This window comes from Aptenodytes patagonicus, chromosome Z, assembly GCF_965638725.1.
Source record: "Aptenodytes patagonicus chromosome Z, bAptPat1.pri.cur, whole genome shotgun sequence".
Taxonomy (NCBI): Eukaryota; Metazoa; Chordata; class Aves; order Sphenisciformes; family Spheniscidae; genus Aptenodytes; species Aptenodytes patagonicus.
Genome location: NC_134982.1, coordinates 42,394,119 through 42,453,164, shown reverse-complemented (window position 1 = coordinate 42,453,164; position 59,046 = coordinate 42,394,119). Strand labels below are relative to the sequence as shown.

Genomic DNA, 59,046 nt, shown 5'->3' with positions numbered 1-59,046 from the left:
TTGGGTCCCCAGTAGGAGCTGTGGTGTGCTGAGCAATGCAGGGCACTGCCACTCAAAAGGAATTTTATGCTGAACGTTAGAAGGGCTATGTAAAATGTGATGTATATCATTAAGTGCTCTGTATACAAAGGCCTCAGGTTTTTCAAAGCAGGATCAAAATTAATGGTTATTTTTCTCAGCTTTAGTCTTTAGCTTTACTGTGTTAATAATCTATGTGTAAAGCATGGGCAGTATTGCTTTATTTCATAGGAAAACTGAGAAAACTACAAAATATGGAATTAAAGCACTAATAGCTAGGTTCATTGTCCTTAAACAAAATATCAAATATCAGTATCAAAATCCCATTCATTCCAATATGAAGTAAACAGATCTCTATCCCTGAGGATAGAGATGCCAGCCATGGCTATATTGACTATCAAAACACTACCTATTAAGCGCTGGCACTCCGAGGATCGACACCTGTAAGACCGAAGAACTTTGTTTCCTTTCTCTCTCTCTTTCCATTACCTTTGGTCATTAATAATCTGCTTTAGCATAACTAACAAGCCCTTTCACAACATGCGACACGACTTAAACTCTTCAGAAGGAAAGTCGCAGCAGACAGGTGCTAAACACAAAAGCACAGATGAAATCCTGTCCTCCTCCTCCTCCAGACTCATCAAAACGCAAACAACAACTACAATAACAAATCACTCCTGTTTTGTGCCACAGCATACTGCTTAGCACATTTAACTACCACATATCATATGCTAACACAGTTACCTTCTTTGCCTGAGTGGGGACATACTCCTTATGCCTCCTATTGAACCATTGGCACTTACAGAAGAAAAAAAAAAAAGGCAAAACACGTATTCACCGGTCCAGAAAATAACAAAGGGAGAGAAAAAGAAGTATGACGATATCTTGCAAACTAGTTACCATACAGGGAGGTGTAAGGAAGGCTCAACTTCACTGACACAGTCAGACTCCCAGAAACACTCAGCATAAAGTAGCTTTTATCCTTCGCATAAGGGACAGATCAGGCTGGAGATGTTCTGACAAGCAGGTCCATTGGCCCACTCCCTGCAGTGGTAAAGCAGGTTTCTCACGCTGTGTGTTTACTCTCCTTCCGGCTAGTGAGCCCATCTTCCATTCAGTGTGACAAAGACCTCAATATTTCAGTAGGCTTCTCCTCATCCCCTCCTTTGCCCTCCAGTTTTAAGGGAAAATATGCTTTATCTTTCTGCTTCCCTTACGGAAATCTCTAATTAGGGAGGGATGGAGATAAGTACCTCCCTTGTCTCTCCTCAACGTCTGGAGTCATCAACAGTCATTCCAGTGCTACTCTCTACCAGCTCCCACAGGTGATCTGACAGTTTCACCCATGTGCTGATAAGTTTGCAGTGATTAGTACTGTTAGCAGGGATAGCGAAGAACTGACATTTTCCCAGTTCATTTTCGAGTTCCTAAATATGACTCGGTGCAGCCAGCTTTGCCCCGCTGTGTACCGATGAGCACTTTAAGTCTGCATCCCTCTTTTTAACCAGGTGGTATCCACTTCATTAATGTGAGTATGTTCTCTTTCTCACACAAGATTTGGGCTGTTGCAATTGAAGACCTACTGCTGACTGAGCAAACCCAGTCTTGTAAAGACAGAAAGGGAATTGATCTATTTATATTTCATGTTGTTCCCTCTCCACCTCCATTCTAGCCCCTAAGAAACTACTCACCTCTGCCACCCACCTTCCTCTCCGATTCCTCAATTAGAGCAGTAGTTGCAGTTTTCCCTGTAAGATGGTGCAATCACAGATGGAGCAGCTGGAAGCATATTTTAGTTCTTGTATTAATTCAGTTCAAGCACTGCTAAACTGAATAGGCTGTTTGCTGGGACTGTAGGAACCAATAAATCTCTTCCTTTTTAAGGCTTTTTTGAAAGCTTTTACATTTCCAATCAAACTGAAAAGGCTTCAGAAAGTAAGGAATAAAGCTGTCATGGGATACGATAAACTACACTGAAGCAAGGTTTTCAACTTCCCTGAAAACAGGCAAACTTGTTTGTGCAAGGGCATGTAGAAGCAGAGAGCCTCTGCTCCCTTCAGGGTATCTGGTCAAGGACCTTTTCAACACCGAAGGGGATAATAAGTAAAGGGGGAAGCCGTAAACCAGAACACACAGAGACAGAAACCCAACAGATGAACTAACAGAGACAAAGGCAAGAAACAGACCTCATCAGTCACACTAACTGATGGGTTATTAAGAAACCGCAGGCAAATCGGAAAGCTGGAACTGAGGAGGATGCAAACCTGAGGGTCCAGGCAGGGACAACAGGGCTGTTGTTGCAGGGCAACAGCCAGATGCTCCATTACCTCTGAGAAACCAGACAATGCCACCACTGCCTTCCGGCATCCAGCAAAGGAGTTCTAGAGGTCTTCATATGCTTATTAGTAGCTGGGGAACATTTATATTTACTAGAACTGGAAAACAGTGGAAGATTTGAAGCCCTATAACAGAGAACAAATAAATACTACAAAGTACAAGAGAATGACCATGCAGATGCATCACATTTTTCATTTCTTTCCATATGTGTTGTTAACTCATTACTTTGCATGTGTATCTGATAAACAAGATACCAGGATGACAAGACAATCCAAGAAACATTTAAGTAAACTTGAGAATTATTGGACCTACAATTCCAGTCATGCACTGTAAAACATCCAAAATATACAACTGTCTAACTTTATTTGAAGAATCTTTTACATACGCTTACACTGAAATATCCTAATGTAGCCATTGCTTAGATAAAAAAACAAGCCCAACCACACATTATGTTAATAATTCAATATTATTTTATATTAATATTTAATAATTTAATAAATTATTAAATATTTATTTAAATTGTGTGAACCACAGAATTATTTGGATAACAGCCCGGAATGAAAGCTCTTTAGAGAGATATTGATTGCCCTGATATACAAGGTCTGGAAGCAAATTTACTGCAGCATTAACTCAAGTCTATGAAAGATATCTTAACATATGTCAGTTTTGATAAACAATGAACAATTTTTGATAAATGAAAGCACAAAACATGAAGTAGAATGCTATTTGAGGAGCATAACTGCAGATCTAAAACTGTGGATCCAGGTGTTAATGCATATGTATTTGCATCATTAGAAAGTTTACAGAAACAATGAGCATACCTCAAGCACCTTTTCATCCAGTTCAGATTAGGGGTCACCTGAGGATTCTTCTTCAGGTAGTCTCAAAACGTATACAGCAAAATTTATGTTCTGAAGGCAATCAACTGCGATCAAAGTACCATGCTTCTATATTACATCTATCTTTAATATGAATCAAATGAAGTATATTTTTGAACATAAGAGGGCAGTTACCTGCTTTTCAGATCCGTGAAATGTTTTCCCTTCAATTATGACACACAGAAATTGTATGGACCCTGGAAAGACTGGCATAAGCTATTCCAGTTGATTCCAGACTTTAAAAAAGGCAAGCACGTCTCTGAACATCATGCTGAAACATAAAGAAGTTACAGAAACATGAGCACCATTCAGCTGTCCAGGTTCTGCAACTCTAGACAGTACAGCCAGCTATTGCCAGAAAGAAATTTCTTATCCGGAAGAGCTGCTGTTCATCTCCATCCTTTCATAAACTAAGCTTGAACAAAAGATGTAGAAATGCATTTGAGAAAGTCTTAACTGTCGATGTTTAAACAGACCGTAAAGTAAGGCTGCTGCCATCACCTAAATTCACAAGAGAAGATACAGCTCCTGTTAAAAGAAGCTTATCACTGAAAAGAGATTAGCAATAATCAGGAAAGATATCTGTTGGTAAACAATGAAATTGGAGTCCAGGGTAAATATGTTGTCACAGAAAACAGAGGTTTTTAGGAGATGAAAAGTTTATTTAAAAACTGCCAACATTTAACAAAAACGATTTTACACTATTTTCCATTTTCTACAGAAATACAATAACTTACAGCTGTGCTTAGTCCATTCTGTTACTAATACATATAAAAACAAGTCTGCTGATAAATAAGTGAAAAAAAAAAAAATCTATTTACCAACCACCACCACTAAAATTGTACCTGTAATTTTGGAAGACATCTGCATAGAATAGTTATGACTGTAGGGGTGCTCTTTTTTTTTTTTTTTTTTTTAATGTATTTTGTACTACTAGGTTATGTAAAAATTTAATTAACATGCAATACAAAATATTTGAGATAAACAAGGTAAAACTCAATGTGCACAACTGGAAAACAGTGCTAGGATGCCCTCCTATGTTTCTAAGTAGACATCAGAAAACTGAATGTTTTATACGGCGGAATTTCAACTTCCCTTCACAGCAAAACTAGATTTATAACCATGAAAATCTGTATCTGGCTAGGTTCCACTGAAGATGGACTAAAGGTGTGGAGAAAATTATCTAGTACTAGATAACAACAAATAATTGTAGAACATCTCAAATCAACATTAAGTAGATGCATTTTAAAAAGGAAATTAGCCGTTACCTAGTTATAAGCATTTGTGAGATGACAGGGTGACAAACGTGCAGTTTATTGTTGCACCATAAATGTATATAGCACGCTTGGAGAACAGTAAAACTTAAGCCATTCACTATTTATTAAGACTTTCTCCCTTCAATATTGTATCAATTATCACATGGCATGTAAAAGCTTACCATTCATCCTTAAGTATCTCGCATAAAACTCAGGTAAATGTGTTACCCTGGTTTGCACACAGGTATATTGTATGAAACTTTTTTCCACTACAAAAGGGGGGGGGGCGTAAGGAAGCTTTCTTAGCTATTGATAGCCTGTATTATCCATATTTCTCTCTAGCTGCCCTTTTAAACCTGTAATATTCCACAACCTTAACAGTTTCTCCTCCACCACAGTGCTAATGAATATACACTACCCTAACTGCTTTCTTCCTTGAAGCAATAAATGTGACTATTTGCAAAAGACAAAGAAGTCACTTAATCCATCGCACTAAAAATGCCAAAGCTACCCTGTAGTGGCTGATATCCTCTCCGCAGCATGGCCTGATCCTCTGTCAGTGAAGTCAGTGGGAATTTTGTCACTCATTTTAACAGATGTAAAAATCAAACACTCAGGTTGGAAACAAACTAATGACCAGATCCTGCAAATTATTTCTGTACAAGGACCCTGGAGGGTTTATTGCTTGCTCGTAATAAGCTTTCCGATTTAATGGACCCCCAAATTAAGTAAACCAAGATTGTAGATACTGACTCAGGGCTTCCCTACAAATTCTTTCTACCTTCTGTCCTAGCAGCTAGTAAGATAAAATGAAAAAAAAAAAAAAAAAAAAAAAAGAAAAAAAAAAAGAAAAAAAAAAAGACACCTGTATGAGCAGAACCTGTCCTTGCTAAGTTTTGCATTTAAGATGATGAGCAGTATTTTCAGTAATGCCCTGTGATTTTAGGTGCTCATTTTAGAACATTTGGAATGAATCACATTGTCTAGGAGGAGAGACGAAAGGTGCTAGCATTTTCCAATAAAATTGAGCCCTTTAAGGAGAGCTCTCAAATCCAATAATCCAAAATCAGAAGGCATTCAAAATGGTAACTTCGAAAATATTTTTTAATGTGATTCATTTTTATAAAAATAACATGAGAAAAATACTGAAAATAAAGTACCGAAAAGGCTGCTTGTTGTTTGTATTCAAATACCAATTTCAGTCACTAGTTTGTGTCTGACATACTTTTCCCAGTCTCCTGTGATGCTAAAGCACTTAATCCAAAAAATGCCTGTCTGTTCCTTCCTGGAGGACTCCTGAAAGGTATCCCCCAGGTAGGACACTGGCTGAGCACTTCCCAGTTTTCCCAGCCTGCAAGACCTTACGAACTCCTCCACCGCCTCAAACACTCCCTACAAGCACTTGGAATAAACACCACCACTAATAATTTGGTCTGCGTATGCACACATTTGCCCAACTATCATGAAAGTAAGGCAGACCAAGCCAGAAAGGGGAAGCAAGAGATCTCGCTGCTTTTAGCAAAACCCCTGACATCGGCAATGATCCTGCTAGATTCCTGCTAGGACAGGTCTTCCACGAAGAGTTGTGTTCGCAGATCACCAGTGTTATATAAAAATAGCTGTACGTGGGAGATCTTGCCTTTTTCACAGGACATTACATAAATGCAGTTCTGCCATCCATCCACCCACCCACACATATGTGCACACTTATTGTGGGAGAATAAATATAGATAATTTATTCACAGATAAGCTCTCTACTGATGACAAAAAAAAAAAAGAAAACAATCCCCCTCTGAAAGGAATTTATCCCATGACAAAGACAGACCGGTGAAAAATGAACTTCACTATCCTGTAGAACCCTGGTCATTTATCAGATTACTTTCCAGTGTCTTACTGTCCTGCCATCATTTTATTCTTTCTGCTACAAAACTTACCATTTATCTAATTCTTCTGCATTGGAAATGTACATAAAATTTACAATGGTCACAACTGTGTATCTGAGAATCTTTCATAGAAAAAATACTGCAAAATATTACATTTAAAACCAACTCTATTTCCCCTAATATGAAAGCTGTGAGAATTAAATATTTTTTCCACATATCTTGATAAAATAAACATTTTGCCGTACATAGAATAGTACTTTGATGGACACAACAGTGTTACAAAATTAGTGTTTAATGGCTCACTTAAATACTGTAGTGCTGTCACTAGCTTGGATCTTAATGCTACTTAAAACCACTTAAGACATCTACTATTTCTATTACATGAAATTAAAGATGACATTCCCAAGCACAATTTTCAAGATGACTACCCGCTTTTAAATGTAGCCACTTCAAAACAGAAAAACTGGAACAAAAGGGAATGAACACAGTAGGTATAAACGTATTTTGTCTTGTAAAAACAAGTTCTGGTACCTTGTATCATTTATGTGGCTTTTTAATAACAGGGAATACGCTGTTAAAAAAACATTTATCTACCCATTCTATGCAGCCATTCAGGAAGTCTTACTGTATTAATGACGTACCAATTTCATAACTTTATTCACAATGAACGTACTGGAATACCTCATCCAAGAAAAGCTCTTTGTTTCACCACAATTATATTCTGTTCAGAAAACGTCCCGTGAAGAAAATACGCACCTTGCTGTGGGTTGTCCCCACCTCCATCTATACAGTAGGATTAACAGCAGGTTCCAGGTGGTGCAGATAAAGATGCTTAATAAACTAGACCAGTTAAGGGCTCTGCTCTTCAGAATAGTTCTATTGTACGTAAACATCTGCCAGCTATCAACAACTAAAAGCTTTCGCAATTCTAGTATTTAGACTCCTAACAAAAATTTAAAAAAAAAAAAAATCTGAGATATATAGTGCATCAACACAAATACTGTGAAAAGCTTCCCCATCACTGCAACATACATCTTTGTGAGATACTGAATATCCTACTGCATAGTACTAGGGAACTCAGAAGAAACCCAGCAACTGTCAGGAGCTTCCTGCAAGACTGCAACATCAATTTAAGATATAGAATAAGAATATGATGCAGATGAGATGGTAAGGTCTAGTGTGAATCAATAGGTACAGTATTAGCTTGCGGGTAGATATAAAACACTATGCTAGGCAAAAAAATTTAAAAGCCAGTTATTACACGTTTAGCATTTATGGTTTGGTTTTTTTTAAATCAGTAATTATAAACTGTAAAAATGTACCCTAGTTCACTACAATAGACTATGCCCTGAGAAGTAACATTACACACTAAGTAAAAGCCACTACAAAGTGTCAGGTCTATAATTCAAAAGCATGAACTGTCTACAAGGAATTTCTTGGAAGCACATATTTCCTCCATTTTTCAGCAATACATTGCTTCTTCAGAGGAAAAGACTAAGGAAAGTTTATGCTATTTCTAGTTTTCCCAACTTTAACTACAAGATTTTTTTTTTTTTCCTTCTTTTCTCCTTTAAACTCTCCTGGGTAAACTAGATGGCTTCATAGATAAAGCTCTTGCTTTTCACCTCTGAAAGAGGATGTAGGCCTAGCATGAGGTTCCAAAAAAACTGAGCCTGATGAACTCCACTTAAGGACATCAATCAGAGCACTTTTTGGGAGGTAGTCAGTTATCTAAACACGAAATGAGGCCACCTCACCAATGCTTTGCTACATTCATCTTTGCTGGTTGGAAGAACAGAGAAGAGGTTGGGAAGGAAACACACCTCTGAGCACATGGGAAAAAAAGAAGGAAAATTATCTTAGACAGGGACACTGAACTTCCTTTGAAACTAACTTGAATGTTAAGTGCATTTGAGAATAGGTGAGTTACCCTCTTTCCTTTGTATCTGACATTAATAAAACAGTAAGATCTAATTGTAAAGACCTCTCATCAGCAAGTGAGTACAGCACAAACATGCATTTAAAAGTCACATCTACATTTCACTTCACGGCTTCTTTTTCCAGAGTTGCTCTAGAAGATACAACTCAGGAGTTGTGGGGGGTTTTCCCCACAATGTAAGTGCAACGGTTCACTTCGTACAAAATTGAAAAAATTAAGGAACATTCTTCCCTCACAGAAGGCAAAACAAAACTAAGCAAACGACCTTGTCCAAAAATTCAATCATCAAGTCTCTGAAGACTCACCACTTAGATTTTTCTCTGGTAGTCACGTTTTGTTCATTGTATTATATGTTACTCTGAAAAAGTATGCTTGTTGAGTCTGGCTATGCAGACAACCCTTTCCAAAACGCTTTGTTTCTGCTCATCAATATTATACAGTACTGTTTTAAAAATTCATTAATTATCTACTTAGGACATCATTATCTCCTGTCCATAAAGACTAGCTACACATTCTAATTAAGCAGCACTAACACAAAACTGGAAAATGCTAGAAATTTTCATTATAAGACAGAATCTAAGCTTTCTCACTGTATTACCACTTTGCTTATTTGTCTTAAAACGAGTTCTATATAAGGTAATTAATCAAACAGTATAAACTGACAATTTACTTCCCCCCTATTTAAATGACACAAGGATTTGATTATATAAAGAATATGCAAGAAGTCAACAAAACACTAATTTGCAGGCATGAGTAGATTAACAAATATTAATCGGAGCAGCTATGGCAATGCGTTCCAATAATAACTTTATACAAGTTTGTTATTGTAGCTATCTTTAATGCTGCATGTGTTGCTCCAGTGACTAACATACAAGATAAACCAAATGCCAATGAAATAACAGTTAATGTATTTAGCAGCAGAGAATTCAACCCCTTAAAAATGTGATTCCTTCTATTCTAATTTCTGTAGTTTCAAATTACATTTGTTCCTCAAAACCCTTTGTTTCTAGCACAAAGTAATTTCTACAAAGACTAATCCAGTGAACAAAAAGAATCTGCGTCAATTCAAATGACACATACTACAGCAGAAGATAAAATCAGTAACGATTCTGAATTTTATATGAAGACGTTTACAGATGTACAAAGTTTGATTTTATACTTGAAGGAACTTCAGAGAGTGAGAGCCTTGTATTCTGCAGCTTCTGTTGGACATATTCTCGACAAGAATGTTTATTGACTACATTATAATTCTCTGACCTCTAAAACACAAAACAACTAAAATACATTACTTAAAGTAACTGTACTTGGTAGCCTTTATGCATGTTAACTACCAATGGCCTGAAGCCACTTTTCTTTTTTTCAAGCACTGCCCAGATGGGATTCTGCAATAATACTGAATGGTTAGACAGGGATGTTCCAAAGATCATAGTTCCAGAACATCACACAGTTGTGAGCTTAATTCAATTTGTTGGAAGTATCTCTTCAGTCATTTCATGTAAGAGGCTTCAGGACATAGACAGCTTGAAGTAATTTAGTTATATATTTTCTTCTTTCATATGATTTATATTGTTACCATGAAAAAATTAAAGCTCGATTTTGACAGCTTATTGTTCGCATTTCTTTCAAAGGGGGAGATATGACTTGTTTCAATTTCACTTTTATTGTTTAGTTTTCTGTGTGGCAGAGTCTGGTCTGCAAACATTTCTAAATGTAACTATTCTCACTAGATTAAAAAAAAAGGGGTGGGGAGTATTTCCATCAGGTGTAGGCTTTAAAAACCCACACTTAAGAGTCATACTACAGCCATCAGTGTTTTGTAAAAGTAGTAAAAATATCAGCACTATCTCTAATCAGAGCTCTCAGAATATTTTCCAAGTACAAAAATACAATGCAACTCTGTTCAGTTACACAGGACCAAATCTTGTCTTCCTACAAGCATGCATAACTCGTGCTGACAGGAATAGGAACTGCACACAGCTGTTTGATCTTAAGTGTTTATGATGGAAAGATTGTCAAATTCAACAGCACAGTACTTCCACGATACAGCTCTAAGAAAGCCAACTAAGACTCCAGATTATACTCTGGAAGAAATATATAGTGGGTTTCAAGTCAGATTCTAATATGAATCTTTTCCTCTAAAACTCTCAATCATTCCAGTGCAAGAAGAGAGCATGTCTTCCCTTCCACAGTTCAAGAAATATTTATCATGCTCCCACTTCCCAGTCTGCTCCTGCCACGAATATTTTTCTCATAAACAGGTAATTTTTGCCAAGGTAAACAGAACACACAACTACGTTACTTACTGTCAAAGTAATCTAGGACAAAGAACGTGATCGTGAACGTGATACATTGCCAGCTGACTTCACACTTTCCAGGTTCATACTAGCCACTAATGGGATATTGTTAATCAAGCTGACCTGGGCTACTACATATGCTTTAATGTATCTTTCATACTCAAAAACCATCAGGTCCTCTGGGATGGGTAAAAGTTCTTGCTCAAGTTAAGTTCTTAAGTTCAGACTCCAGTTTGTACCTGAACCTACCCAATTTCAGTGGTCATAGAGACATCATCATATGACAAAATTATCCTCTCAAGCCATTCCCACACCTCCTTCACACATAGATTACGTTCTTCTGCAACTAAAACCATCAACCAAGACAGCATTCCAGAGCACCTCAAAACAAATGGCAATGTGTCCCTAGCTATACAGAGGCAGGTGTGGATGCCCACTGAGACAAAGCTTTGCCATGGAGATGCTCAAGCCTAGGTCAGTCTTATCTAGGTAATGTAAACAGAAGAGTGTACATTTAGAAATGTCTCTGTTAACTCATTTCAGACACAGAGTAGCTACGAACATACTCGCTAAGACTAGAGGTAGTCTATTTTCATTTTGAAATGCAAGAGTAACCCCCATCCATCAAATTATTTAGAACTGTTGGAATTCCACGTGTTTCAAGTGCCTTTTTTCTTTCCAAGTGACACCTTTTGAGCAGGCTACCTGTTTTTTTTCCTCCCTCATTGTTGCTCTCTCTGCCCAACAGAAACAGCAGCTTGAAACTTATCACAGTCAGGAGGCACTTTGGGCAGGAGAAATATACAGCAATTTTGGCGAAGATTCTAGCTTGAAAATCTTATCCCCTCAGTGAATAGTCTGTTTGGAACAGATGTTGCCATTGTACAAACTTCTACAGTTATACAATGTTTTCTCCCCTGGGTCTTTGGACCAGCACAATTCTGTTAGTGTAAAAAATCCCTTATATAGACAAGTTCTAAGGAAATGACAAAATAAACCATTCATGTTTAATTTCACTGGAATAGAAATGCGTTCCAAATTCCCTTAAAATTTACAGTTATGTAAACAGAGATGTATGGTTGGAGAAGTGCTCTTAAGGAAGAGTCAAAAGAAAAAAACCCCAGAGACTGAAGCTCTACAAAAGAACAAAAGTGAAGGGATAGCTCCCTCCTGCTGTCTTTTTTTTTTTTTAATTGTATAGTCTCAATGACCAGTCAGAAGAATTACTTTTTACTCCATCATCTATTGGACTTGCATGGTCTTGGTTAAGTACAAGTTACCAATATGTGATTTAGCAGGCTGAGATTCTGTAGTGTACATAATACATTCAGAAATGTGTATCAAGTGTCATTAATTCTGGATTGTTGAGATAAAATAAATAAATAAATACCAAGTAGGAAATGAAGGTAAAGTAGTCTGTTCAAAGAAAAGTATTTCCAAATATAGCTCTGACTGTGAGCACGAGTGTGAACGTGTGTGTGTGAACTATTTTCTGTCACATTTTCCTGTATCTGCTTTTCAGGATTTCAACTTCACAGACTTTCCTATCAAACTCATGTGACAACTAATAAGCAAACAAAAACCCAGTTACAACAGTGAAAGGCATGGCTCCAATACTGTTACTTGGAGCCTTGAGAAAGAAACACTGCAGACTGGTGTTCTACCAAAGGTTGCTCATACAAAAGTAATAGCACTCACCGAATATAGTCTCAATCCAATAAGGTATTAGCAAGATGCCACTACAGTAAAGAGGAACAATCTGGAAACAGGTTTAGCTGATACTGACAGATCCTCCTATTCTTTTTCCAGACACTCTTTTCAAAAGCATTTCAGACTTTTTTCCTTTTTTTTTTTTTTTTTTAAAAGCCAAATGATTCAGAGTCCACCTTAATGCAGAAGGTAAAAAAAATCAGAAAATGGCATGGTAGGAAGCTGACACAGAGTGATTTCTTAAAAAGATTAAAGAACAAACTGCATTTGCTTAATAAAAATAAAAAGCTATGCCAGTTCTTTAATAAATAAAGTGACAGACTTCTACTCTGAATATGAACTTTAGGACTGACCATTAAAAGAGTGAGAAACACATGGTTAGCTAACACTTGCAACCAAGACATGCATTTGTGTCTGAAAAGAGAATATTGCACTAAAAGAAGAACCCTGAAGGCTTTAAACTCTTCCTTCACTGACCTAAAAAAGTAAGTAACCATTTCCTATAAGCAGTAGCAAACCTGGCTTGGTCCACATCCCTACAAGTTGATAATACTTTATCAATGAACCGGTATTCCATTTCTGGACCAAGAGAGTCCTGCATAGGAGCACGCTTCAGGCGTTTTGTTTCTTGGGTATAACCTTGTTTGCTGCTGGATTCATTCAAACCATCAACATCCATAGCTTGTGCCATGTGACTTGTCGCAGGACTGTGGTGGGAATTATTCAGAGTTTCATCGCTGCTGTCCACAGATGATACCACTGCGCTCAGAAGAGGAAGTTTGTTGCTTAGGTGGTGCTGAAGGTAGAACACACGCCTTCTTCAGAGAAAAAGGAAGGAAGAAAAAGAAGACAAAAAAAAGTCACGCACTGAAAATAATCTGCTGCTGCTGCTGCTGAACTGCTTCAGCTCATTTGCCATCCCACCAGATTCCCCCCTGAACAGACAAAATTTGCTCTCGTTGCTCACACTCTACAAAAAAGGGCTCAGAGTCACTTTGGCAAATGTGCTGTTAGCTAGTCAGGCACATACACCCAGCTGGCAAAGCAGAGGTTTTCTGCAGCTGATCCATCTTCTGCCTATCTTTTGCTCATCTTTTGCCCTTTAAACATTTTAAGTGTGAGAAGGCTGATTAACAGTATCTTGTGTCTCTTGCACAAACTATAGGGGCAAGTGGAGCTTACATCAACAAGATGCTTAAGGCCAATCAAATTTTCCATTCAACAGCTCTGATTGTGCTCTTGAATGTTTCCAAAGGCTTAAGACATAGTAGCTTAGAAATCTTTTATTGAGTGGTACCTTTTAAAATCAGAACAACCATTTGTCTGGAAACATCAGGCAAAGAACAATCCATAAATCAGAAGGACACTTTTGACCAAGTCCTCTTACCTATGACACCACAATGTTTCATGCCCTGGGTAAGTGTCAATCAGTTCAGTGCAGAGCTCCAACTCTTCCTCTAAACGGCGGGGGAGATCCACGCTCTGCTCCTCCGCACAGGCAGCTTCTGCCCCTGCACTCTCCTCCTCCTTTTGAAGGCTAGGGTTTTGCTCATTTACCATTTGATTTTGTACCAGTACATTATTGTCAGTCACAGTTCTGCCTATCAAGGACTTGAGTAAGAACTGGCGGTAATGAAATCCACTATGGTCTGAGACATGCATGGATACCCAATGTTTAGTGGATGACAGTTCATCAAGGAGAACCTGAAACAAAAAGCAGCGACAGTTATCAACCAGTATAAAGGAGGAATTTACCACCATTGTTTCTGTATTAGGTAACCTCTCCTCTGGGGATTTCAGCCACTGTGGTAATGGTTTAAGAACACACACAGAAAAATGAAATAATCACTGAGCCTTTTCCACTGTGTGCTGACAAGTATCTTGGCATCCCTGCACAAAAGGAATTACACTTCTTCCAAACTCTGAAGAGGTAGGTGTCTCAGAAACCTTCCCATAGGGTAAGGGGAAAAAAAACCAGAAACCACTTATGATGAGAAATAAGCAGTGGTTTAAGAATCTCAGAATGGTTAGGAATAAAGACTATTTAGCAGAGGCAGAGGGTACACCAAACTACATGGATATTAGTTAGAAGTATTTTAATTTTTGCCTAGTGCATTATGGGTGTCAGAGGGTGGGTGAGTTGCTTTAAAAAAAAAAAATTAAAGTAATTTACACTTTCATTTTCCAGGAAAGAATGTCAACCACTAACATTATGTTCCAAGTCTTAGAGCCTGTGGAATACAAAACTATTTGTCCATAATTAAGTTGCTTGACTTCGTAATTGGTGAACTCCCAGAAAGGCTTTCACAGTAACTGGTAAATACTGACAATGGTGACTGCAGCTGTATTTGTAACACTGTTGACACCTACAAGTTTTCTCTTAATTCTGAATGTTTTTAAGCCTTCAAAATTTATTCCTAGGAAGACGGTGAGTTTGGCTACTGGGCAAAGCTTCTTTTACTCTACATTGTCTATTAGAACTAATGGTTGTATTTCTTTAAAGGCTTTAACCTCTTTCCTCACATTGGTCCTCCTCTGGAGTTTGAACTCTCCAAAGAGATCCAAACTACCTTTTTCGTTTACTTCTAAAGACTTTGGATAAAAGCTTACTGGTATATTCTTGCTTTTAATCTCTTTTTCTAAGCTACCTATGTCACTTAACAGAACTGGCTGATGCAAAGCAACTTTCATAGGCAAAAGTCTTTCTTTTTTCTCCTGCAGCACAAGAGGCACAGCCTCCCACAAAGAAAATCATGGAAATGCGCAAGGCTAGTTATACACCCTTTTTGTGGTGCAGCTGTTCTAAAAGATATTAGAGCAAATACAAATGATGTAAATAGCACCTTCTACCTGAGATACTCAACATGCTTTTTTAGGTCTTGACAAGAGACACCAGCATTGTCTTCCTTTTACAGATCAGCAAACTGAAGGGCACTATTAAGTAACAGCCCACATACAGGATTCTTAAGGGGGCTAAAACTCCCCATCTCCAGTTCTGCACTTTAAACCACAAGATCAGCTTCTCTCTTCTCAGCAGAATTGAGCTTACTAGTTTAAATTTCTGAACATTAAAATTTAAAAGCCTATTAAAAACAACATAAGGCTCAAGGGCAACATCAGAAAAATCAGACCAGTCTTTATTCAGCTGGAACTAACATTACACACATTATGTCCAACTTAGATCTCAAAATAATCTGATTCATTTACCTGTCATGTTTATAAGCTACAAAGTTACAGGGGAACACTGTAATTATGCATTTTAACTCCCTGCACAAAGCAAAGAACGATTCCCAGCATCACTCCTTACCTGAACTAGAAAACCTCTTTTAGAAAAGCAAGACAGAAGACTGCCATTAAACTTCTTGAGATCTATAAAAACCAAAGCCTCTCCTCTAGGAACCTCAGAGTAACAGTGGAAGACGCTTCAAACAACTGGAGGTAAAACAAAGAGTCAGCTAACATCTGAATTCCAACAGAGGTTCCTTCTTACTAAGCCAGTTTTCTCCATTTCCACACTGAACAGCACAAGGCCTTTGCCATTCTTCTGTGAAGCAAACAGGAAATGATAAGAAAATGCCGCCCTTCCCACTCTTGACAACCTCTCACAAAGGGCCCTCTTCTACCTTTGATGGTGAGCTGAGTGCCACGGAACTGGCATCCTGCTCCAGAATCGGACGTATGCCCTCGGTGACCTTTGCCTCAACCTCCAGGTCTGCACTCCCTCTGACACCCTCCCTGACCCTGTGCTTGCTTTAGTACTTACTCACCATAAACTGCAGCCCAAAACTTCCTCCCTGGTCTGGGACAGTGGGGGAATGAAAAGGAACTGTATCTGGGGAAAAAACTTTTAAGGATAACGAGATAAATATAGCAATGTCCACTCACACAAAAGACAGGTACCTTTGGAGGTCCAGTCATCTAAGACAAAGCCAAGGCTTTACTGGGGATGTCTACGGGAAATATTACTTTGTGTCTTATGAACATACTTCTGTCTTCTGGACATCACACAAGAGAGGTGTTGCCTCATGACAATCATTCCACCGCTTGTTTCTTTGCTTGTTTTTTTATTATAGGGCCTGATCAGTCACTCTTCATCCTGTAATTATGAAGCTGAGTATTCCTATCTAAAGAAAACAAAAAAGGTTGTCCATCCTTGCTGAGCTACATCCTATTTTTGTACCTGCGCAATTTATCTGAAGTATCATAACGTGTATGAATTTTAACAGACTATATTGTATTACTCTCTTACTCTGGTTCTCCAACTAATTACGCACTCACTTATCAGTAGGTGTCTGGAGCCCATGTTTTTCCCCCCATTAGCTAACTGTACTGTCAAGTGAGAAAGCTGAAGTCAAGCTTTCTCGTCCTTTTCTGAGGCAAGTACTCCAATACCAGAAAGATTAGATTGGTTTGGAACAATCTGTTCTTGACAAGTCCTTAACTGATGTTATGAACACTATTCAAACACCACGTAATCTTGCTAATGTTGTTCAAATTCTGCAGGAAAAACAAATTGAGATTTCTATATTCAAACAAGATAATTTTTTTTACTGTCTAAGAAAGAAGAAACATCTCTATTCTGTGCGAAAACCTTCCTGCAGGGCCAAAACGTTCTCCTCTAGTTTTTTATATCTTTTTCCCAGAGTTTGAACTGAGATTCAGTCTGCAGAAGCATTAGGATTACCAAACCAAAGGAAAAAACCCCAAACCCTATCAAACAACCTACCCTCTCAAATCCTCCAAAGCAGGGCAACAGTTCCGTAAATGAGAAACCTGTTTTGAGAAGTCTTATTTCAATGGTAATACAACACACACATTATGTTTCTAGGCCTCTGTTTCCTTGTACACCATAATAAAAGTTACCTCAAACTACAGGCAAAGTTTGTATTATAGCAGAAATGTGGCCCTAAATAACACAGGGTACTCTAATTTGAGGTAACCTTGAAGAACTAAATGGCTGTAGAATCACAGTGACTGTTTTATCTGCTAATTTTTTCAGCACAGTTCCTGTATTACATCCCAGTGAAATTTACCATTCTTTTCAGATATTCAAACACACAAATGGCTGAAGGTACAAAATGAGACATCAAGCAAGAAAACAACCTGTATATTTCTGTGAAAATCTGTAACGCCTGCTTTTTCCCCTGTCGTCTTCCGTATTTGCTTTTTTCCTCGCACCACATCTTGCAAATAATCACTTTCTAATTCTGCCTTTTAAAGTTACCTAGCCACAAATCTTATCTCAAGATTCTTGATATCTTTTATGTTCCACACTTTTTCCTAATTTTCCTGCATCCCAAACACCTTCTGCTAGGCCATGTGAAGAGATGCATTGGTGGTGCCATGAACAAAACCTAGAGTCAACATGGAGATTTCCCAATGGGTTAAACACACTGCTCGAGAAACATCAGCATCAGTGAAATTTTGCCAGAGGTAACGAAAGCCAGTTGGACAAAACTAGAGAAGACTATCACTTCCTTAGTAATCAGCCTAAAAAGACAACCAGCAGGGGAACGAGGATGGCAGGCAAGGCAAATGGACTTGGGAGCAATCAAACAAATTTAAAACACTTCCTTCACAGGCATGCTTGTGACCTGTCACACAAAGCATTGACAACTGCCAATGAATAAACCCACCAGACTAATTCCAGCTCTGAGAAGTTATTTCTATCACAATGCAATTCTTTCTGTTTATTTAAATTAGTAAGGAATAGCAAGTGCAAAAAGCACTCAGTGTGTTACCCTGATCTTCAAACTACTGTTAACTAAAGCATAAAATGACTGGAGTTTTAATTAACAGTGCTAACTTTCCCCCCCTCTTTTTAAGAAAGCTGTTAAAGACTTACGTGAAAGTCCCTGTTTCCTGTTAATATAGACCTTTAACCCTAACTTCTAACCTCCAATCTATCCCAATCCTGTAATTCTTCTGAGTTTTCCATAACTACCTTTACATACAAACTTGCTAGGCAGATGAGTCCAAATTCTGGGCTGTCTCCCTTACGGAGTCTGGAACATACTTGCTATTTACTACCAATCTGATACAACTATTTTTAAAGTTTCTCAGGTGACAATTAACAGGAAACATCAGCAAAACAACATCCATTGCTAGCAGTAGCTGGCCCATAAGACATAAAAATAACAGCTATACCAACTCAACAACCTCTGCTGAATTCGTCCCTCACTCCCCTATGTATTTACACGATGGCAAAATGCAGCGGCTGCCATTAAAAGTGTGAGTGATGTGTCACTGTCAGCCTAATATTCACAAGGAATTCACCTAACAGCTTAGAAACCACAGTATTACAAAACTATATAATTTTAGACCATGTCACATTAACTAATTCAATTTGCTGCAGGTCTCGGTGTTTTAGATACTACCATGCGATCCAAAATATCTACCACTGCATAACATGTCCCTGCTGGAGCTGAAATAGCTTGATCAGCCCTCAGTTTAAATGCTGTCAAAAGATACTGTTGGAGCTGAAGAAACTAGTTACAAGCACCATTATGCCTTCTCTGAAATTCCTGCTGTCTTTACTTAATCCTTCAATATTCTGAAACCACAGATAAGCTGAATAAGGGTATCAAAACAAGACATCGCATTACATTATCAAAATAATATCTGTCATGTGTTACCATTTTCTCTATCAGGAATTTCAAGATTCGTGCTAGAAGAATTATTTTCAGTTGCCCCTTCTTTATTTCAGCTCACACAGTCCCATCTATCCTCCTGCCACAAGTTCATTAACACTAAGTACCAACAAACAGAACTTTGTACATGGGCAAGAAAAATCTGTTCTTTCTGCTGAGCGGAACCTGCCTACCCTGGCAAGCAAAATGCAAAACATACTCATTGCAATATTTTCCCTGTTTTTGTAAAACATTCTTAGTTACCTGTGCTAACTTAATACGATACTCTCCATCCATGTCGTAGGATCTGCTTGGCAAACCAGTATTATTTTTTTTTTTTTCAGACAAGGAAATTTAAGACTTTATTCACTACTGTATTATACCTTGACAGTCAGCTTTCCCAAATGCTGTAAAACCCAGATGCGATGGGACCAGGCATTGTAGTTGCTTGGATATCTCCCAGCAGCTTCAGAGCAGACATTCATTTCCTCCTGCACTAGTCGGTGAATTCTTTCCACGGGTGCTGCTCCCAAGTTTCCTTTAGTCACAAGGCTGGGCAAGGAGTTCTCCTGAATTAGTTGTTGTAGCACCCATCGTCTGGTTAAACGATGTACAGTGTTAATGGTGAGAGAGCAATTTTAAGAGAAAAAAAAAATGTTTTTTCATTTATATAGATCAATCAAACCTTTCTGATATTTCAATTATCTGAACTACACTGTAACTAGATGATGAGTAAGTAGCAAACATAACCATCTGAACTCTTCCCATACTGAAAGCTATGACTTTATGATCACACTCCAAAATAATTTAACTCTAGCTGTATTTGTTTGTTCGCTCACTGTAAGTGGTCATGGCTACTTACAGCATACTAAAAGAAAACAGAAGGAAAGAGCAAATTTATGAAAAAAAAATGCAAGAACTGTCTGCAAGAGATTTCTAATGAGCTCCTCTTTCAGAGACTTGTACAGCACTAAAATAAAATATCCAAAATGAGATGGAAAAAAGTGATTCAGTTAAAAAAAAAAATTAACCGTGCTTTGTCAGTATTTCTTACATTTGTCAGTACTGCACACAACAAGCCAAATTAGTTTCTGTACATCACCAGCAGAAAGAAGGTGCAAAAGACTTACAGTTTCAAGGGCGATAGGTATAACTAAAACAGATGTTTTTACTGCCGAATTATACATATTTGATTTGAAGTGACTGAGATAAGCACAGATTCCTACATGACTTTGTAATTTTACTTTGGACTGACTTTTAGTAGTATTTTTAGATTAGTATTTTGAGAGGTGTCCTCAATCCTGCAGAAAATGTGCGTCTGAAGACCCTACACAAAAGGGTCCTACAAAAAGGGATCACAGGTGTGTAGACTTCCACACAGCAGCATGTGTCAAGAGACCTGCAATGGACCCATGTGGAATGCTCTGGGAAACTGGACATCCTCCGGTCTGTGACACAGAGGTTCTTCTGTTTTGTACTGGCTCACATTGGTTCCAAAACCACTTTTGGAATTGCTACTTTCAGAAAGGTGTCACTCCTGGTTAAAATAATTCAATTAAAAAAAATAAAAATAATAAACTAGTTTCTTTAGAAAGAGAATTCTATTTTGCAATTCATATATAAAATTGCGTATCTATATTAAAAAAAATAGATAAGCCAATCACTGTTAAAAAAAATTGGTAGTTCATCTGCTTTTTCTCTCATTTGAAAGCATTTATAATATCCTGGTTCACTGGTATCTTTTATTTACACTGTGTCTTTTTCTCTTAGTTATTTTAAAAAAAAATTAAACTATTGGAAGACAATATTAAAGATAATTTATAAGAGTGCAATTTTTAAACTGACTGTGTTTCTCAGCAGAAATCACAAGCAGTGGATTGAAGCCAGTGTTCATACACTGGTTTCCTATATAACATTTGTTTTAACTAAAGATTTATAGCGAAACAAACCATGCTCTTTGACTGTTGTGTAACTTTATTTTATGAAATGTAGTAATGTTGAAGACTTAATTTTTGCTTTTTAAAAATGTCTTTGATCCAAACATCACCATCTAGTATTTTTTCACTTCAATGAGCAGATTTGCAAGAAATGGGAAATTCTAAAAAAGTCTAGGCATTAAAGCTAAATGAGTAGAGACTCATTCTTTAACCAAAGATAAATATTATTTCATTAACATTGACTTCTGAGTAAAACCATAAAAAGACAAATTATTTTGACCCTAAAATTATTTCAGTTTCTTAAAATGAGGATTTTTATAAAATAAGGAATGCAGATAAATTATATATACAGGAGCATGTGAAAAGAGACAGACTTTATAGTCTCTGTGGCTACAACAAAAGAAAAAAAATTATAAAATGAAATCTGAGCTACTTTCTAGACTTTTTGCATGGGAGGAAAGAAAGACAAGCATAACCTCCGAAGATTTAAAATGTATTTTTGGTACCTGTTGAATATCACAGTATTATTTCGGAGGTTTTTAAGAGAACATTTTCTCCAATAAATTTGGAGAAAAGAAATCCAATTTATTCTGTCACTGTATGCGTGTTCCTATTACTATTACAGTTCCTGGAATTACCGCAAAGGAACACAGGATTATTCAGTAACAATTGTGCAATCAATAGATATACTGACTGTATACGCACAAGATCAAGTTATAGAAATAATAAAAAATGCTAAGATGTAAATAAATATTAAGAACCTACCATTCTAGCTAATTTCATAAAAATGTACTGATCATCATAATGATATGGATGGCACCAGGTGCAGCACTAGTTACATGCAAAAAATCATAGTTTTTCCAGTGTTAGCTACCATGTAGGAAAGGCTAAACCATGACAAACGGCAAGATTTTTCCCCACTATTTCTACATACTCCTTTTGCTTCAAACAAAGCAATCAAGTAGCATGAGTCAGTAGCATGGAGATGATGAAAAGCAGTTGAACAACAAAATTAAAAACCAAAGTTGCAGAAATTCATCAATGTTGTTGCTATATCAATGCTACTAAGAAAGAAATTAACAGAAATTAAGTAGATGCTTATAAGTTAAGAAATACCTAGGAATATTAAGTGTATTACATTCTAGGTTAACGTCGAGAATTTTAAGCTCATGCACTCACAAAGGAGTGTTTACCAACAACTCCCTCTTCCAAAAATTCATACGTTATCAGTACAAATGAAGCTTTATTTATGTTTTTGATAGAGTACAAATCCCCTAACGGGGCATCAACTTTACGGTTGTTAATGCTGAACATGTGAAATGCAAACATTGCTAACTGCTTTCTAATGTGTTACATTCAAATCTCTAAGGCTGTCTACAAAAGGATGAGTTATCCTGTGAAAAATACATCATGAAAAAAACCACACACACACCGATTTTTTCTTTTTTTTTTTTTTTTTTTTTTTAAACAAAGTTGAGCAATGGATCTGTACTTCACTTGGCTGTGCTACAGGCATTTTATGTACACTCAGTCATGACTGAGATGGTTAGCTTTGTGTGTTTGAATAATTCTGGAGTTATCTTTTCCAAAAATGTGCTCTGTTATTTTAATATTTAGTAGTGGTGACTTAATGACATTGCTTAAGTTAAAAATTATAAAAGTAAATTCACCCAATCAAAAAGACCGGTATGGGAATGGAAAAGAACCCAACTTCAGTTATAAAGATGAGGTTTTACAGATTCTTGTCTTTCTGAAATGCCTAGACAAGCAATATAGTAGTAAGTTGGAGGAGGGAAAGAGGGAGAAACGCACAATGCTCAAATATGTACTATTGATGGAATCAGAATTCTCAAGCTGAGAATTTTAGGTGCTGCAAGACATGATAAACCTTTAAGAAAATTTATCCCACCTCCAAAGTTTATTAAAAAAATATGCAGCAAAAGAAGGTGCATGTGATTTTAGTTCTAAGTGTAAAATATAGGCAGGTATCTTCAAAAGCCAAAGCACAGTATTTGACAATGACTGGCTCAAAGAATCTGCTATATTTCTAGATTTCCTCCTTCATCTATGGCTCTCCTTAACCTAAGCACAGGAAAAAAAAACCCTAGGAAAAAGATTTATGTTTGGGGAGGCAACAGAAGGGAAACAAACCTATGAATCCATGTTTCTGGACTCTTTGGAAACTTGGTTAACGCCAGTTTTCCAAGATGCAAATCTTTAAGTGGATTTAAAGTGCCAGACAGTATTAATTCTTTCCTACAAAAGATAAAATAAATTTGTATGAATAAAAGAAGTAACCTGAAAACAGAACACATACCAATAACAAATAGCACGGCATTTCCTTTGTATCATAATAGAACTTCCCTGTCAAACTACAAGAGTTTAAAAAGCCTTTGGTGGCTTAACCCAGTCCACACTGCTATATATATGCGCACCCTATTCAACCAGGCCCAATAAAATAAATCCAGATCAAAGAACTTTATCTTAACCTGAACACATACAACTCATTGGTTCCCGAACCTACCCAGAAATCACTGAGTCAACTGTATTTAAACATGGCTCTCCAGCACATTTGCTGTTACTAATCAGAAAGCCAAGGAGTTTGGGCTACACGTAATGGCTGTTGAGAATAATGTTGCTTTTATGTGCATACTCTAAAAACATCTTAATAACACAAGCAGCTTTTTGGTTTTTGTTTTTTCTTTGATACAAGGCCTGCCAATAGGGTTACATATATGATTAAACATTCCTTCTTGGAATTAAGCCCTTAGATCATTCTGTACACCTGAAAATACAGTTACTCTTCCACACAGCCTCTCCACCCTCCCCCTTACTTTTAGTTTTTAAATATAGCTCAAGATAAAGTATCAAGGACCCCTAAATTTAGAAAGAAGTGGGAAATATTCTGTGTGTAGAATGTTTTTCAAACTTCATAGAAAGGCTGAGATCGCTAAATTTACTTATGTGTAGAACAACTTTTGGTTTAAAAAAAAAAAAAAAGAATTTGCCCTAACAAAATTTAATGTTCATCCAACATAACCTTCCCAGAGTACCTCTGACACAGACAGAGCAAAGTGAATTCCGTATTTATCTTTCTCGCCTTCTTTGCACAGAATTCCCTGTCCCACACCCTATTCTACTTTCTTGCTTTATAACTCTTACTGCCTGTCCCGAGCATGTTTGTAGACATCACCCCACCACCAGTTACTCCCAGGACATTAGCCTCCATATCCTGTTTTCCAATCTAGTATATAGCGTCCCTGAAGCAAAGATACAGTAAGTTCCAAAGTCACCATTTGTAGACAGGAAACATGCACTTCCCAAAACCTCCAGAAGTCACAATTAAAAACAGAGAGTGCAAGAAGTAGAAGCAATTTTGGCATGGGTTTGGTGTGGGGTTTTTTGTTGTTTTGGGTTGTGGGGTTTTTTGTTTGTTTTTTGGTTTGGTTTTGGGTTTTTTTAATAATTTATGGTTCATCATCATGATATACTCAGCACCAGGTTCAGCAAGAGGAGCACTAATAGGTGAAGAGCAGATGATCAATTTTCTGGCCAAAAAAAAAGAGGGTGGGGGGAAAGGGGACAAGGAGGAAATACACTGAAAAGAGCTGCTATCCAGTAAGAAGGTAAAACTTCTCTGCAGTCTGACACAGAACACAATGTGGTTTTAAAGTTATGGCCCGAGTCTCACAAACTGACATATTCCTTTAAATGCGAGCAGTTATTGTCATTTTCTGTCTGTTTTGAAAGTTTTCAGTAGGAAACTGACTCTACCTGGTAAGTTGGCTTTGTGTTGCTTTAATTGAACTGTATACCCACAGTCAGAAGCTAATGGTGGCAACACTAACAGTGAGCAACATATTATTTCAAATTCAAGAAATATGGTGAGATGTATACATCTAGGCACTAGCCTAGACACTTCTTTTGCTACTGAACCAACAGCTGAATAAATCCTTAAGGAAGTTTTGCTCCTGATATCTAGTGAAGTCAGTAGACAACTGTCTGCAGAGATCAGAAACATAGCTACTGGGACATTTGTTTTTATCTGAATCAAGTTCCAGCATGCTTCAGATTGGATGCTTTTAGCAGGTGCTCAACAGGAAATCTGGGTATACCAGCCAGGAGCGGCAGACTGACCAGACTGTTTGGTGCCAGTGCATTGACTTTTGCAAAGCAGACAAGAGAAAGATTCAGGGAATGTCAACACTGGAGCAGATGGAATAATTGCCCCATTACTGCAATGCAAAAAGTGACATTTTGGTAAAAATCACTTACCACATGGACAAAGAAAAAGCAATCTAGATCAGTCTAACACTCAAAACAAATGCACGTACGTATTTAACAAAGATTTAGATTACCAGGCCACCTAGCTTCCCAAACCTAAACTCTTGGTGAAGAAATTGCTCTTTCTATATTAAAGCATTAACTGTAAATAAGTAGGCTCACACATATTTATTCTTAAAGTAAATTTTCTCTTTTGCAAAGTTGAGGAGCATTACAGACAAGATTCACTCTCACTGCTACGGTAGAAAAGCAGTTTTTAGCTGTGGCAGGTACACCTGCCCTAATAAAGACCAGGGACATTAAGACTGTTGTGTCCTCACTTTTCACGCCCTTACTTTCGCGCCTTTACAGTGGTGAGTGCTGACCATCACGTACACACCTCGGGGCAGTGAGTATCGTCACATATACACCTCGGGCGAGCGGTGGGAAAGTCAAGGCCCTCAGCCAATTAGAGCTGACCACAGATCAGACTCAACTAGGGTATAAATGGAGCCCCACCGGAGGGCAAGTGGAGTCGGTCCTCCTCGGAGCAGCGGGTCTGCAGGCGGGGACTCTCCCCTTGGGTCAGGATGCCGCCCAAGGAAACTCCTCGAGGTTGAGCGCCCTCATCTCATAGGTGAATGATTGTGCACGTTTTGGATCCTCATTTCTAAAGCTGGCTGTGCAGTATTAATTCCTCGTATTAAAACCATCCTGAACCTGTGGTTTATTGGTGTTATCAGAGTGTTGAAGCCTCATTTCTAGTTAGTTTTCTGCTAACCAATTTTGGTTTAAATAAAGTTTATTTTTGAAACTATCACCTGCCTAATTTGATTCTGTGAGCCTCCACAACATTAGCTTCACAGATCTTCAAACGAGAGATCCTCCCATTCACAAGTAAGGTTCTTCAATCACAAGTATCACTAAAGTATCATATACTCCCAAATAAACCTGTTTCAAGCTCTTTCAGCAAACATCCAACTTGGATACATAATTTCTAGCTCACTTTTTTGCCACGTGGACCATAAATAATTTTCTGCCTTCAGAATTCTAGCTCCCATAAAAGATAATCTGAAATGATTTTGATTTGCCGTATGTTTTTGCTGACACCTTTGGAGTCACTGATCTCTGACAGGAAAAAGTTTGACTTTTCAGAGCATCTTGTTACCTAGTGTCTTTTGATTTTTGATCAATTGCACATGCCAGCAAGTATATGAGCAAGAACAAGACCACCTATGACAATTCCTTTACAATCACTTACATAAAGATTTTGGTCATTTTAACTTGGAAGATTTTTCAACTTTAAAAACACAGGATAACTGAAATTATGATTAACAACTGGAGATGTCTTGTTGCCCATTCAGTATAACAGGGATTTCCCTCCGAGTTCTAAGAAGCGACACATCTCCTATTCTTTAGCACGCCTTCCTACACCATACAATTAGCTCTTGCTCAGTTCTCATGGTTTAGGTTATAGTCCCTGCCTTTCTGTAGCTTCCCAGTCACTTCTAATTAAAATAAATAAATAAGAGACAAACCTATGCAGGCATATTACAATTGTTTAGAATAGCTCCAAAGTCAAGATGTATTACCTGCTAGGAAGAGATAGATAATCTTTTTGAAGTTTTATGTTCTCCTATGCTTCATTAACCAGATACAACCTTCTATGATTGTCAGCTGAGCTGAAATGCTCATTAGCCTTCCACACCACCACGCCAGTCATCTTGCTCTGCCAAGTCCTCTCGCCTTTCCAAGGAAGAGACTTCCTTTTCCCATTCTCAAACAACCCTCTTCCTGCATCTTCAAATTCAGTGCTATTGAGTCAACCACTATCTCTGAAGCTCTCAGCAGAGAATTCAAGATAGGAAAAAGGGATTACCCCAGCCTAAAATGAAAGTCATTAAATTCTACAGGAAACACTATGTGCAGGGCTGCTATTCAGTAAATAACTATTACACTTTTATTTTTTAGGCTACTTGGAGTCTATGATGCTTTTTTCCCTTAAAAATTTGTGTGTGGAGAGTGTAAGATGAATCTGGCATAACAAACATCCTCTGAGCAAGATTAAAACAATCATCCCATGGCAGATCCATCATGTTCCCAGCTTATACTAGCTCAGAATAAGGATTTACCTCCAGTATCTGTGCAGAACACAGTCTGTCCTCTACTCTGTGACTGTATATAGAATCACAGAATAGTTTGGGTTGGAAGGGACCTCTAAAGGTCATCTAGTCCAACCCCCCTGCCGTGGGCAGGGACATCTTCAACTAGATCAGGTTGCTGAGTTTATATTGGGAAAAAAGAGAAAGGAGAGGAGGAATTAGATATTAAAAAGAGCACTGAATGATAAAGCGGTAGCAGTCCCTCTACCACTACAAAACCACAACACCACACACACATATACATGGAGGCTTAACACCACCAAACTCCCATTGACTGTGATGTGCACCTCAGTTTGCTGGTCTAGAGATAATGAATGCCTGAAGCACACCAAGGAAAACTGAAAACATCTGCATGGCTTTAATGGGACTCGTCCAGTTGACAAAAATAACAAACAGTTTCTCCCCGTGTCTGCGTTGGCACATCCTTGAGTCACATTCTCACTCCTCTCCTTCAAAGTCAAGATTCCTAAATGTGAAAATTGGAGGTGAGGCAAAAGAGAAAGAGAGGGAGAGCAGTGGAAGACCTGCCATCTGCTGCTGATTCAGCCCCGTTTGTGGGACCACCCCAGCAGAGGAGCTGGTTTGCACGCCACAGTCCTCGCTGCCTGTTCCCAGGAACAGGCCATTTGCTCAGCCACATTGTCTGGCTAGCTTGACCTGTAATTTACTGAAGTAGGAATTTCACAGAATAGAAGAGAAGCTGAAATGTTGTGCCAGTTAAGTGTCTACCCTTCAAAACAGTGAACTCCCAGCAGCAGCCTAAAACAACGTAGGGTCAGATTCAGCAAAGCAGTCCCTCGGCTAGAGCAGGCTCAGTGGTAAACTCCACAGCTACTGACTGGCTGGTGTAACAACAGCTTCTCTCTGAATGCTAAACCGAGCTTCAAAGACAGACTGCCAGCCAGGGCACTGGGCAAGAATCTGGGGAACAAGGCCACCTTCTGTAGTAATTTGTACACTCTGGTAAACCATAAATGTCACAAAGGAGAAAACAATCCTCATCCATATTCCTTAACATTTTTAATTCCATTTACAACTTTGAACTACTCCTCTCATGTACATAAGAGCAAACTCTTTCAGTTGTCAGGCAGAAAAAAAGCCAGACTGATAAGGATAGATGCATTTGCATTAAAAAATAATCCACAAAACCTAAAACAAAAACCTGAATTCAGCTTTAAGTACCACAAGATTACATTACTGTAGTAGCTCTAGTACTTATACATGCTCCTGATTCCATTCTATCACTTGAAAGCTACTCAAGATACACATTTTCATGACAGTAAGCCCTTTGCTATCACTTTCATCCCCCTTTCTTAGACCTGAGATGCTAGAAAGATACAGATCACAGCAGAATCCTTCAGAACTACACCAGCAATGAAAGAAGAAAAAAAAAAGCTGAATTTGCCATATCTAGGACTAACAGCTACCTGCAGCCATCATCTTTCTCGGTCATTTTGTTAATTTTTCCTACTGCAATAATGGATCTTAACTACAAAAGTCATATTTTTAATGAGAGTCCTCCTAGACGCTAACATAGAATTTTCTGTCAGCTCTCCACCCCTTCTAAAACTATTCCTTTAAGACTTTCTCCAGTATTACCTAGGCAGCAGAAAGAGAATATTCCCCCAGCTCTGAGATGTACACAGAAATTACCAGATTACAGGGTTGCAAAGAACTGTTGCTTCTGGACTCCATTAAGAGCAAGGAGGTAAATTCCTGCTCCGCCTCCATAATGACTCCTGGACAGGTGCTGCAGCGTGACCGATGGTGAAGCTAGACTAATCCCAACAGGTACAAGAAAGGAGCAAGGTGGGGGAGAACACATCCAGAATAAAGGATAGCTGCCTTCCTTCCCTTCTCTTGCAGTGTATCTATTGAGGCTATTCAGCTTTGATGAGCTGCACTGGTAATGGCAGCAAATTGAACTGTTATCGCAAAAGGACTCAGGTATAATATTCAAAGAGGCGTAAAATGAAAACATGGAAGACAGACAGCAGACATCAGTTGGGCACTACGTGATTGGATATGCCAATCTAAAGGTTACAAATGGCCTTCCTTAACTGACAGAAGGAAGGATGAGTGGCAGTTCAATGGGACTTAGATCCCCCAAAAATGTGGGCCAAACATGTGCCTTCACATGCATCAGTGTAATCTTTAGCCTGCACTACAGGGGAAAAAAAAAAGACAGGAAACAAAGGTAGCCTGAAACTATCTGCAAGGCATACAGGACACAAGAGATTTTTAACATTCCTTCAGCACTCCTTAGCTGAAAAGCTCTTGCTGTGTCACTAATTACCACTTAAAACAAAGCTTACAGCTGACTCATACATAAGGCCCAGGTCTTTCTGATGTCATTCGCTGAGTGCAACATACCTCACGTTCCAAGCAGTGGTGAAGTCGGGGTTCAGCAGCAGCAGGGTACACGTGATATCTATCAGTTCTAAAACAATTGAACAAGAGACACAAAGATTAGTAATGATTCACACGAGCAGCGTTCTCTCCGCACTCCCTTACTCCCTGTCCTTCCTCAAAGTCTCTTCTCTGCAAGCTGCTGTACCTATGGATGCCCACCTCTGCAAAACACTGCTCTGTCTCATTCCAGAAGAAACGCTAGCTTAATTTAAGAAGGAGCAAAATCTGCCATATCCTCCCTTTTCATTATTTAAAATAATGGACTCCTGTCTTGCTAACAACTCGCACCTAAAAAGTTTGCAGCCGGAAATTTCTGACCTCTACCTGTGCTGCTATAATCAAACATACAGTACGCCCTCAGCGAGGGACAGCCATTACATAGAATCCTTGAGTATCTAGTGATTTAAATTGCAGACACACTGTATATATCATAAACAGAGAATTCCAACAATTTTAAAATAGGATAGTACCATTAAAAATATACCCTACTGTCAGTACAAGTCTGAGCTGCAGATGGCTGCCATACACTATATTGTTATAAAAAATACACATACTATAAAAAAACTGTAGCTAGGAAAATGAAACACCATAACCATGAAACTCCATACCCATGAATTAGGATCACAAAATAACTGCTATCTAATTGCACAGGAAACACTTTAAATACATTCCAAAGTGACAGCCTTGCTTCAGACTGAGGTTTTAAGACTAATTCACTAAAGAACAAACAGAACATTTGTTTGCAACCCTGCCTTTAAGCACTGCACACTGTAGATTTTCGTATTACACTTATTTTTAACAATGTCGTAAAAACAAGACTGAGGTATATGGTTGCTGAGAATGGAAGAGTAATTTCATTGTAACCTAGTCTTTCCCTTTGCACTCCACTGCACCATTCAAGCAGTTCTGAGTCCCACCAGGGTAACTGATTGGGATTCAGGAGGCATCGCCACTTAAGCTTGAGATACTAAGGACCGTCAGCTGCATTGGCTCCCTTAACCTCTGCTCTCAGGAGGTACAGCATCAGATCAGATAACCTGTCCTGCAATCACAATTCTTAAATTTACATGGTAATTTTGCAATTGAGTAAGAAGAAGAAACTTGCTTCAAAGCTGAACATGACTATCCAGGCTTTCACTGCCAAGAAAGTTTGGCTGCATTCTCTCCTAATCTCCCTGCACTTAACATACTAAATAGATTGTACTCTAGGTGATTTCCAGCAAATAAGAGGCACTTTATTACTTTTTAAGGAAAAAAAGGAAAAGGAAAAAGAGGGTATCCCATGGAACTAGGTCCCTGGTTAGTGCAGTTATTATGACTGTAAAATGAAATTTTAAAAAGTCACTGATGAAATGCAACAATAATGGAGCATATTAATTAAAAATGCAAAGGAACACGGCTTCATGTATCTCTGAACCAAGACTTTGAGAGAAGTTAATAGTTAAGTGAGTCAAAAAGTGGAATACCTTTGTATATTACTGTATGACTGCTCATTCATTTATGTCCAACAAAGTAATTTTGTGCTTCCCATCATGTTCCCACTTATGAGGAACATGTTATGCCATCATATAATGGGGGGGGGAGGAATTCTTTAGTGTACTCTCGATTTTGCACAAAGCTGTTATGGTGATATTTTAAAAATTACCTCAAGGAACTAACTTAACTTTCTATTTTCATGAGTTCTAATTGAGATTTTTTTTTCCTTTAATGAAAGATGTCCTTTTAAACTCCTCTTCATTGCCAGGGAATGAATATTTCTCATACGTGCAAAGCTTCTTCCTAACTTGCTGCCTACATATACAGAGCTTTTTCTTTGACTTACCCAACCCTTGAACCAGCAAAGTACTTCAACACCTACCTAATTTTAGACAGATGAATTGCCCAATTGAAATATCCAGGATTACTCACATATGTAAAATTAAACACCTACTAAGTGTTTTGCTGGCTACTGTTTCAATTTTACATTCAAAAATTTCATTGGCAACATTGAACAAAACACCAGTTTCATAAGGATCTATAGTTAAAATTGTAAGCTGTCATTGTTTCATGTAGATTTTCCATTTTACCTTCTCAAAATATCAGTTATTCTGTATTTTTAAAATATCTCAATTTTACGTATCACGAATATACATAATTAAATGCTCGGATTATTCTGCTATTATTACCTTGTGTCATAAACAGTACACACAAACTGCATTTCAAAATGCACTAGGCCAAGAGCTAATAATGACTCTTCTAAGGTAACATTAATCTTCTTTATGTCAAATTCGCAGTACTACTACATGGCAACTAAGGGTTTCTTCAAGGAAGGAAAAAAAAAAAAAAAAAATCAGGAATTACAAGCTTTGTTGCTAATACAAAGCAAGACTAAATACCTTTATTCGGCTAACTGCATTTTTACCCCACCCAGCCAACTTTCTCTCCAACTGGTGATTATTTACAAAAACAAAGAACAACAAAAAAAACCCACCAAACCCAAAAACCCCAGACACAAAAAACTTTAATACTAGCTTCTCCCCTAGACAAAAAAGTCACATGTATTTTAAACTTGCTTTAAATTATATTTAATCTAGACTGCCAGCAAATTGCTGGCTTAGTATAACTTTTGAAACATGTTATGAAGAGTTCAGTGCACCAAATCTAGGTTGATTGACACTTCCCATGGTGAACTTTATTTTCAGCTACTTATCACTTTGCCAAGAGGTCAGTGGGCTGCATCTAAAGGCTCCAATGCTCAACCACAGTAAGTATTGATGCAACAGGACTGTGCAATAAAGGAGATGTCTGCAGGACTTCTTCATTTGTTACAGGAGGGAAAGGTGTTTGCTGTAGGAGGGAAAGGTAAATGAAACTGTGCAGTGCAGGATAAGAAGAAAAGTAGAGACACAGCAAAATGCTGCAACCAAGAACAGGATTAGAGGCAGTTCTGAATTCAGTCAGAAAAAATTCTGAACTTTTGAGTGTTGGATTTTCTAAATACAATAATGGTTTTAGTAATTATTGGGTACTACCACTGTACATGCTATGTACAAGTTACACAAGACACGTTAAGCAAAAGCTTATTACAACCTAGTTCAGTCTTTTGAATACTTTTTAGAAATGGTTTTCATAGTCTACATTGCTCCACTTAGAACAATATAGTTTGTTTATCCTGCTAAGTCATAATTTCTAGTTAACACGACTATTCTGGTAATGTCAATGGTCTGGAACAGCACCAAATCGAGCCCAACTTAAACAGAAGCTTGTCTACCATTTTGTCCATTTTCCCATTACAGAGGTTCACTGTATCCTGAACATTATCAAAGGAAAGAAGCAGACAAAAGGAAAATCTCAAAGCAATACCCAGTTCTTTCATGTTGATGTTCTTTGATGCTTTGTGCAACAAGTAACAGATGAAGATTTCATGAAATGTGGATTCTGAGCCAGAGATGTCAAATGACACAATTTTCGCAACCTCTGAGCCACTTTTCAGTAGAAAGTCTTATGACAGATCTGGCACACAATGATAGTAATTGCCAGCTAGTTCCCTCTGTGTCAGTAACAAAAACCAATGTATTTTATGTACAATTTAAAAGTACTTTCTGCTGGATACATTTTAAGCAAACTATAGCACCGTAGGTGCTCACAACATACATGTCCTTTTGTACATGAAAGTCTCCCTAGCTGCAAAAGGACAAATACAACCATATGTTTCCAGCTCATTTTCTTTTTAAATATGGGCTGTATCCAGATTTTTATTTTTGTCAGTGTATCACACTAGGATGTGCTTTTCAGAAGAGTGTTGTAAAAGTGGAAACACATTTATGGGAAGTAAGTATATTCTGGGAGTGTGCACAACAATACTTTGCATAAAAAGAGAAGTTTGTAGCAATTTCAGAAAACCATCTTGTGATAATACAAATAACATGCATGCATAAACAAAAAAAAATATTGGAGAAAGGATAAAAACATAGTGTAAAATTAGGATTTCTAAACTGGAACAATAGCAAGAAGAGAAGTAGTCATGATTCTGGATTCCAAGTATCCAAACGAAATCATAACTAAATTAACCATCTGTCACAGTAAGCTATCAATGACTGACTATAAAGCACTTCCTTCCTCCAGGATCCTGCCAGAAGAATATCAGACACCACATCTGAAAGCAGACACTTGAATCAGCACCCTGCTTTTCTTCTCTGTTCTAATTATAATGGCTTACAGTAATTCTAACAACACAAAAGAGGTAACAAGAGACTACATTTGCAATCACTGTTTATTACAAGCATCAACAGAATATGCAATTGAGTTTTGCAGCAGTAATAAACAAATCTATCCCTTCACTACATTCAGAAGAAAACAACTACCTTGCCAAACTCCAAGCATGTACTTTTGTCTATAAAAAGGAATTTGCAGGAAAATCCTTGAAGATATTTCAAACACACAGAAAATGTAACATCTCTTGATAGAGTATGCCTACTTACACCACATTAGAGACAATTCTGTAAGTCCACCTGGGAAAGACTTCCACCTTCATTCCTTCCACCACTGCACTTCAGTTTCTGCTAAAATTTCCTATCAAATGTGAAACTCAATTAGCCTAAAACATACTAACTCTATAAGCTGTACCTTGCTTTAAAAACAGGTTATTAACATGGAGGCCCTAATCATGTGTTACAGTAGTGACACAAAACCTCAATAGACATGAAAATGCTGGAGATCACCTCTTCTCACACATTTTAAACTGACTTTTGTAACTGAAGAAATGAAGGAGAACCGAGTTTCGTTTTCAAAAGAATAAAACCAAACAACTCTCAACAAAAAGGCAGTAATCGAAACTTCATGCCACTCCAGTATTTACCGACACAGTTTTATGATCTGCATTTTGAGAGGAAGAATTCTGCAAGGCTTCGTCTGGGAGGGAAGCAGAGACACTCTTCAAGCAGTCGGTGCACCATACCATCCTGGCAGAATAGGCACGTGCCACAATGTCACCGCAACGAAGCGCCTGGACCGGTGCGAATGGAGCAGGGTGCCAGCACATTAGCACCCAGCTGCCCTTTAGCTAACAGCTATCAGCGGTCTCCAGCCTCCCAGTGCAAGAGTGACACAAATCTCAGTGGTTTGTATTTTGGCTTGAAGCAACATGGTTTTGTCTGCATGGCAATTTGAAGGGGAGGACTTTTCTGTAACGCTTGAGACCAAAATGAAAAGTCTCTCTGCAGAAGATCTGCAGCATAATCAAAATACACCTCACAAACTCCTACCTCAGACCTGCAAAAAACACTGCAATGAGAACCATTGGTCTTGCTAAGACTGCCTGTGCTAGCAGGTTCATCTTTTTAAATGCTAAAATTTGTTTCTGGCTACATGTCAGAGTAAACATTATTTATATTCCTTATATTAAAGCTCTTTTTATTAAATTGTATAAACATCTGCATTATAAAATCTGAATTTGCAATCAGATCACAATCGCTGGTTTCTATCAGAACTGAATGCATCAGCAGCAACTTGGTGGCAGCTATCAAAAAGATCCAGGTCTTACTAGGTCCACCCATAAACCACAGAGAGCAAGTAAGAAATGGAAGTTACTTATGTTAGAAATACACATCCCCTAGGAATAAAAGTCTTGTTAAAGATGTCTGTAATGAGAAAGAATATTCAAGAAAATAAATTACATGAAAATAAAAAATAGAGGGCAATGTAAAATTTACGAAGTCCACAAAACACTTTTCCTAGGCAATCACATAATGACATGACATCAACCCTCTGTTGCGGGGCGGGGGGGGAAACACACACAAAATCTGTTAGACAAAAATAAAATACAGACAATCAACAGTTCAGTCATACCCAACAACACATGAAAACACTTCAATCTTCTTAAGCTACTCTTTCGAATGGAGAATAAACTCAGAGTATCAAGCCTGTGCTTTGTTACTCTAACACCACCCAAGGTACACAGCAAGCACTGAAAGACTGTATGTTGCCAGTGGAATGGGTTCCTCTTTATCATGATCTGGCTTGCAAAGAGGTAGAAAGTTCCTATGTATGGCCTCTCCCCATCCACTAGAAGGCAAGTACATTCATGCTCACATTACGAACCTTCTCCGCCATTTAATGCTACTCTTTTCAAAACGCTTGCATTATATATCCACGTGTCTGTAATAAGGAATTAAAGTCTGTTTAATAACTCCAGATCCTGCCCTCAGGCAAAGAAAAGCAGGCAACATTCATTGCCTTAAGAATGTTCCCTTGCTAAGATTCACTAAACACCTCAATCTCCTTTCTCCATATTGTCCCTGAATGCAAAAGAAGCTCAAGTGCACATTTATAGACTCAACTAACGCCACCTGACTGTCCCTTACCCTACGCTTTAATGAGGGTAAGTGCACAACTGGCTTCATCCACTTAAAGTGAAACAGGCTATAGTAATAAATAGTTAAAGAAGATAAAAGCAAATGGCAGTTACATCAAGAAAGAGATGTTACTAACCAGACCTCTTTTCCTGATCTACACAGACCTACTCTCAAAACCAATCTGTTCAAGATGGCACAGCATGTTAGTTATATGATGACTAGATGCTAGAGTCTGTATCAGATGTCTGCTAGCATCCCACTATTTAAAACATAATTACTTAACTCACTAGTTCATCAAGCAGCCAGGAGGATTGCCTTTGCTATAGTTGCAATCAACATAACCCAATGGATGGTGGCTGTTGGGTATGTTCCAGGAGGGGAAGATTTTCTGAGACAGTCATTTTAAAGCACAATGAACACAGTCAGTGCTTTATGATTTAGGTTAGTTTCATGCAAACAGGAAAAAAAAAAAAAGGTAACAGCCCCAAACTGAAACCCAGGTGCATGTGAGATGCTAATGGTCTGAACTCTGTGAGTGGTCATGAGGTGTTCTTCAACAGAAAAGATATCCCTCTTTCTGGGACACAAAAATGTGAAAAATGCCATAGCAGGTAGAAGATACTATAAAGGAGCCTCAAAAAGAGTATGAATAAACACCAGGAATAAGACACTGAGATAAGCCCAGAGTAAGAACATTTTTTATGCTGACTGCTATTTAGAAGAGACCTGAAACCATGAACAAAAAAATTAGTTTCCTAAACTACAGCTACCCTTTTTCATTCTTACTCTGAACAGAATAGGAGACTTTGTAAGCAGTCAAATGTCTCCCATGTCACACCTGATTCTAAGTTTTTAAACAACTTCAAAATAGACAACATATACTAAAGTATTTTTCATGCAAGTGAAACAAACTAAAAACCAAACCAAACCAAAAAGATGAAAAAGGAAATAAAGCTTTACAATTACCCAGCTGTATGGACTAACGACTTCTGGTACCCCTACATCTGAAAAACACTGCACTTGTTTCTTACTTTAGATCCACACATCACCGCAGTTTTCCTTCTGTCTCGGGAAAGCAGGACAAAATTCATTCTGTAAAGATTAACATCACTTCCCTAAATCACTCACTGAAATAAGTCATCTCCCTCTAACCCTTCCAGCTTGGGCAAGAGAGAGAGGATTTACATTTTCAACTAAGTAACCCTACAACTTGTTTAGTTTGCCAAGATGCACAATCCAAAGCCTGCCCCCCCCCCCCCAGTAACACACAGTTCTTTCAGAACAGGTTAAATTGGCTTTAAGAAGGGTCAGTGTAGTGTCAAAAAAGGTAAATGATCTGGATGAGGGGATCAAGTCCACCCTCAGTCAGTTTGCAGATGACACCAAGCTGGGCAGGAGTGTTGATCTGCTCGAGGGTAGGAAGGCTCTGCAGAGGGACCTGGACAGGCTGGATCAATGGGCCGAGGCCAACTGCATGAGATTCAACAAGGCCAAGTGCCGGGTCCTGCACTTCGGCCACAACAACCCCATGCAGCGCTACAGGCTTGGGGAAGAGTGGCTGGAAAGCTGCCCAGTGGGAAAAGGACCTGGGGGTGCTGGTCGACAGCTGGCTGAACATGAGCCGGCAGTGTGCCCAGGTGGCCAAGAAGGCCAATGGCATCCTGGCCTCTATCAGAAATAGTGTGGCCAGCAGGAGGAGGGAAGTGATCGTGGCCCTCTACTCGGCACTGGTTGAGGCCACACCTCGAATACTGTGTTCAGTTTTGGGCCCCTCACTACAAGAAGGACGTTGAGGTGCTGGAACGTGTCCAGAGAAGGGCAACGAGGCTGGTGAGGGGTCTGGAGAACAAACCTTATGAGGAGCAGCTGAGGGAACTGGGGCTGTTTAGCCTGGAGAAAAGGAGGCTGAGGGGAGACCTTATTGCTCTCTACAACTACCTGAAAGGAGGTTGTAGCGAGGTGGGTGTCGGTCTCTTCTCCCAAGTAACCAGCGATAGGATGAGAGGAAATGGCCTCAAGTTGCACCAGGGGAGGTTTAGATTGGTTATTAGGAAAAATTTCTTCACCAAAAGGGTTGTCAAGCATTGGAACAGGCTGCCCAGGGCAGTGGCTGAGTCACCATCCCTGGAGGTATTTTACAAGACATGTAGACGTGGTGCTTAGGGACATGGTTTAGTGGTGGACTTGGCAGTGCTGGGTTAACGGTTGGACTTGATGATCTTAAGGGTCTTTTCCAACCTAAACGATTCTATGATAAATAAAAAAAACGTGCATTAAGAATCACATAAGATACTATTCTCCAACTGGGTAACTTACCATCTTTGTTCAGCCATTGCTTTCTTTGTCTGTAGAGGAGAAGTTTATTGTGGACATATGGCAAGAGAAACTTGACACACCAGCTCTCCACACCAAGCTTGTTTTCTACCAGGACAATAGGGCTCCGGTTATACCTGGCTTCAGGGCAGGGTATTAATCCAATTTCATCTCTTAAAAAACAGAAAGAAATATAATTAAACTTATTTCCAGTAGATGTCAATTATTTTTCTCAATAAAGCAGGCTAGCAATGCTTCCCACCCAGTCAGTCCATCATCTTTTTCCAAGTTTTTACTGAAATCTGTAGTCATTATCCTCAATTCACCTTCTTGAGTCTTGCTGGACTGCAGGTACGATAAAATGCATTTTCAGAAAACCATCCTCTGCAAAACTCATGCAGTATATTAACTTCGCAAATGATTCAAACATGTTTTAAGGCATGAACAAAGATTTAAGCTGAGCAAAAAAAGTAAATGTATTTCACCTCTGTACAATTTATTCACACACAATATAAAAGCCAGCTGCGGTTTTGAGTTAAGAGCCACTACAAAAATTTCGTATTAGTTCCCCAACGCTGTAGTGATAGAAAACCAGAAATATTTTAAGACTTGCTGAAGACTCTGGAAGTAATAGCCATGATTAGATGAGGCAGAATGAATTCAAAATCCTTTAAAAGTTCTCTAGGAAGATTCCTTTTCATGATTATGGCTATTCTCACCTTAAGATTATCGGGAAAGTTTCGTTAGATTTTCCAAGAGATCCTAAATGAGGAAGGTCCCTTTTTTTGTATTTTTAGATTATCACCTAAGCAGTTTAATTCAGCTGAATTAAATCAGTACCCCTGGCTTTGTGATGGAGATGCGATAGAGCTGTAACAACTGCTACTGCAAGGGAAACAAAACACATTAACCAGTACAGGCACCTTACTGACCCAAAGCTACCCAGGTGTGCCCTGCAGCAGCACGACCAGGTGCTCTGAAACCAAAGATCACACAAAAGAAAATCACATAGACAGCAATGTGTGCCTTTCCACATGTACATTTCCACATACCCCATTTTTCCTTCTCCTTCAGACTGTGCAAGGCAGTCTGCTGAACAGGGGGAAGATCTGAGACACAGAGGCCAGCCTGATTAAACGGCAACTTTCTATGACAGGCTTTAATCAAGCCTTTAAAAAAATAGTGATGGCCACAAAAATTCATACCAGCAAACAAAGGAGAAGGCACTCAGCTGTTTAGTTTCAAAGGGCCATACCATATTTTACTTTTTCCTCAGCTTTCTCTAGTGTGTAGGGATTTTGGAAGAGCAGCTTTAACAGCTTCTTAAAAAACAAACACAGGTTGTCAAGGATTCACACTTGTTTGGACAGAAAGCAATATTATTTTATACTTTCCGTTATGCATGATTTCTCCACCAACTCCTGTTTAGTGGAAAATTTTATTGCTGAGGAGGGAGATCCTCAGATCTCAGGCAGGAAAAAAAAGATCTCTTGTGATCTTAGATAGAAAGCGAATTTTCCACCTTAAATTTTCTCAATACAAGGTCCACAGATACACTCCAAGTGTCAACCCCACAACCTCAACTCAATTATCTTAAACTAATTTTGTTACTGGACAATCTGAGTGTACCTATTTAGTTCTGTGTCCTCACTGGATTATTAGTAAAGCAATCAAAAGTGACACCATGTGCTTGTTTAAGAATATATTTGCTTATTCAAAACCCAGATTTAATCTTCCATATATCACAACATACACCACAAGCCACAAACAGCACAATTAACTCGAGGTAAGATATTTGCAAATCACTTGGCTCTATCTCCAAACACACCCAGGTCCCTTACCCATCCCTGGTAATCCGAGAACTGAGAGAGGAAAAACAGCATTTTCCTACCCCACCAATTGCAAGCAATGGGTATCAAAGCAAGATCCTCATCTCTGCGGCTCCACTCAACACAAGTCAAGCTCTTCAGGAAGCTAGTCAGATTAGACCTAAAATGACATTCCAGTCTGCTTCTTTCAACATGGTACCTTATAGCCTGAAGTTTGTACTTACTGCTGGCACCTTTCTTTTATGAATGTTAAACTCAGTCCTTGGCCAAACTTTGCCTGGCCTTGCACATAGGGACATACAGGTCCCCACCTGCAATGAAGATGCAGTCACCCACAGCTTTGTTAATTAACTCCATGAATTACCACAAGAATTTACCAGCTGTTGCTTACAAACAGTACACCAAAGGTAAACAGCAAGGAGAGAAAAAAAAAACCCAACAAACAAAAACATACATCCACACCTTCACTTCTTACCGACTACAAAAAGTCTGACTCAGGTGAGCTAAGTTTCACAACACTGCTTTAAACATGCCAAAATGACAGACAGGTAGGGTTTGCACAGAGCTGACAAGTCAGCCTGAAACACCCCAACTCCAGAAAGCGCTCAGCTAGCCAAAATCTGCAGAGGACTAGACCACTGCATAATGAAATTCACCAAGATACAGTGCAACACAAAAAATGGTTTATCTGGTAACCACTCAGTTTTTGCTAAGATGCAAACCAGGACTTGTCATTTGGTAGAAATGTTGCCTCCAACACCTTGGTACTGTTTTTGATGATCCGTGTCGTTCAGAAATCATATGTTGCATTCAGTTCCTGAGAAGGAACAGAATTCACGATGCAAATTACCAGGAGGGCAGATTTATCTAAGGTGGGGTGCCTATCTCACAGACGAAACAATTAATTCAATCTATTCCTGCTCCTGAAGGCTGCTCAGATCTGCAGAAGGAGCAAGTAATGGGGCAGGTCTGTCAGCCCAGGAGACACTGCTTGAGAATGCCTGCAGCCTCTGCTCCACCATGTACCCAAAGAAAGCTTCTGCAGCAGGACTGGCATGCAGGCGCCACTGAATTAGTGCTCGTAAAATGAAGTGACTGAAGTACCCTTCATCTTTTGCAAACCGCCCCAGCCATGTGATGGAAGACATGCCTCTTCATATGACAGGATTGCCCAAACTTATTGCAGGATGAAGGATGCCTACACTTAGGTCAAGTGACAGGTGCAAGCTGCTCACAATACTGAAGGGGACATCAACTGAGGGCTGCTGTTTGTTGGTATTTTGTACTACCAGAAGCACCATCTACTATGAAAGTAAGATTTAATTTCTCTCCCTAGATTTCCCAGTTTTCTGATATTGTCTCTTGAATTTTAGGAGTTATTTGGTGCTTTTACATTTATTTTCCTCAAAGCAAGCACCACAGCCATGTTCCAAAAACCGCATGAAATATCTCTGTATTTACAGGATACCAGGCTAGTTCATATTCCTAAAATACAGCGTGGAAGCAGCCAGAACTTAGTGGAAGATTTTAGCTGGTTTGTCATGAAGCCTGCAGCCATTACAGAGCTTCTTCAACCTGTGCTGAGACCAGAGAACATGTGCAAGACGAGACCCGGGAGACCGTGGAGCTGCACAATCCAGACCTGGTCCATAGTGCAAACCTCAGCCGTGGCAGAACAATACTGACAAGCCATTGCAGGACCTGCTTCAAGAGCCCCAGTCTGTTGACTCAGCCATTCAATGGCCTTCCCCAAAATATAAACCCTAGCCAAGCTACTTCAAACTTTTAAAGCCATGATGATACAAAAAAGTTCCCTCTCATTCACAAAACCACAATACCACAGTACTGCTAGGGAAGAAGGCATTTCTTGTGATGCTACTGTGGTGGGTCTTCAGCTTTAGGTACCCCATCTGATGGGATCTTCTCTGATTTTTTTCTAGAAGGTCATCTTCAAAATAACCCAACCTCTCCCCACAGAATCAGACAGAGGATATTAAATAATGGCTGGGAGATCTAAATGAGGTACAATCAGTGGATACGATGCAACTACGATTCTACTGACAATAAAGACTGGACGTAAGTAGTTGAATATTTCTGCAATTATAAAAAACTTTTAATACTGGACGACAATCCAGAGCATGGACACTTGAAAGGTGTATATTTTTACATTAAAATAAGTCTCATGAAATGACTACATGGCTAATGAATTTACAATATTTGAAAGGTAGGGAAGAGGGGGCCTAAATCCAAGAGTTGAAACTTTTTTTTCCTTATCATGCAGTGCATCATATACAGATGATTCTCTTGTAGAATTTCAAGTATATTAATTTGCGCATTATGATTAGTCATTATCTTAGTGGTACAACCAAAATCTTTCATAAATGAAAGAACATTAATGTATTACTGAAATCCAAAGTACTTCTAGCCAATATTTGCTTCTAAAGAAGCTATGACACTTTCACTCTCTAGGAGTTTCCTTTTGTTTGCTCTCACATTAATCTCCACTTGATTGGAAACTCCTGCTGCAATAACAAAGTTCTGCACTGATGACCCCTCTCACTAAGTATTACAAGCAAATTATTTTTACTTACTATTGGTATATTTGGAAGTACCAATGCTGCACAAAGGTATTAAACAATCTAATGAAAAGAACATTGACAAGACAAATTTCATACTCAGCTACAGTAAAGACTTAAGGAAGTATGTTTCTTTCTGAATCCCCTGCAGAGAAATTTGCAATCACACCAGGAAAAACCTTGATTCAGAGTTTCAAATCTAACAAAATGAAGTGTGGTATTTTTACTACATTAAGAATGTGATGAATTAAGATAGAAAAAATTATCTGAGCTACAGTGACATAAGTGATTCTTGGCAAACCATAAATAGTATTCTCAGATTTTGTACACAAATGCTGGGCTACCATTTAAGAGTTGATCTGTCCAATTACGCCCATCAAATTAATGTACTTTTTTGACAAGTGAGTCTATTTCTGTTTGACTTCATGTGCAAAAGAACAGCAAAGTTCAAAAGAAAGTATACACTGATCACACTGTTGGTGATCCGTTCAGTTCCAGTGGGATAGCTCATGTATATGACTTTATCAGGACCTATGTTTGTAGGACTGGGTCAAAATATCTTCCAGAAAATTTCATAGCCTTACAAAAATGAAAACTAGCATGTTGACACAGTTATCCGACTGAAGAAAATGGAGCTATCAGAGAGACAAGTCAAAAAGAATTGTGTTGTATATTTAGTTAGAAGTAAGCTCCGCTTAAAAAGATGCACAGTCTTGCTGCAAATTTCATTTAAAGCAAAAAAAGAGAAACAACAATCCAACATTCTACTTAGTCTAAAACTGTATCTTTACATGCTTTTTAGCGTTGACCAGAGACAACACCCCCTTTAAAACCTACAAAACTGTGAACCTGCCAGAACAAAACACCCATTCTGACAGATGCAAAGGGGGCAAGCGAACAAACAGTCAAAGACAAGGGACAACAAATGCTGGAAGAGAGATGAGTAGGGGACAAACGTATGGCATGTGAATAAGAACATCATGCATGTGGCAGATCCCTTATTTTCAGTGGAGCCAGGCAGATGCCACGTAAAAGAATTCAAACCTGGATCTGTAACATGAACAGGCCGCTCAATTCAAGAGGGTAACATCTGTCAGGGACTGCAGCTGGTTATGACTGCAGTTCAGAAATCTAGCAGACAGAATTGCCGCTTTTCACACTTTAGGGGGTAAACTAGCAGTAGTTTGTGCTTTCTCACTTGAAGCATGACACAGTGCATCAGTCTCAGAGCACACAACTCTTGTAGCCTACTTTCATCTCTGAGATTGCATCTATGAAAGAAAACAGCAACAGCAGCATGTTCTTCAAAAACACAAGCTTGAAGTTTGCTACCAATAAACAATTCTGGCAAAGGAGTAGGAACTAAGAAGAATCAGAACATTCATTCACAAATACTGGCTGTTTACAGGACATTATGCCTCACAGCCTAAAAATGAAGCTTTATGGCAAAATGCAGTTCTTTTTTAGACAGCATCCATATGCTGTATTTTAAAACCTGGCCACCCACCCAAGTTGCTTACTACATTTATAGAAACATGAGCGTATTCATTCTAATCTTCTCTTTTAAGCAAAGGGATAAATTAAGTGCCCGTAAAATTTTCCTACGTAGCTGCTTACCATACCATTTTCTGGAACAGATTAATAGGCCACCACCTCAGAGACTGCAGCGTTTCCAGCCGACACAAATACACCGTACTTACCTTATGAAGTTGTTACCCATTATGTGCTACTTCATTTGCCACAACCAACATGGAGTTTACATAAATAGATAGAAAGCTGCTTCCCTAAACAGTTCGTGTCTTAAAACAACAAAGGATGGTGAAGGAAACAGAAATACAGGAGGTACCTAAATCAGGGTCTCGGAGCTGGTCAGCGGCGGAACTGAAAATAAAACGCAGACCATCTGACCCCCAGATTGTTATATAAACCTGATTCTCACAAGACAGCAATAACTGTAGTTTGTGGTTACACAGTCATTCTGTTTGTCTCCTTCAAAACACCACACAATGAAAAGCACTGGCATCTCTATTAACAGATAGAGATTTGAAGGCGGCATTGATCAAACCGTGCTGTTTGTACGAGGGTGCAGTTCAGTAGGCTTCAACCCCGGGATTCGCTTCCACCAGCGCTAACGCTCTGCCTCAGACACACACAGACCCCGCTGCCTTCAGCGGGGCTTGGCACGCCTGACCCAGCTGCAGGCAAAGGTCAATCCCATCTCGACTAAGCTATGAGTTTAACGTTGCCAAACCTCAAATTCAGGTAGACGTCATTTAAGAACTTGTCTTTAAATTCATCATTTCCAGATTTTAGAGCCCTCGCCGGTTTCTGTAACTAGGTACTTTTCATTGACGAGGCTGTTTTTGCCGGCAGGCTGACGAAGCAGCTGCACGGCTCACCAGCGGAGAGGGTGCTGCTGCAGCCTGCGCCCAGCGGGCCACAGGGGCGTCCAGGAGTTGCTCAAACTCCGGGAGCAGGTACGTGGCGTATCCAGAAGACGACGAGGCAGCAGGGGAGCACAGAGAACATGTGGCATCAGCGACCTGCCCCGATGAAGCACAGGTGCCAGGGAAACGGCCTGGCGCCGGCCCTCCCGCTGGCAGGCTGGCACGCCCCGGGAAGGTGCCGCGCTGAAGCCCCTGCGCCGGGGGGGGGAAACTCGGCTGGTCCCCGCGGCCCCTCACGGCGTGACCTTGGGCCCGGCACCCGGCCCCGACAGGCACCGCTGCGCGCCGGGCGGCCCGCCGCGCCTCCGCCGGGGACCCCACACCCCCGCCCGCCCGAAGGCGAGGGAGCGGAGCCGCCGACGGCCGAGGAGCATGCACGGGGCTGAAGGCAGGCAGCGCTCCCGCCCCGGCCCGGCCCCCGCCCCACTCACATGTGGGGGTTGCGCTGGAAGGCGTTGCGAATGTCCTTCACCACCCGCTGCACCAGCACCGCCACCTCCTCCGGCGACTCGGCCATCTTCCACCTCCGCAGCCGGCCCTGCCGCGCCGCGCCGGGCCGGGCGGGCAGAGCGCTTCCGGGTCAGCGGCCCGCGGGGAGCCGCGGGTAACGCGGTGGGGCGGGGCGGCGGCGGCGGGGCGGGCGCGGCCCGGCCTCCCGCCCGCCTCAGCCACCTCGCGGGGGGCGCGGAGCGGCGGCGGCCCCGCTTTCTCCCTCGGAAATGGTCGCGGCCGGGCCCCAGGAGCGGGGGGAGGCGGTTGTAAGATGGCCCCGGCCGCTCGCTCAAGTGGAGCGGCGTTCCTCCCGAGGGTGCAACTCGTTCTGAAGCGAGGCGGGCGGGGGAGGTGTCGGCCGGCCTCTCCTGCCGGCGAACGCGGGGGGACCTGATGGCCGGTAGTCACACCCGGGAGGGCGCGGTCCCTTACACCTCCTCCTCGTCAGCTGGGGCCGAGCCCTCCTTCGGGGGTCTCACCTGTCGAGGTTTGGGAAAGTCGCCTCATGATGCAGTTCAAAGAGGTCGGGACAGGGCTGAGAGCGTCTGAGGTGGCTCCAACAGAGTTAAATCAGGGCAACTGAGGGCACCCCTGCGTTGTGGTGTTCCTGTCACACTCAAATTGCACTTATTTTCTGTCTGCCATTCCCTTCTTTGACAGGTAAACGAGCAAAAGCAGCAGCAATAGTTAGTTTATAGATGAAAGTAGCCGTTTATACCTTTATTATTTTAATATTCATGCTAGATGTTAAGCCACATAGCTTTAAAAGATAAGCACGTGTGTATAGCAAATCTGCAGGCTGAATGTGAAGAGCCCATTATAATTCTGAACCATAACTGCTGTATTTGGTTGCCATGTACAAATTAATGCATTATTCCAAAACAAGTTGTTTTACAAAGCATTAACTATGCATAATTTAGTTGTCTCATTTGAAAGCTTGCAATGTCATCATCGTCTGCTTCATCGTTACCTTCACCACCACCAAGAAGGTCCGGTAGACCCACTGTATATTCTCCTTCAGGAAAAAAAAAGGAGGAGAAAGAGTCTGGAGAGAAGAAGGGCTCAGTCAAGGATATGTATAAAAGAACAAACAGAAAGGTGGATGTCCCTTAGAGAAGCACTGAATGTGTTCTCACGTGCTGAAGTTGCCGATTTTTTGCTGGATTTGTAAGTAAACTAACCTTAAAGCAGAGACGTGTTTTATGTTGGCTCTTGCCTTTTTGGTAGTTAAATTTTGTCGTATTTGTTTAGATATGACAAATACAAACATGGAGGTGATGTCTGCAAGCAATCCCAAGTGAAGCAAGACACTGCTGGAAGCTCAGTATTAGAAGCTGAAGAAGCAGTGTCGGAAATCTCTTCAGCAGCTACTGCTGAAAGCTAACTTCTTGCTTTGTTACATTGTTTTCCATATATTCACCGAAATAATATTTTTAGGTGTTTATGAGTACCTCTTTAACCTTGCTCCTATATTTTTCTACATGCATGCTTTATTTTTGTTTTCACTTACTATGAATGCAAGTTTAGACTCGTATTCCTCTGATCGGAGGTCATGTAGAGCACGTAGCCTGGAACTAGAATCCAGGATGTCCTGCATTCCCAGTTCCTGTGATTTTCTTTTTTTCATCATTATAACGTTACCTTCTGGACTGTGTACTGGCTACTTTGTTACGAGACGAATTTAGGTAGGTAGCCTAAGCGAGGATCTCGTGGTGCTGTCGGATGGCAAGCCACCGTAACTGCAGAATTCTGAACTGAATGCCTTTGCAGGCGAAAGAAACACAGCACGCATTGTGTTAGCAGCTCCAGTTGGCTCCGGTGCAGCATACTTGCCAAAACTTTTTTAGGATTCCGAGAAAGTAATTTATTACAGTAACTACATAAACGTTGAATTCACGTAGGTTGTTTTTTTTCCTTTCAGTAGTTCTTTTTACTCCAGTGCATGCCCAGAAAAAAGAGGATGTAATAGCATGAGGTAGGTCTAAAATACCATCTTCAAAGTACTGAAGAATTGGTCTGCTTTGTTGCATTTGTTGAGAAAATGAATGATGCTTTACTTCTGGCTTGGGCTTCAACTCGGTAAATTTTTTTGTATAAATAAGGAGAAGACAAGAGCCTGTGAAGTCATATGGCACTTCAATGTGATTGTTGTATTAAAAGATTGTAGTCTTTCACAAATCTGGGCCTCCACAGATTTATTTGAAGGTTCAGTGTGTTAAACTCCAAATCAGAAAACTAATTAGATATGGGAGATTTTATGGGGCCTTCTTAAAAGCCGATATATTAAGTGGAAAAAGTTAACTGAAACCAGCATTATTTAGTCTAACTGGGTTATATGGCTGTGCTGTTCCAGGTTTTCATTCACCTTATAGACTGTACAGACACTGTTTTATGATGTATGGTGTCCAAAAATTATTGAAGCAAGCTGATGCATTCTGGATATTAAAAAAGCAAAAATACAAATATGAGGAAAGGTATTATATCTCTTGGTGGGCACTGGGAGATATTTTTAGCCGAAAAATCCAAATTGTTTTTTTCAAAATAGCTTTGATTGTTATGTTCAGCATAACCCAGAATTTTTAATTTATGCCCATTTGCCTTGCTCGAAAGGAATAAGCCGGCTTTATGTAGTTGGCAGCCTAACTTTTCAGGCTCACTGCCTTCTTACTTTGTCCTGTGCAATTTGTTCAGTGTACAAGTTTGTTTCAAATTTTTTAAAAGCAGCGAATTTAACTTCAGTCAGCTAATACAGTGAATTAAATATTTCCAGCTATATATGAAGTTTGAATTTTGTAAAGAGGTTTTGGTGAATTAGACCTAAAAGAAACACCTTTAAAATGTCATTAATCATGCCAAAATTACTCAACAGATTAAATGTCTGGCAAACAGATTTTTGGCTTGGTTTGGGTTGGGTTTTTTTTTCATTTTAGTATTGGGTACAAGTGAAAATCAGTCATAACACAAAGTTCTGTTCTGAAAGTACTGAAAATTGTTACAAAACTACTAATGTACTTAGAAGTTGCAAAAGTAGTTATTTAGAATGGTGCAATTAACTGACAATATACTGTGTATGACTTCATGCATGCCTTTTGAAGAGGACTGAATATTAAATTGCTATTCTTATTTAAACAGCATAATAAAATGTATTTAAAATGTTTACCTTAGGTACTTATACACATTGTCAAAGCTTATAAGGCAGGCATTGGTATTAGTATTACACGTGATAGTGTACGGTAGCTTTTGGGAGTGATTACTGAGTTGTCAGCCAAGCATACTTACTTGCTGTAATTTGGGGCTAATTATAATAAATTATTTCAGAAAATGTTCTTTTGTGAAATTTCACACAGGGCATGAGAATAAACTGTAGAAAATACACCATAATTAAATAATCTAAGAATTATATATCTGTTATCCACAGAAAAGAAATTTCCCTGGGTAATCCATTCCCATGACATCTGGGTTGGTGTCAAAAATCTTGGAAACAATTTGATTGAGGTAGTTCTTCTGTAACGAGTACAGAATAATATATCTTTGTAGCTTTCTAAAGTGATATAACAAACTTCTATTACATTAAGCTTGCCTTAATAAATAACTAAAAGGTTAGAATCTTTCAATTTAGATCCAGTTCACCAGGTGTGAAATATAATTGTTAATGTCTTCATGGTCACCTTTGCAAAATATGCGTGATGATCTTTGTTTGTTCTGTGCCCCTCAACTATTGTAATTTGTTACAGCTTTATGGACAAGTCCAATTGATTTTAATGCTATTGACTTAAGTATAGTATTTTGTGTGAAAACCCCTCACATTTGATACTAATTGTCCTCCACTTTGGGAGGGTGGAAACAAGTGCACGGAAAAATGGGCACATCAATCTTAGCGATTTCCCATGGCCTAAGATTTTTCTAAATAGACCACAATGCACGGCCAACAAGAGGAGAATTGCATCGCCACTGTCCTTGCTTTGCTATTTCTTACAAAGATCGTTTGGGAATTTGACAGCTATGGTACAAATGCAGGAAGGCACAGCACATTTTTTCATAAAACAGAAAGCATCAGTCTTCAGATTATTCAGTGACGTTTCTTTAACATCAAAAAATGTGGTGCGTGTATATATAGTTTTATACTTAGTAGTTCTGCATACATTTGCTTTTCAGGCTAGCAAACAGAAAGATTGTCACCGTCTGTTTGCAATAGGTGCACCCACTCTGACTGAGTTAACAGTACTTTGGTTCAGGCATCACTGACAAATACGCCTGACGGAAATCAACCCTGTTGTGCAAACCTTGCGAACTTGTGCTAAGTCACATCTTATCAGGAACTAACGCTCTGAGCCAAAAGCACAATACCTGTCTGAGCTGGAACCAGACGGAACTAAAAATTGCTACGGTTGCACACCTGCACATACACCAAAGGGGAGTTTGACTGCAAGCCAATCACTTTACGCTACAAATATCTGCAGCCACCAGAGCCCATGGAGCTCTCCTGCAGGGCAGCGGGCTGCACGGCAATCTCTTCTTGAGCAGGGACGCCTCTCAAGGTTACCCCTCAAGGTATCTGATGTCTACAATGAGAGATGATCTAGAAGATCTAAAAGTACATTGTAAATAAGCTAATTATTTGACATGTAGTAAGCAGTAGATTGTTTGACCGCCATCTAATCATTGTTTAATAAAAACTTTGGTTAACCCCACAGTGATGACTCCTCTCAGTAATTCTCCCACGACACTGTTACAGTAGTGCTCAGACATTGTCAGTTACTTCTGCTTTTGCTGAAAGGAAGCTAGTTCATATGAAAAATTCATTGTAAGTTATTATTGTGTCAAAATTTAATATTCTAATGATTTTACTGCAATAAATTATGTTTTATTATAATGGTTTCTTAACATTGTAGAGAATGTGGTGTGGCTTAGTTCATCATGCGGTCAATCAACATCAGTGGGCTAGTGGAAATGGCATCATTGAGGGACAGTGCAAACATGGTCCTCACATGGATGAAAGAGAGAAGGAGTGGAAGCAAACCTCACACTGAAATGTGCTGAAAAATTTTGGATAAAAAGTTTCTGAGAAACATCCCATACTGTCTACAGTTTAGGTATAATGGGCTTCATTTGTGGATATTAGTTTGTCTGTGTTTCTCCAAATTAATTCTCTTCCTTATTAGAAGTAAATGCAATTGATATGCCAAGAAAAATTTATCTCACATATGCTGAATTATTCATTCTCTTTTGTTGCATAGTATGAAGTTATGTAACAATTGAAGCTACTTTGATTTTAATTCTAGAGTAACCTTAAGGAAAAAATGTTAAATTGATAAAAACTTCTACTTGTGTTTTATTAATACATATTTAATATGGTGAAAGTGTTCCTGATATGTTAAGTAATGTCAAAATTCTTAAAATCAAACTGTGTATTTATTTTCATTAAGATCTGCATTTGATCTGGAGCAGTTCCAGCAGCACTTGTGTATGTATGCTACCAAGTGGTTTGAGTACACCTACCCCGTTTACAGAACGAGATGTTTTTTAGCAGCAATTGGTTACAATATGCACTTGAATCGGCAAACTATGCACAATAAACAGAATCAATTATTGTAAGTCTGTCACCTTATTTTTCCTCTTTTTAAGTGTAATTTATTTATTGTAATTTCTCTGAAGGGAAAATAATAGTATTTAATGCTAGGTGCATGCTGTCAGTCCAATGTTAGCTAAGACAAAGTTGAGATTTCTTTACAATTTCCGTATCAGCAAACCCATGTTGGAACTCTTTCCCTATGTAAATAGCTGTATAGCCTACCTCTAGTTTCAGTATGATTTTACTTACAATCATTAAGGACTGATACAGAGAAGTAATAAATGTGACTAATTTGTTTTCCTTCCTATTGTAGTATGAGGGTGGGATGATTGTTTTTGTAAATGAGCATATTTTATGTTGTGTTTAGAACGTCTTGAAATGTTTGCGCTTATTGCTAAGTGCCACCTTAGACTACTTTTGAGAATGCTTTCTCATTTTCTAGGGAAGGACAGAGGTCAGTCTCAAGAGTACTTCCTTATATGTAAGAGCATGGATTTTATGTACAATAGCATTAATTTTCATTTAGGATAAGGATGGTAGAGAATGGAATTCTGTGACCATGCGATTTCCTTTTGGTGTATATTTACATACTTTAACTAATGCTTCTTCACAGCAGTCTTGCGATATAAACAAGGAAGTGAATCAGTGACGGTGGCCTGATTCTTGACTGATTTAAATTAAAAAGCCTTGTACCCTTCATTTGGAAACTGAAGGGATAAGGAACAAATTCCTTACTGATGTCAATGTGTGTGTAATGGACTGCTAGATAAGGACTGCAAAAGCAAAGTAAAAAAATCAACTGTTTTCAGTGATCTAGTGTATAACTGAATGGATTTTGTTATTCATAAAATATTTTTCTCCCACTTCAGCTTTATAATAGATATTGTAGAATATACCATAGGGAATCCGGAAGATGGACTTCGGTACCTAAGAAAGAAGAAATGCACTATGTCTATTTTGATGACTCAACGGAGGAAATACTTCAGTGCTGTTTGGAGACATAGAATGAGGTCATGGTGGAGCAGAAATGCTTCAAGAATACAAAATAATGTGTGCTACTTCATCCATTACGACATCTAACACCTCCAGATTTCTGCTTACCATAATTACTAACAATAGTGCTTGGTTCTGTGGGAGGATATAGTTGTTTAACACTTACTCTCAGTGCAGAGATAGGAGGAGGTGATAATCTGTATTAATGGAAACACTACAAATTGGAAAACCAGACATTTTAATAAGCTTGCTAATCTATTCTTAATTTTATGTTTGTGTATAATGTTCGTATGTACACAGGCTGTGTTACCATGCAATTTTGAGGACTATGTTTTTGAAAGTTTGAAACTTTTATGATTAAAACGATATGCACATTCTTTGTGTGATAAGTTATTTCTCTTATGTGTTACAAATCAAAGGTATAATCTTGTGTATGTATTTAAAAAAATGCAACTAATTAAAAGATTTTAACTGAGGTCCTTTTATCTTAATATTTTAAAATTATGTTTTGAATTTCAAGTGGTCTTCATTTTCTTTTTTGTTCTAGGTTTCTGCAATGTACTTCATTAATGTAACTCTACTATTATTATAAACTCTGGTACAGACACTATTATGTGTGAAAGGTTTGTTATTTGTTACAAATAGAAGTGGATACCAATAGATCGGTAAATGCCCATACCTTATAGGTATGGTGTTGTGATAACTGCTCTGATCAGCTTGGGAGTGTGTATGTGTGTTGCTGAATTAAGTGCAATCCACAGTAGCTCTGAAAGTATGTCTTTGATGAGTTTTTAGACTGTTTCAGAAAATCTGCATAAATTTACATGCATGTACAAATCATAAAAGTAAATTCTAAACCTTGTTAGGTGTAGAAAAACTAAGTAAATTTTCATTTAGTAAAGGCTTAACCTTATCTCTTGGTCTACTGTAAAAAATTTCCTAAGATACTGTTTCTGTCTTTCACATTAAACAAAGTGAATACGAAGGATGGGTTAGCCCTTCATCTATTAGCGTAAATTACTGCATATTAGTGCAGTACTTAATTATAACGCTAGAAAAATAAAATAATACAAGGAATCCTGTAATTGCTTGTACAGAGACTGCATGACTGCATCTTTTTTGCTGTATTGAGAATGGCAAAAGTTAGTATCACCACTAAGATTTCAGATTCTTCAGTTAGTTATATTCAGTTTAAGTTTCATTTTAATACAACGAAAGCATAAACAATTTTGGGAAGAAAGAAGTTAAAAGTTTGAAATGGTATTAGTGTGTAATCCATTATTTTCTCTGTAAACGTTGACTGCTTTTTACTAAAAGCTCAAGAGTTAAAGAATATCAGCATCCATTTGGGACTTGACTGTAATTGCAAAGCAGCATAATTGGGTGGCTGAATTCAGCCATCCGTAAAGCCTGATGGATGTGCTGAAACCACATGGCAGCTTGAAACTGTCCTCTTGGCAGTTGTAAGTGGGGCAAACTATGTATTAACATAGCTAAAACACGTCCGTGTGTTTTTAAAGCAGCGTTCTATTCTGAAAAGTGAGCATTCAATAATAAATGGTAGCATTCTGCTCTGGAGATCTTATAATGGAGTATATTTATAGCTCTAGCTCAGCAGTTTTAAGGGGAAAGTAAGTTTTTGCTACTTTTCATGCCAATTACCACTGCAGTGGGTGGCGTGTGACGTGCTGAGAAGTGTAGTCCAGGCAGGAGCCTCCTTGGGTCCTGCGGGGAGAGTCCCTCACTGTGCTTTATAACAGGGACTTGGCGGATCTGGGGACTTAAGTCGAATTAGCCAAATGTCACTGGTCTTGCACAAGAACTTGCTCTCTGTATAGGATAAGGTGAAGTCCAGGTGTTTGCAGCTTTAGACCAGTGATTTTTTTTGTTGTTTGGGTTTTTTTTTCCCCAATGTCTGTGCTAGTCTCCCTGTTACTCTGCCAGATTTTCTTGACTCTCTTTAGCTCTTTGCTTTGAACTGACTCTCAGACCTAAATCCATATATGGGCCTTCTCCTTAGCTCTAATTTTGCAACAACCTGCCACACCACATTTAAGTTCAACTTCATGCACTGTGCTTACAGAGGTACTCACTACATGGCAACACCTTCTAATTCCTTTGCTGTTATCCCTCACGTATGTTACAGCTGGAACTGAAAAAAAGCTAGTTTGCAGGCTTCTTGTAGCACAGCCCATAATTCAGATTAGAACTGACCTTTCTCTGGGCCAATGTGAATACCCCCCATCGTATAAACCCAAATGGTAGTTATAGTCTTAACCTTTAATTGCTGCCACTAATCTCAAGATGTGAAGCAAACTGACAGCAGTGTTTATAATATCCTGGTGACTCATGATGGTTGCAACTGTCAGTTTATCTCATCAGCTTTTTACCATTCCTTGTCTTCTTGTGATGATTGCATCTTACATCTCTTAGTTGAACTGCAAATTGTCATAGCCCAGTGAATGATGGTAACAGCAACAATTAGTTTAACTGGTCATCTTCTCCTGAATTTGTGTGTTAACTATTTTCAGTTTGAATCCTTGCCTTACTCACAAAGCCTAATGCTAGCCTGTCCCAGTGCTACTGAATGTGTTCTCTTAGTCCAAACTGGTACTGGCAGTCCACCTACCCACTTTCTCATTTTCTTCTTCACCCTAGGGAGTTTTTTCCAGTCTCAATCCTGCTTAATGGTAAACAGATGGGAGGAAGTAAGCATTCAGAGAACTGGATAGATAAGGAATCTCACTCTTATATTTCAAAGGAAACACCTTTTTCTTCCATCTCCCAAATTCAGATATTTTGTCCTGCTTAATGTAACCCTTAAATCTCATCTCTTAAATCTTTTCTTGGCTCATACTAGTACTTGTGATTTCTTACAGTTCTCCTGTTGAGAGGATTCAATATTCAAAACTTTCCAGATAGTAGGAATCATATTTAGCATCTACTGAAATCACATGTCCATAGAGGTAAACAATGCTTCTTTCTTAGAATATAAGCAACCTCATCTCAAATATTCTCATGAAACACAGTTCAAAATGAAAATCCAAGGCTAAGTGTATGCTACAAGAATGTAAGATGTCATTCTCTCTTCACTAAGAGACCAGCAGTGCTTGTAATTGTAGGCTCCAATAAAACGAAAAGATCTGAAATTTGCTGGCAAGGCTTCTGTAAATGTGTGTAAAAATGAACTGCCGCTTCTAATGTAAATCTTACGGTTTGTTCTGCATGCATGTAAAATAAGGTCAGTGAATGTGAGGAGCTACATATGTAAAATGTACATTCTCTTGGTAGCTCTGCATATTTTGAAACTTTTCAACCTGTAGTTCCTCAGGCAATGAGTAAAATATTAAGAAAACAGACTTGTTTCCAGTTTGTTCACACCATATATAACGTAATTTTCAAGTTCTTGTTTAGCTATTAGAATGGAGAATTACTAGCACATAAAATTTTTTGTGCAAAAGTAACTAGCTCATCACTCACTAAACAGATAAGAAATCAAGCCTGGTTGTCAAGTTAAATAAAGAGCTGTAATTCTAAAAATAACGTTACTTAGTTTTTGGGTTTTTTTCAGAGAGAAAACATCTTGCTTCAAAATATGTCTGTTTGTACTTCTTTTACATAGTGTTTAAAATGGTGCTGTACTCTGAGTCCAAACTTTCAAGTCAGAGATATGTATAATTAGTTTCTTTAATATACAGTTGTAATGTTGCCAGAAGCAAATATAAGTAAAATCCCTGGCTAACTAAGGGCACTTCTGTCAGTTTTCATGTATACAAAAATTATACATTCACTGGACAGCGGCATAGTGTGTTATCCTCAAACATTACGGAGAAGAAGGATTAAGTATACAGCATAGCTTTCATCTTTCTGTTTCTTAGTATTGTCTGGCATTGCATTCCGGCCTTGTATCTGCGTTTGAACAACAGTATTTCATGTCATAGGCAGTTATCCTGGCAAGGATAAATATCTGTACTCTGACTATATGTAAAATTCAGTTGTTACTGCTTTATACTGACAATTTGGCCAAATAGTAAGTAGACAACTTCTTTTATTAACTTACAATGTCATGGTTTCACTACATGACCAGGAACCTTGCTTGTTAAAACATTTCTGAAGTAATAGATATTACAAGTGAGAACTTCTTTGCCTTTCTGAACATGTTGCCCTGCTTTATATTCTTCCAATGGTTTTCTATTCCTATCCTTATTTTAATGTCTGAATGCTCTTAGAGTTACCTAGGGAGCCCTGCTGCTAACAAGAAGGCAAGCTCTGTGTTTCTTGATTGAAATACCTCCTGTAGATGAGTTCCACTCAATTAATGTTGACAGAGACCAGAACAGTTTCCCAGAAGCCCTTGCTCATGCCCAAGGCCTGCAGATGTTCAAAGCAATGATAAGCCTGTGTTTTCTGGCTTTAGTAAAATGGAAATTCTGCGAGAATATTTTTAGTCATTTTATTTCAAATATAAAGAAGAGAGATGTGGAAAGGCTGAGCAGTAACACAAAACTTAATGCAAAGTCATGCTTTAGAGATCCAGATTGTGATTAAAGACTGGAGTTGTTATAAATTAGACACTTGGAATGTACCTGTCAGTTTCTCTTCTCTCTTTTTTTCCTGTTGCACTTAAAAAATAAAGAAGACATGCTACAGCCCTGTCCCTGAAACATGACAAGGTGGTTGCATTGCTATGTTGACCAAGGTCATGCTGCTGACTAAGCTGGGATTCCGCAGGTGATTAATGTCTCTGGAGTGTGAGCTGGGAAGCTGTGGTGCTATTTTTATCTTAGGAATACTGTTCATGAACCAGTACTCTCCTCCAGCAGTTCAAGTATAGCAATAATGAGATCAACTCTTCTCTGAAACTGTTTAACAGTTCTACCTCTTCCATGGAGCTGGAGTTGTTGCTATGGGTAGTAAGCACAAAGCTGAGTTACTTAAGCCTCCCCAAAGTTGAGACAATCAGTTTTTGCCTACATAACTAAAAATCAAGACATAGGAGTAACTCTACTTGTTCAGACCAAGTGAATCTCCGGCTCCAAGAGTGTGGCAGATGCCACTGATGGATACCCAGGGAGGACTAAAAGGAGCTTGTGCACGTGATACTCTCCTCTGTCTTCTTCCCCTGTTACTCTCTTAGCTTCTGACTATTCCTCAGCTCCAGAGAAGTCAAAAGACTGTAGTTAGTTGTGTTATTAACCCTCAGAAGATCTTGTTAAAAAACTCTCGAGTCTCACCTTGAACCCGTATAAATTCAGCCTGGCTGAACGGGGAGCTCTTGCTGGGACTCAGGAAAAAAAGGAGAGTTTACCACTTGTGGAAGAAGGGGCAGGCGACTCAAGAAGAGTACAGGGATCTCGTTAGGTCGTGCAGAGAGGAAATGAGAAAGGCAAAAGCCGAGCTAGAACACAATCTGGTCGCTGCTGTTAGAGACAACAAAAAATGTTTTTACAAATATATTAATGACAAGAAGAGAGCCAAGGAGAATCTCCATCCTTTATTGGATGCGGGGGGGAACATTGTCACTGAGGATGAAGAAAAGGCTGAGGTACTTAATGCCTTCTTTGCCTCAGTCTTATCTGCCTCAGATAACTGGTCAGACCAGTTATCCTCAGGGTATTCAGCCCCACCCCGAGCTGGAAGACAGGGACAGCGAGCAGGATGAACCCCCCATAATCCAAGAGGAAGCAGTTAACGACCTGCTATGCCACCCAGATGCTCACAAGTCTATGGGGCCGGATGGGATCCACCCGAGAGTGCTGAGGGAGCTGGCGGAGGTGCTCGCCAAGCCGCTCTCCATCATTTATCAGCAGTCCTGGTTAACGGGGGAGGTCCCGGACGACTGGAGGCTTGCCAATGTGACGCCCATCTACAAGAAGGGACGGAAGGAGGATCCAGGGAACTACAGGCCTGTCAGCCTGACCTCGGTGCCGGGGAAGATTATGGAGCGGTTCATCTTGAGGGCACTCACAAGGCATGTGCGGGACAACCGGGGATCAGGCCCAGCCAGCATGGGTTCATGAGAGGCAGGTCCTGCTTGACCAACCTGATCTCCTTCTATGACCAGGTGACCCGCCTAGTGGATGAGGGAAAGGCTGTGGATGTGGTCTACCTGGACTTCAGTAAGGCCTTTGACACCGTCTCCCACAGCATTCTCCTAGAGAAGCTGGCGGCTCACGGCTTAGACAGGTGGACTCTTCGCTGGGTAAAAAACTGGCTGGACGGCCGGGCCCAGAGAGTTGTGGTGAATGGAGTTCAATCCAGTTGGCGGCCGGTCATGAGCGGTGTTCCCCAGGGCTCAGTTTTGGGGCCAGTCTTGTTCAATGTCTTTATCAATGATCTGGATGAGGGGATCAAGTCCACCCTCAGTCAGTTTGCAGACAACACCAAGTTGGGCGGGAGTGTTGATCTGCTCGAGGGTAGGAAGGCTCTGCAGAGGGACCTGGACAGGCTGGATCGATGGGCCAAGGCCAATTTTATGAGGTTCAACAAGGCCAAGTGCCGGGTCCTGCACTTCGGCCACAACAACCCCATGCAGCGCTACAGGCTTCGGGAAGAGTGGCTGGAAAGCTGCCCAGCAGAGAAGGACCTGGGGATGTTGGTCGACAGCCGGCTGAACATGAGCCGGCAGTGTGCCCAGGCGGCCAAGGTGGCCAATGGCATCCTGGCCTCTATCAGAAATAGTGTGGCCAGCAGGAGTAGGGAAGTGATCGTGCCCCTGTACTCGGCCCTGGTGAGGCCGCACCTCGAATACTGTGTTCAGTTTTGGGCCCCTCA

The 59,046-nt window shown here is 39.4% G+C and overlaps 2 protein-coding genes across 7 annotated transcripts; one reads left to right on the top strand and one right to left on the bottom strand.

Moving 5' to 3' along the window:
• Positions 1-12,470: 12,470 nt before the first annotated feature.
• On the bottom strand, positions 12,471-45,744 carry PTAR1 (protein prenyltransferase alpha subunit repeat containing 1). 3 transcript variants are annotated; one of them, XM_076363261.1, is made up of 7 exons: positions 45,647-45,744; positions 38,367-38,536; positions 29,680-29,746; positions 23,033-23,137; positions 19,328-19,541; positions 13,703-14,019; positions 12,471-13,133 (listed from the first exon to the last, which is right to left on the bottom strand). In XM_076363261.1, the coding sequence occupies exons 1-7, from the start codon at positions 45,730-45,732 to the stop codon at positions 12,785-12,787; spliced, it is 1,308 nt and encodes a 435-aa protein (XP_076219376.1). In that variant the 5' UTR covers positions 45,733-45,744; the 3' UTR covers positions 12,471-12,784. The 3 variants fall into 3 exon arrangements, with proteins under 3 accessions (XP_076219376.1, XP_076219377.1, XP_076219378.1); XM_076363262.1 differs by lacking the exon at positions 23,033-23,137; XM_076363263.1 differs by lacking the exons at positions 38,367-38,536; positions 45,647-45,744 and adding an exon at positions 31,884-32,023.
• A 138-nt stretch (positions 45,745-45,882) lies between these two features.
• On the top strand, positions 45,883-52,875 carry LOC143172845 (uncharacterized). Of its 4 annotated transcripts, none has more exons than XM_076362671.1 (5): positions 45,883-45,973; positions 46,729-46,874; positions 47,629-47,682; positions 51,134-51,298; positions 52,149-52,875. In XM_076362671.1, exons 1-5 carry the CDS (start codon positions 45,935-45,937, stop codon positions 52,357-52,359), a joined length of 615 nt encoding a protein of 204 aa, XP_076218786.1. In that variant the 5' UTR covers positions 45,883-45,934; the 3' UTR covers positions 52,360-52,875. The 4 variants fall into 4 exon arrangements, 3 of the variants coding, with proteins under 3 accessions (XP_076218786.1, XP_076218788.1, XP_076218787.1); XM_076362673.1 differs by lacking the exon at positions 45,883-45,973 and adding an exon at positions 45,991-46,367; XM_076362672.1 differs by lacking the exon at positions 45,883-45,973 and adding an exon at positions 45,991-46,367 and having other exon boundaries at positions 46,644-46,874.
• Positions 52,876-59,046: the final 6,171 nt, after the last annotated feature.

What these genes read in the sequence shown, in the direction of transcription:
- PTAR1 (XM_076363261.1), bottom strand. Translation starts at nt 45,732, where the DNA reads ATGGCCGAGTCGCCGGAGGAGGTGGCGGTGCTGGTGCAGCGGGTGGTG. An exon ending in GCAATGGCTGAACAAAGATG is followed by an intron (nt 29,747 to 38,366) that starts GTAAGTTACCCA and finishes CAATTGTTTTAG; the next exon opens with AACTGATAGATATCACGTGT. An exon ending in ACCACTGCTTGGAACGTGAG is followed by an intron (nt 23,138 to 29,679) that starts GTATGTTGCACT and finishes TATCTTTTGTAG; the next exon opens with GAAAGAATTAATACTGTCTG.
- LOC143172845 (XM_076362671.1), top strand. Translation starts at nt 45,935, where the DNA reads ATGGTCGCGGCCGGGCCCCAGGAGCGGGGGGAGGCGGTT. An exon ending in AGGAGCGGGGGGAGGCGGTT is followed by an intron (nt 45,974 to 46,728) that starts GTAAGATGGCCC and finishes ATTCTCCTTCAG; the next exon opens with GAAAAAAAAAGGAGGAGAAA. An exon ending in AGAGGATGTAATAGCATGAG is followed by an intron (nt 47,683 to 51,133) that starts GTAGGTCTAAAA and finishes ATTTTCATTAAG; the next exon opens with ATCTGCATTTGATCTGGAGC.